Source organism: Acomys russatus, chromosome 5, assembly GCF_903995435.1.
Source record: "Acomys russatus chromosome 5, mAcoRus1.1, whole genome shotgun sequence".
Lineage (NCBI taxonomy): Eukaryota > Metazoa > Chordata > Mammalia > Rodentia > Muridae > Acomys > Acomys russatus.
The window spans coordinates 30,657,293-30,729,175 of record NC_067141.1 but is presented as its reverse complement, the minus strand read 5'-3'; the positions used below and the strand labels follow the sequence as shown (position 1 = coordinate 30,729,175).

Sequence of the window (71,883 nt, the reverse complement as noted above, 5' to 3'; positions counted from 1 at the left end):
AGAAGAACATCTTGAAGGGTGGATTGGGGTCCAGCAGGGGTCTGCTCAAACTATTGCACTAACCAAGGACAATAGAAGTAGTAAACATTGAACCCCTACTCTGATCTCCCCAATGGACAGGACAGTTATGTGGAGAGTGGGGACTGACTCTGACATGAACTCTGGTGCCCCATATCTGACCAACTCCCCTTGGTAGGGAGGCCTGATGGCACTCAGAGAAATAATAAGCAGGCTACCAAGATGAGACTCGATAGCCTATGATTATATAGCTGGGGAGGAGGTCCCCCTCGGTCATAGACCTAGGAGAGGTGAATAGGGTGAAAGCAGGAGGGAGGGAGGAACAGGAGAATACAAGTGACGTGATAAAAATTTAGTTGTAATCTGAATAAATTAATAAAATTAAAAATTTTAAACCACTGTATGCAACACAGAAGTCAAAACTCAAGGACACAATTGAAAAATAGAAAAATATTTAAAAGGCAGAAAAATTTTCCAGAATTAAAACTACATGAAATTGAAAAAAAACACAGAAACCCACATCTATAATATATTTGGGCAATGTAGAGACCTTCAATTGGAATCATTCATTGGAATCAATGTCAGGAAAATTTAAAGAGGAAACTCCTTCCTTGTAGCCCTGTGAAGTAGAGACGGAAGGAAAAAAGAAAAGAAAAGAAATTTGCCAAGTGGGGTAGCCTATGCCTTTAATCCCAGCACTTGGGAGGCAGAGTCTGGCAGGTCTCTGTGAGTTCTACAAACCAAGATCCAGGCTATCAAGCATTACATAGTCAGATTCTGTCTAAGAAACAGGAAGAGAATGAGAGAGAGAAAGGGCCTCATTAAAAAGAGAGAGAAAGAAGAAATTGACATGGGTAGTGACAGTATCCTTGAGAAGTGCGAAGATAAAGATGGTTAATTTGCAGAAAAGTAACCAGTCATAGGTCACTTAGGCTCCAAATCCAATCATAAAATGGTTGGTTATCCCTATAGCATCCGTGTTACTACTAAATCTCCAAGAATATCTAGCATGGCAGGCTAGCATTGTAGTGTGCATGGTTCATTGTTTTTCTTTCATTCTCTGTTTCCTTTACTTATCTAGCCCTACTTTTCCTTTTTTCCTCCAGTTCCTCTCCCTACTTCCTTCGTCTTCTTCGCTTACTATGCTCATATTTCTCCTAAGTAATTTTTAACTTTATAACACCTATCCAATTACATAAGACATCAGGGTTTTCATATTTTGACACTATGGTAATTGGTTGCATATTAATGGGCTTCAATCAACTTTAAATATGCTGTGTGGTTTAAGTTCTTGCTGTTTTCTCCCCATCTCCTGGTACTGGAGACTGAGGGCTCAAGAGTACAAATGCTTGGGACTAAAGAAATGCCAGTCAGTAAAATTCCCTCCTTACTATGGGTGCCTGAGTTTCGAACTCCACTACCCACAATAAAAGCATGGTGCTACAACACGTATCTGTAACGGTGTTGGTGAGGAAAAGACATGAAGATCCCTGGACTTGCTGGACAGCCAATCTAATTGAATTGTCAGCTTCACTAGAGCTGGATTTTTGCTACTTTTTGGGTTCTTTTTTTTTTTTCCCCTACCGTTTATCCCCCTGGTTTCACCACCTAACACTAGATAGGAGAGAAAGAAGTATGGGGGGGGGGGAGATCACTGAATCTAATTTCTTTCCCACTGTCTCCCCCAGTTTCCAGTTCAGCCTCTTCACATGTGTCCCCCAACCGTTCCTCCCTCAGTTCCCCAGCATCTGCTTAAACAGCCCCTTCTCCCAGCTTTCCAAATGCTAACAGTTCTAAGCTATAGCAGCTTTTCTAGCCTATCTTCCCCAACTGCCTGCTCTTCTCCCTCTACTAAATCTCCTTTCTCAGCCTCTGCTGGCATTTTAATTCTTGCTTGTTCCCAGAAATCCAAGAGGCAACACCAACATTGAAGGTCATGAGGTCAAGCAATTCTAATGGCTAAGAATTCTTAAAAAGTCACCTTTAAAGGGCCAGGTACGTAGGATAATTCACACTACATTTTCTCCCATTTGTTTTAGCTACTAATTATGTGGTCTTGAAGCTGCCCTGGGCACTCCCTGTAGCCATGCTACTATTGTGCTTTTTGCTTCTCCATTCTCTCCAATGTCTTCTCCAGGGTTCTCAGTGTCTGATGTGAGCGTTTTGTTGATCATTCAGGAGCACAGCCACAACCGAGGTAAGAACCTAACAGTGATGCTTCTCTTTCCTATAACTTGGGTACCACTTCCTGAACCTTTCCTCTTCCTGAGCTGTCTTATCTTCTAGCACCTTGTGTTCTGCAGTTCTTCCTTGAAGTCTCTTCCCCTCTGGCCCCAGTTCTGTGAAACTTTGGTTTGAAGACCTGACCTGGGCATGCAGGATGTGGTATTCAGCACATTCTGTCTTAAAGTCCTTCTCATAGGCTTGTTGTTGCTCTGCGTTGTGGATGGCTCCGTATTGCACAAGACCAAAGTCCTGCTTATAGCCTTGTCAGTGGTTAGGTGCTGAACATTACCAGGCTTTTCTGGCTGACAAGAGAAGGGAGTGGATGATCAGTCTCTCATCTCTGCTCTTTTTGGGTCAGTGGCCAAGATTTTTCAGAAGACCCCCTCTGCTCAACTCTGAGCTTCCTTGGTGTTGATGGAATCCACAGCTCTTTGTTTCCTGTGGAAATACAAGCAAATCCATGTCCCCAACAGAAAACATTTGCTTATTTCTATTCTGATCTTAACACATTCTTATGGAATATAGGCAGGGCTTTTGTTTTCGTTTTGGTTTGGTTTTTTGAGACAGAGTTTCTCTGTGTAGCTTTGGCTGTCCTGGACTTGTTTTGTAGACCAAGCTGGCCTCGAACTCACAGAGATCTGCCTGCCTCTGCCTTCATGAATATAGGCTGAATAATTCCACATTTTTCTATACCCAGTGTTTCTCGGCTACTGTTGTTCCTTTCTTATTAACATTCAGAATATTTTACATTAACAGAGCACAATTTAGTCTATCCCTGGAGGTAATTACTTTTCCTTTTTGTTTTATAAGCATTTCCTTTAAGGTGCAATTAGATCTTTCTATAACTGCTTGTCCTGTAGTATTGTGTGGTATGCCTGGCATGTGCTTTATATTATAATATGCAAATAATTGCTTCATCCTACTGGAGACATATGAAGGAGCATTGTCAGTCTTAATTTGTACAGCTATCCTCTGTAATAGGCATTACTTCCAGTAAATGTGTAATTACAGGATCAGCCTTCTCAAAACTCAAAGCAGTTGCTCATTGAACCCCTGAGTATGTATCAATGGGATGCTGTACAAACTTTAATTTTCCAAATTCTGCAAAATGAAACACACACATATGCCATATTTCATTTCTTTTGGTACCCTTAGGGTTACTTCCAGTGGGTAATGGAGTTTGATTATACAAACTCTTATAATTTACTTGGCTTGTTGACAGGTGCTAGAAATCTTTTTCTTTAAACATTTACTGTTAACATAAGGTGTTTTTCATAAGGCTTCTAATGCATATTTCATTAATAATTGGTCAATTTCTACTTTTCCTTCTGCTAATGGACTGGAAATCCTGTAGGAAACTGAATATGGGTGATACATAATGGATGGTTTCTATTTCTGATTGTCTGTTGCAGTTGCATAAGTAACAGAGGTAATTTTGAACTATCAGGAATAAATCCAGCAGTTTCTATGTGCAGAACAACTCCATCTGCATATTGAGAGTCAGTAATTATATTAAGAGGTTCAGGAAAATCTAATACCATAAGACTGCATACAAGTCTCTTATTTGAACTGAAATATATGGGTTTTGAATTATTTTGTTGATTTTGTCTGACTTACAGCCTACTGTTCCTGACTGATTTGCATCAATATAGAATGTAAGGGCTTCAAGAATTGGTGTTCTTTTTACAATATATGGGGGAATCCACTTAGTTCTCTTTTTAAGCTGACGTCTCTTGCTTTTAGGATATTTACTGCTAATTTCTCTCAAATAGCTGTTTCACATTCTTTCTCTGTCTTCATTGATTGCCCATAAATTAATCACAGCGTTAGGATAAGAAACTATGGTTTTTTCTGGATCTATTCCTGACAATTGTCATAGTCTTATTCTTCCTTTTTATAATTAAATCAGAAACCTTTTCTATATAAATCTTTATTTTTTTTTTAATTTGTTTGTGGGCTAAGAAGATCCATTCTAGGAATGCAGGGAGAGGGTGGGAGGGTGGGAATGGGAGGAGAGAAGAGCAGAGGCTGCAATCAGCATGTAAAGTGAATAAATGAATAAATTAAAGAGAAAAAAAAGAAGAAGATCCATTCTAAAGCATTATCTTCTCTTTGCATGATGAGCCCAGTAGGACAATAAGTTGAAGGAAAAACCAAAACGCAAACCAATTTGGGATCCATGTCATCTACAGATGCATCTTGCAGGTTCTTTTCCACTAAACTTAGCTCTTTCTTTCCCACCTTTGTTAGCTGTTGTGAACTGTCTACATATGAATCTCCTTGAAACATTGGAAACAAATTACTTAACTCTTGAGTAGTTGGCTCAATGATGGGCCATAGCCAATTAATATCTCCCATTAATTTTTGAAGATTATTAAGAATTCACAACTGGTCTCTTTTGACCTGTTAACTTCTGTGGTTGAATTATTTGTTGACTTTATAATCTCGATAGTGGATAGATTCTCCTCTCCGTATTTTTCAGAAGCAATCTGCAAACCCCAACAAGGCAAAAATCTTTTTGTTTCACCATTTTCACAAAAGTATCTGCATCAGAATCAGCTAACAAAATACAAAACCTATAAACGTAGGTTCAAAATCAACCCCTTTATCCTATTATTCATATATTATGTCTATGCCCCTCCTTTTAAAAAAAAGATGTTTAACTCTATACAGTAAAACTATTTACAGCAATAAAGCTATTTCTCTCAAGTTTTCCACAATATCCAGCTTGCTTGTATTTGGCAGTCATGGGATTAAGTATTTTTGAGTTCAAAGTTCTATAAAATGTTTGTGTCAGTCTCACATGAACTCAGTAATTTGAATGTCCTGAGAAGCCTGTGGTCTGAAGCAGATCTTTAGGTGATATTTGTCAGCTTAATGGCAACCCTGTCTAGGTAGAACATAACAGTTAACCCAAAGGTGTCAAAGGGCTGTCTTTCCCAGTAGTTAGCATTATACAATTCAAGTGGGTTCACTGTTGTGGGGCCCCATCTTCTTCTTGGAGACCTAAAAGATTACTGTTAGGAATGGTAGAAAACTTAAACATTTAAAATCCCATATATAGGCTTTGAACTTTTTTAAACCTACTTTATTTTGGGTTCTTTGATGCTTACACCTCCCTTCCAACCTACCTACCCTAGATAGGAGAGAAAACGGGTTAATGAGAACAGGAGAAGTAGACCCTTTTAGACTGAGTTCCTCAGGGCGATTCCACTTTCTGTCCTTAGGATTCCGGCAGACCCATTAAACAGCAAACTAGCAATTCAGCAAACGTGACTGCAACCACAGCAGCTGGAATCCGGAGCAGCAGGCAGAATCCAGAACCTTGCAGCACCCTCTGGAGCGTTTTTCTCTAGGAACGTCTTGAAGCAGAATAATGAACAGCCAAATGATGGGAAATGATACCAAACCCAAAAAGATAAGCCCTTGTTTAGGGGGCATGGAGGTTTATCAGTTGGCAAAGACCATTCCCCCCCCCCACAAGAGACAGTTCCTCTTCTAGTGAAAAAACATCACCTGTTCTCCCATAAGTCTGTTTCCAGTGGACAAACCCTGCACACCCTCACACGAGTCTGCTTCACAAGCCACATTCGGAATCAAAACAAAAGCCTGTTTACAACTACTACACCCATATTCAGCAGATCTCCAAAAAGTTAGAGGACCATAGCATATTAAGTACATCTGAGGCACACAAACGTTCCCAGTAACTTGCTTCAGACTCAAACCCGAATACTCATACAGAAACAAGATGAAGCTTATTTCTAGAACTAGTTAATACTCTATATGGCTAGTAGTATCATGACAGAAAAATTTATTTATGTATATATATATATATATAAAATCTTTTGACTTTGAGAAAATATTTATACCTTTAAAAAAAGTTGTAGAGAGTCAAATGAAAACCAAGAGATTATGAGATAAGTGGCAACAGAATAATCCCTTATTTTTTGTTTTCCTCTGTCCCAAACCAGCTGGCTCTTCTGATATGAGACAGAGGTTTTGGATTTTCCTTTGGTAAGCACCACAGTCCAACTCCAAAGCCAGTTTTAATCTCTAACTGAGTTGGGACTACATATAAAGAACATTTGCCACTTATGTCTGTAGAATGCAGGAATACAACTTGGCCAATTTACTTTTTTTTTCCTTGGGACATTTTCCCTTAATGATCCTTCCTCCTCCCCCTCTCCCCGATGTTTCCTTTGTCCACCGTTCTCCAGATTCCTTAATAGGATGCTTTTATTCTCCTGGAAAGATAAACACAAAACCCTGCCCCAACCTTAACTCTGAGGGATTCCTTTTTTAACAGGTTGTATTTTTTCTAGGACAAAATGATTTTTGGCAATGGAAAAAGTGTTATCTTTATATTGAAATTTCTAAAAACTCTTTTGAAATTTTGAAGCTTAACATACCTTAGTATGTGTGGATAAATATTCCCTTTTCTCTTTATATATAAGTTCATTTAAGTATATTTATTTTTAGATCACAAAGGACATTCACTTTGAATTTCAGCCTGCCTTTTGCAAGCTGCTTTTAAATCATTATAATTGTTATGTTCCTGCCTCTGCCTCCCAAGTGCTGAGATTAAAGGTGTGAACTACCACCATCCTATTCATTGCAACTCTTAGAGAGTTACAAAACAAGTTTTAACTGTAGTAACCCTTTGAACTTACTTGAAGCATTTTAAATCTCTTAAATGTGTTCTTAATGACAAACAACAAAAATATTCCTTTTATTTAGAAGAAAACTCAAGGACTGGAGAGATGGCTCAGAGGTTAAGAGCACTGGCTGGTCTTCCCAAGGTCCTGAGCTCAATTCCTAGCACCCACATAGTAGCCCACAACCATTTGTAGTGAGATCTGGTGCCCTCTTCTGGTGTACAGGCATACATGCAGGCAGAATGCTGTACATACACAATAAATAAACAGGAGGAGGAGGAGAAAAAGAAGACTCAAAAGCTGATGTCTAAGATGGCATGGGCCACATGACAATCTACAATCTGACATTCTAACATGGAATTAAGACGTGTGCTTTAAGAAAACACATTTTTTCATTTCATGCCAGTAAGGCAATTGTGTCTTTTTGTAAATTATTATTTGATAATCTTATTATGCTTTATTTTTATTTTTTCATGCCTGATAAAATGAAAGGCATTTGTTAGACTTTATGAGTTAGTTTGGACTAAATGAACAAGCTGTCTGATGAACTATTACCTCTCCTTATTCAAAAGATCTCCCCTATTCAAATCTAATCTTTATCAATCTTAATGAAATCCACAGCTTTTCTTTTTCTGTGGAAACAAAGGCAAAACTTTTCCCCCAATGTAAGACATATTCCAGTTTCCATTCTGAGGTCAACACATCCTTAAAATATACAGGCTGGTTTTATTCAGCAGTTTTTTGTTTGTTTGTTTGTTTGTTTGTTTATACAACTTGGATGGTCTGTGACTGTTCTTGATAATATCTTCTAATAGCTTTCTCAGAAGTGTCATTTATTTTATGGCTTGTTTCTGTGATTGAAGGAATGTTAATCTGTGTTTTCCATGAATTTATGGGGACATAAACTCATTAGCCACATATGGCTTTAATTTTCCTATTTGTCCCTTGGTCCTGTACATTCATCCCATCTTGCACTTTTATCTGAGATAACATTTCAATCCCTACACGCTGAATATTTACCTCCTTAAGAAGCCAGTTTGGTTGCCAAGATTTTGATGAAATTATTATAACATCTGCTTCTGTGTCTGCTAAAGCTTCAATTTCAATGTCTTTTTTTTTTTCCTTTGTATTTTTAGCTTTTGTCTCTAATCATTTATAGCAGTTTGCCAAAATTGCTTGTTTTGTGGTCTGTCATGATTTTTTTTTTGTTTTATCTATTGAAATTGTTCTGTCCTTGATTACATCCAGACCAATGTTGCCTTTAACAATAGGCATTAAGCCCTTTAATTGATCTGTGTATGAATTTCTCCAATGCTGACAGGGAATTATTGAATAGAATTTGATATCAGGGCCTGCAGGAGACCCCTTAGGGCATTTCCCAATGTCAAAGGGGGTCCTTGCCTGTCCCTTGTTGATCTGTATTCATTAGTCCAATGCTAGCCTTTGCCACACCTTCAGTATACTTTAGAAGGCTGAGCCTTCTTTTGTGAATTTTTTTTTAATTATATAATTCCTGATTGTGTCATGGTTCTTCTTGCTACAGATAATCTAATGTATCTATGTGTAATAATACAAATGTATATGTAAAAAAAAAAGTTTCAAAATTTGTTTCTAAAGCTGGGCAGTGGTGGTGCATGCCTTTAATCCCAGCACTTGGGAAGCAGAGGCAAGCAGATCTCCATGAGTTTGAGGCTAGCCTGGTCTACAAAGCAAGTCCAGGATAGTCAAGGCTACACAGAAAAACCCTGTCTCGAAAAACCAAAAAAATACATTGTTTCTACGTATGTTTTGCCCACAATCCATTTTCAAATGACTTGACTTACCACAATTAATACATTTGCCATTTTGACTTTTCTTTTAGAAATTACTTCTATCAGTTTAGCATCATAAACATGAGATCAAATCTCAGCCACATCTCTAATCCATCCCCCTATTAGTGCTGATCTTGCCTTTAAAGATCTTATCACCCTTTTACATTCTGAATTAGCATTTTCAAAAGCCAAAGATTCAATAACTATTTTTCTGAATTCTGAATCTGGTATTATTTTACTTACAGCTAAAGTCTATCTTGGAAGAGAGAGAGAGAGAGAGAGAGAGAGAGAGAGAGAGAGAGAGAGAGAGAGAGAGAGAGAGAGATCAGTGATGGCTTTTCTTGAGCCTTGTATAATTTTAGTAAATGACTCAGACCTTCTTCCTAATTCTTCAACCTTATCACAAATATTTAAAGCTGCTAAGTGGCATAATGCCAAGATGTGATCATCAAATTCAAGTTACCTTTGTAAATCAGCATATTGACCTTCATCTAGCAACTGATCCTGGGAAATATCAATACCTCTGGCTTACTCTCATTATTCTATGTTCCTAACTCCCTCTTCCCATCATAGTCGCCATTTTAGCTGAAGATCAGTTTCCAATATTTCTGTTGCCAAATTGTTCCAGTCTTGGAGGATGATTCTGTTCTGAGTGGCCCATGAATTTAGTAAGTACTTCACATAGGCTGGATGCAAACAACAGGAAACGACTGCTTCCCTAAATCTCCTCAAATCTAATATGCCTAAAGGATTCCATTTAATTTCTCCATAATCTTTGGGATACTTAGCAGCTCCTGGTAAGTCTTGTATAATAACTGGATAAACTAAGGTTGGTTTTCTAACAACCTTGGGGCTGCCTCCTTTCAGTTTCATTATGCAGTGCTATGGTAGGCTCTTGCTTTCTAAATTCCTCTGTCTGTGTCTGAGTATTTTCCTTAGGTCTTTCTAAGGCTTTCTAAATTCCTCTGTCTGTGTCTGACAATCTTTCTGAGGTCTTTCAAAGGCATGTCTAAATTCCTTCATATGTGTCTGGATATTTTTCTTATTCTAATGTGTGTGTAGGTCTTTCTAAGACTTCTCTAAATTCTTCTGCCTGTGTCTGAGTACTTTTTCTCACTTTCATTTAAAAGTTTCTCTAATTTTCCTTCTAAGGCTTGTATCTTATCAATCTACTTTTCATATTTTTCTTTTTCCTATATCTCTAAAGTTTTTTTTTTTTTGAGAAGGCACAGAAAGCCATGATGGCTATTAAGAATAAAGTATAAAATACGAAAATGATGATAATCATAATTGTTGCAGTTAATTTATTAGGTCTAGAATTATTATTATGGAAGGATTTTCTAACCTGCTAGCAATTAATAAAGACACAGACACCTGTTATATTTTTTAAATAGCCTTAGTTAACCTGAGGCAGGGCAGATAACAATCCCCTAAGCTACTTCCCATAGTGAGGCAGATATGGGATACCTGTCCCAATCCCGTGCCATCTAGGGCTAATAATTTCTATCAAGCTACCTCCCACCAATAATCCTAAATACTTGCAAATGTTCTTTATCTGGGCCTAATCTCCATCCACACTGGCCATGTGCTTCTCCTCCACCTAACTCATGGCATGGCCTCCTTCTCTTCTCCTCTGGTCTCTTCTCCCAAGAGTCCCTCTCTCCCAGCCTGGGAACCTTGGCCATGCCTATCCTATTTGCCCTGCCCAGGTGGTCTTTTATTGTTCAAACAGGTTAGGCTCTTAGGCAAGGTACAGGTGGGGCAGAGACAGCAAGCAGTAAGTAGCATTAAGACTCTTCAGACCAACCTCCAACACATAATAGGTATTGAACCAATTTCATTTAAGTTATTTAGCTTTCCATTTGCTTCTTCTATTTTCAAGCCTTCTGGAGTAGCACTTCACAGGGTCCTAAAGCCTTCTATTATGGTACTTCCTATACTTAACTTTCTTCTTAAGGGCTTCCCAAATAACTTACCAAATCCGATGTCTTTTCAGTTTGTCTACAACTGGAGTGGTCTCTCTGTCCATGGGGTCATGCCACACATTTGAGCACCAAAAAGTTATTTTAAAACAAAATCTAAATGTTCAATTTTACCAATAAAGACTCAGGATCCAGATGCAGGGGTCCACCACCTACTCAACCATCATCCCAGAAGGAAAAAGCTCTTTCTCCTTCTCCACGCTGTCTTAAATGCCCTTCGGCTCGATGTCCCTCCTTCCTGTGTTTTCTTATGTTCAGTCCCTGTCAGTTGGTTGTTTGCTTCATCTCTTGATGTATGGTTGGCTTTGTTTAGCCCTTGTTTACAGAAATTTCTTTGGTTATAGGTGTGTGCTAGGACTGAGCTACATCACAACTACTTGTTTACAATAAACAGAAAGCTCTTAGGTTAAAGGTGTGAGCTAGGACTGAGTCACACCAGAACTTTTTTATAATAAACAGAAATTTTTTTTGAGTTAAAGATGTATACTATGGCTGAGCCATACCACAACAAGAAACAAGTTTTTCCAGTTCATAATCTCATGGTTCACAAAGTGCTTAAAATTTCTGCAACAGCTGAGTGCATGGCATAAGACATCAATGCCTCCATAAAATGCCTTACATCCATTATTTCCACAGATCATCCTATTTCATCACAACCTTATGGATTATCCTCCATTAGCAGGTATATGCTCTATAACTACTGGGAATGCTATTGGTGAGTTATGGCCCAGGACTGCCTGTCTTTTTTTTTTTTTTTTTTTTTTTTTTTTTACTTGACTTGACTGCCCTCTCTGACAGCTCATTGCCCTCTTTCTACCTGGGGGGGAACTCACTCTCTCTGGCTCGGCCACTGAGAATGAACCTATTTGTTCTTCCTTTTCTTCATGTTTTTATTGTCCTTCCTGCTGGGATAGAAAGGTATCCTGGGTCTTGGGTGCCCAGGAACCACACATCTCTGAGGGGAAGCCTCCTCAGAGAGGCACTGCAGTTCCCTGGGGAGGGTATCCCCAGCTAAGCTGAGAAGCTCAGGAGCCTCAGCCATGTTCTGCTTCTTTGCTTCTTCTCTTCATTACCTTTTAGCTTCTTCTAATGAGAGAGTTACAACAGACAGAAAATCTCATAGAGGAGATTTATTAAAGGAATGAATTGAGAGAGAGAAGGAACAAATCCAGAGATGGCTGTTTCTCCTCCTGGGAGAAGGCAGCTGAGAACTGAGCAGACAGCCTTTATATAAAAGGTCTTAGGGGGTGAAACTTTTCAAGGAAGAGATTTCCAGAGTGAGAATTGACAGGATTTCAAGTCCTGAGCGAGGGAGCTCAAGGACTGGTGGGTTTTCCTGCTCAGGCATTGGTGGGTCGCTGTGGGAAGCTCAAGGATTGGTGAGTTTTCCTGTCCAGGCATTGGTGACTTTTTGTTCAGACTTTTCACCTAAAATTAGCATAATCTGAGATAGGTCCTAGTAAGGGGCTGGAGATGGCCTTTGTGACAGTTACATAAGCTGGAAATGCTGTTATGACAGAGAGGTCTGGGGGAAAGGCCTGGTTGCTGGAGCTTTTCAGGCAGGGATCTGGCCACTTTTCTGCCTTGAGAGTTTACAAAGTTTACAGAGGGAGACCACGGCGTGGGAGCCTTTCCCTGCCGCTTGAGTCACCATGAACAGCCAACAGAGCCTGGAGAGAAGATGCCACCACCATGGACAGCCCTTGCATTGGTATCTCATGGCACCAGGCTGAGGGGGGAAAGAAAATGCAAACACCTTGGACAGCTCCCATGGTGGCAGCATGCTAAGCAGGCATCTCTGCCTTGACAGGAGCCAGCAGTTTGAAACCTCCCGTGGCAGCGTGGCAGCGGCAGTGCAGGCTGGCCTGGAAGGAGGTGCTTTCACACCTCTTGCAAAGCCTCAAGGACTGTAGGTTTTGTTTTGATTTGTTTTTGTTTGTTTTTGTTTTTTTGTTTGTTTGTTTGTTTTGATTCCCAAGCTTCTGTATTTCCACCCATATTCTTTTTAATTTTTTTTATTAATTTATTCTTGTTATATCTCAATGTTTATCCCATCCCTTGTATCCTCCCATTCTTCCCTCCCTCCCATTTTCCCATTATTCCCCTCCCCTATGACTGTTCCTGTATATGCTCCCCCTGGATATGCTCATAGTTTCCACCCATATTTTTTCCAGTTGCTCAACCAGTCTTTCGATCTTTTTATAAAGAAGATAGCCAAAAATTAGGGAAAGAAGAAAAAAACTTCTGCTGAAAGCCATATGGGACATGTCCCAAAAACAGCCTCAACAAACACCCTGTTGGCTTTTTGAAACAAATTGTGCATCCCTTCTTTTTTAGCCTTTGGCTCTATGACACTTGAAGTCAAACCTCTCACTCTGTCTAGGCCCACATTGTGTGCCACTTATAAAAACGTGTGGTTTTTTTTTTTTTTTTCTTCTCTTTTTCCTACAAACTACCAGCCCAATGTTGTGTGCCACTTGTAGCTTGGTTTTTGTTACTTTGTGATTCTTCTTTTCTCACCCTTTATCTGCCCAGCCCCCGACTCCGCTCCTAATACTAGATAGGAGAGAAAGAAGGCTAGAGGGGAGGGAGAGAGAAAAGAAATCCTTAAATCTAATTTCTTTCCCAACTGTCTCTCTTAGTTTTTAGCCCAGCCCCTACACATGTCTCTCCCAACCATTTCTCCCTAGTTCCCCAACCATCTGCTTAAACAGCCCCTTCTCCAAGTTTTCCCAATACTAGCAGCTCTAAACCCTAACAACCGTTCTAGCCTATCTACTCAAGAACAAATGGAGACATTGGGACAAGCACAAACTAAGTCAACTCATGATGGCAAACAAACCTATGTTGCAGAAAATACTTAAAGAAATAGTATACACAACAGAAGAACAAATAATCAAAGCCCTAAGATAGAGGAAAGAATAAAATCTATCACAGGAGTTAGCTTCCTAAGGAAGAGCTAGGAAGGCATCAATCATGTTGAACCCAGTCCACCAGGAAATCTAGATCAACTATGTATGACGCCCAAGAAATTCACCGGAAAAGATACCTATAGGCTGAGGGCCAATGATGGGATTAAAGCAATCAAGCTAATAGAAACCAAAACACAAACCAGTGTAGGTGTTAGATATCTGATAAACAAGTATTTGTCCATTAGTCATAGGGGCTAAAGAATGCTACTATATATTTAATAAGGGAAACAACTCATCAGTAAGAAACATGATGTTCATAAGTATATGCACCAAACTTTTGGCCTCTCAAATTTCACAAAGCAAGAACTAGTGGCCACAAAAAGTCATATAGGTCCCTAATACAATAATAGGTGATGTCAGTTCCTGTTCTCAACTTTAAATAGATCATCAACACTGAAAATCAACCAAGAAACTCCACAATTAAGCTATCCTACAGATGAAATGGACCTAGCAGATAACCTTCATAATTTCCCATACTTTGGAAATGAAATATTCATTCTTCATAGTAGCCTTGGAACATATCAAACAAAAGCACATGTTAGCTTACAAGTTAATGCTTATGAAATAAAAACGAGCCAAAACTATTTTTATAATTTGCCAGATCACAATAGACTAAAAATTAAAAATATGTAGCAAGATAAAATATGAAACTCCCTAAATACTTGGAAAGTGAACAATATGCTCACTGGTCAGTGTTGCACGAACAAATCAGAGAGAATTTTTTTTAATTAATAAAATCACATTAAAAGGAAAGAACAACTTGCCAGAATGGGGCACAACTAAAAATGTTCTTAAAGGAAAGACTGTAACTATGAGTGTGCACATTAAAAAATCAGAAACACCTCAAATAAATAACCTTATTATTTACATCAAAGTCTTACAAACACAAAAACAAGTGAAACTGAAAAACAGTATAAAGCATAAAATAATAAAGATCATGGCAGAAATTAATAACACGGCTGCTTTTTTAAATACATAAATTCAGGGGCTTGAGAGGTGGCTCAGAGGTTAAGAGCAATAGCTGCTCTTGCAGTGGTCTGACATTTAGTTCCCAGCACAATGTTGGGTGGCTCACAATCATTTGTAACTCTTGTTCCAGTGATTCTAATGACCTCTGACCTCTGTTGGCACCTGCATGGTACACAAAAACCCATATAGGCCACATGCATACATATAATAAACAAACAAGGTGGACAAGATCCACATATCAATCAGTGTTACACATGTAGACAGATAGAAGGAAATTCATTATGAGAACTGAGCACATAATTATGTAAGCTAAGAAGTCCCATGACATAGCTCTGGAGAACCAATCCCTGCCAAGAAAATCAAGAGACCTTGAGGAGAAAGTAGGCAACAACCTTGACAGACAACCAGTACAGGTAACTACGGGAGAACTAGAAGAATTTAGAAAAGTGGAACGGCTCCATGGTTTGGGGGTTTTGCTTTGGTTTTGGTTTTGGTTTTTGTTTTTGTTTGGTTTGGTTTGGTTTTTACTTGATTCTTAGGATAAGATATCACTATATAGCCTTGGCTGGCCTGGAACTTGGTATGTAAATCAGACTGGCCTCCAAGTCACAGAGATTGGCCAGCCAGTCTCTGCCTGGAACCAACTGCCAGGATGAAAAGCATACGTTACCATGACGCCTGGAAGGATTTTATACTACATGTGAAAACTGTAATAACTTAAAAGGTTTGGCAAGACAGATAATGAAAGAATGAAAGAAACCAACCGTAAGAAAGCAAGATACAAATCTGTAATTCTAGCACTTGAAAGGTGGGGCAGGAGGATCAAAAGTTCGAGATCAATCTCCTCTATAAGTGAATTTGATCCAAGTAAGAGCTACATAAGAGCCCGTCTCAAAAACAAACAAAAAGCAATCATCGTGATCTGGATCTGTGATGAATATATTTGACATCAAAACAAATCAGTGCCAGAGCTGGAGAGCTTCGTTAGTAGGGTGTCTGCTGGACACACTGGGGCAAGAATAAATTTGGATTCCCAGCACCCACATAAAGCCACTTGTGATGATGAAAATTTGTAACCCTAGCACTGGGAGGGCTGTTGCTATTTTTTAAAAAATGAAAATCCCAAACGTTTAATTTTACTAATGAAGACTCAGGAGCCAAAAGCTGGAGTGAAAACATGCTAACTCAGAGAGGCAGAGAAGTCACCCAATTTATCTTCCTACTTAGCTCATGTCCCAGAGAAAAAAGCCCAAAAAGCTCACTAGCTCAGCTGACAGCCCAGGAGGAAAAACAAAAACAAAAAACAAAAGACTAAAAGGCAAAGTGGTGGCTAGCTCAAAGTTCAAAAGCCTTTTCTTCTTATCCACACTGCCTCCCCTTCCAACTCCCTCAGCTGGTTTCTTGCTCTGCGTGTAGATCTAGGGTTAACTTTATTAAATCCTTTTTACAGAAAGCTCTTGGATTAAACGTGTGTGCTAGGGCTGAACCAAACCATAATCACCTGTTTACAATAAACAGAAAGTTCTTGAATTAAAGGTGTGTGTGAGGGCTCAACCACACCAAACAAGAAACAGAGTTTTACCGTTCACAGTCTCAGAGTTCACAATGAGATCAAATATCCTGGACCAAAGGGCAGAGACTGGCAGAATCCCAGAGCTCAGCCTAGGCCATTGGTGAATGCCAGGTTCCCTGAGAAATGGATGAACAGTTCAAAGAACTTGCTGCTCTTGCAGAGGCCCCAAGGCCTAGCACTCATGTTGACTGTCCCACAACTCTCTGTAACTCCAGCTCCAGGGGATCCAGCGACCTCATCTGGTCTTCATGAGTACCTGCACACATATACACAGAGACATAGTCACATAAATATTTTTATTTTTATAAACATTATTATTACTGTTGTTATTATTATTATTATTATTATTATTATTATTATTATTATCATTATCATTATTAATTACTGAATTTACAGCCTCAATGTTATATCTGCAACCCCAGGTAGCTCAATTCTAAGTATATTTCAAAAGAAAAAAAAATCAGGATACCAAAGCGACACCAGCACATAAATATCTATTGCAGTACTATTAACATTAACTAGGGTATGTAGTTAAGCTAAGTGGACCTACCACTGGATGAATGAATACAGAACGTGTCATATGAGCACACAGCCATAAAGAAGAGTGAAGTCATTTCCTTTACAGAAAAATAAGTGTTACTAAAAGGCACTTACTGTGTTAAGCGGCATAACCTAGACACCGGGGGGGGGGGGGCACAAATACTGCATGTTCTCTGTCACAGAGAGAAGCTAAAAGGGGAAAAGAGATGTGAATGTAAAAGTAACCGCAGATAGGGAGGGTGAGGGTAGGTAAGGAAGACTTAACATGATCAGTGTGTCACCATCCTGAGCCCCCAAATTGCTGATATCCTACTGTTCTATCAAGTAAGTGGACCTACCTTGCTTGCAAAGATTAAAGCCTGGATGTTCATCACCCCCACGCTCTCTCAGCTACTAATTACCAAAGTATCATGTGCTATCAGCAAACTAAGAGGAGGGACTCCAGGCTGCCTCAGTTTGGTCCTGGCACCATGCCAACACTCCAGACAATTTTGGGTCCCTTCTGAGTTCATTACAACCATAAAATCATATCCACCAATGCAATGAACCCACGCAACCATGCCCAAATGAGGAAGTAGAAGGCGTGGCCTTCCCAAGAAACTGATGTGCGCCCGTTACTCAGTGTGCACATGCTCCAATGCGGTATTCTGAGATGTTTTGGCAGAAGAGTCTATCAAATAGCCAGCGAACAGAGCAGAGATGCTCGGGGTCTAAAGGCACCTTCTCCCAAGTAGGTCTAAGCTTTGGATTCTTACGGCTGGTTTCTGAGGGCTGTGGTACGCATGCTGTCATCTGCGCACACACCATACCTGGCTGTTTGATTTTGTCTTTTCTTGGGGGAGGGCAGGTTGGGAAGGGTGCTCCTGAGGACTGAACCCAGTGGCAGGCGCTCTACCACTAAGTTAATTCCCTAACACCGCCTCCTCCCCGCCCCACCCCCACCCCTCCACCCTGTCGCCCTCATCGCCTTTTTTTTTTTTTTTTTTTTTTTTTTTTTATTGTTCCTGTGGAGTTGTTTCTACACCTATAAGGCCCAATGCAGCCAGGAGCATAAATTCCTAGCATGTCCATAGAAACCCAGTGTTCACTCTGCCATGGCATAACTCATACTTACTGGCCAGCTCACACATGCCCAAATTACCCCAGTTTCATTCATTCTAACAGCCATTGCCCCCAGACTTCTGGGAATTAGTTGAGAGGAATGTTTGCTCATTTATTCGGGTTTTTTTGTCTGGGAGCTCCAAACCGTATGTTCTTTAACCAGCATACATCCATTAAAACCTTGGGAGCTGAGCACTGTGCTCAGCTTTGGGGTACAATCAATACCCAGGTCTTATATCAAAGGGGAAAGGGAGACAAGAGCAGGAGCCCAGGAACACAGGCTTAGGCTACCCCAAGTTCCATGTTCCAACATGGAATCAGTTTCATGACATTTTGCAGTAACAAAACAAGGAAAGTGACAATCACACTTTTCAGACACATTAGTGGCTTCAACAGGTGGGCAATTCACAGCAAGGAGGGGATGTCTACTGTCCGTCTCAGGCTACTAGCTGAAGACATTGTTAGGTTTGGGGTGTGGGAGCCAAGGGTCTGTTTTTATACCCCAAAACGTCTTACCTACTAGTCACAGGGTGTTAGGCTAGATACAGAGGTGGCAATGAGTGGACATTAAAGAAGTTAAAGACAGGCAGCCCAAGATCTGTAATTTAAGCTCGGACCTGCAACATTCCAACTTCTCCATACTCATTGAAGTTAATGAGCCTTTGAAAATGCGGGCCTTTATGGAAACTTTAATTCACAGTACCGAGGTAACTGTTAAAACTCTGCTCACTGGATGCTCAGGACGCAATACGTAACATGGACAAATCCAATAATAGTCACAACCTCCTTGAAAGAATTTCCTTGGAGCAGCCTCTTCCCTGAGAATACCTATCAGGTCTACAGATTTACTTCGGGGCACTGATTTTAATTATTCCTAGTCTGCTTGAAATCTCCATAACCTACCCACAGATGGCCAGAATCAAGCAGCACAGCGTTTAAGAAATAAACGAAGCTCATTCATCATTCATCAAGTATTTGAATGAAAAGACTAGAAGCTAAAAGCTCACATTCCCCAGGCTCCTTCTGGCTTACCCTGGATTCCAGGAGGAAACTGTGCTGCCCTGAATCAATGGGCTTACAAAGACATGCTGAATAGGAAATCCTGGGGGTGGGACCCAGCAAGCTGCACGCTGCCTCCAGGTAGTCCTCATGCCAAGGAATGAAACCACAGGCTTAGGATACGGCTCCATTGTGTACGTTGCCCCTCTCTTCTCACTGTGAGCGGAAACCAGGGTCAGGGCTGGGCATCCTTCCAGAGAGAACTAATTACAGCTATGATAAATCAAAGTTTTTTAAGACCGAAATATCTCTAAAATAAGAGGGGTGATTATACTGTTACAAATGCTAGCCCAATATGAAAAGGATTGATCCTGGGCCCAGTTCCCTAAGCCAGCAGCAGCTGCGTGGTGAGTGCTCGGTTTGGGCTGAGAACACTAAAGCTGCTTTCTCCTGCAGCAGCTTCTTCCTGCCTCTGTCCTCAGAGCTGAGCAGAGGGCAAGCACCTCGCTGAGTCTTCCTTTCTATCCCTGATTCTTGCTACCATCCCAAGGGCCGTTTATGGAGAGCCTCAGTAACCGGTGGCTACAGATGGCACATCCTGTATGACCGACACATTAACCAAAGGGCCAAAGCTCTGCCCCTTCTTCCCCTGCCTCGCAGACATCTGAGACAATCTGACTGCAGGCATGTACTATGGGATACTGATGAAAATTTTGAGAGAAGGTGTAAGGCGCGCCCGCACCCAGTAATGGCGACAGCGGCAACCATAACTCCCGCACAAGCACGGACATAAGCTCTCCCAATTTGCCCCTCCCAAACAGGGGTATGCAAATGAAGTATTCTGGAGCTGCCCTCTCAGCCACAGGCATACTAATGAGGCACGCTAATGAGGCATCCAGACACGACCTATGAGATATTGACACGACACATACACAGAGCTATTTAAGTGATGCGCTCGCGGGCATTCAGGGTCTTTCGCTTCAGCTTCAAGGGCGCTCCCAATAAAGCGCGACTGAGAAGAATCCTGGTGTCTGCGTCGTTCCTGCCGGCGGGAGGGCGCGACAAGAAGGAAGTATAAACCTATTAACAAAACTCACTAGGAAAGAATTTAAGATCAGAAGGAAAGCTTTATTTTAATAAGAAAGATACAATCTTTGGTACAAAACCAAAACGTCCTTGGAAGGAACAAAAAGATGGGTTTCTAGCAGTTTCTTTTCTTCTCTCTTTTTTTTTGTTTGTTTTGGTTTTTCGAGACAGGGTTTCTCTGTGTAGCCTTGACTGTCCTAGACTTACTTTGTAGACCAGGCTGGCCTCGAACTCACAGCGATCTACCTGCCTCTGCCTCCCAAGTGCTGGGATTAAAGGCGTGTGCCACCACGGCCCACCGGCCCACCGGGCTGGAGCAGTTGCTTTTCTGTTGATGTCATAAAAGACCATGACCAGAAGCAAATGGAAACAAATGTATCTAACGTGGTTTATGGTTCCAAAGAGTCCATAAAAGTCCAAGAGATAGGAAAGTGGCAGTGGGCAAAGCTATAACCGCTTGAAGCGCACCACCAGTGATTCACTTGCTCCAACTGGGGAACAAGTGTTCAAATACACGAGCTTACCCGGAGCATTCCTCCCTGTCAAGTCCCCAGCATGAGGGGGAAAAGAGGAAGAGAGGGTGAATTACTAAAGGAATGTTCCATTCAGATTCCCACTCTGGTCCCCCGTGAAAAGAAAGATTGAATGAACAACTCCATCTTCGTTGGTTGGTATTTAGATTTGCATATTATAGCTCAGGTCTGGGTGGCAAACTGGGGTTTCTGAAGCTGTTCATCTTGGCAGTTGAAGTAAGACGAAGAACCAAGGGCCACAAAGCTCAGTTGGTTCTTCTGACAACAGAGAACAGTTTAATCGGCAAATGAATAGGGGATGAGATGACATTATTGAACTTAGGCCCTCGGTTCCTAGCCATAAGCCGTGGACACATAAGCCATGCCTGCAAACTGAGGCAGGCCACTTGTTCGGCAATAACAGTTAATTCCAGAGGTGACTGGCTGCCCAGGCCGTCAATGGTTTTAACACCAAGACAGAAAATAGCCCTGATCAACCAGACTGGTAATTGAGAGCACAACGAACCTAAATAAATAAACTTAACGTAATTATTTTCCTCCACTCGATGCTTCTACATCTTCTTCCCTGTATCTTTTAAGTGTTCTTAGAATTTATCACCCTGGACCGGATATACATTGGGCCTGTTATTTCTTCAACATTTGGTTATTCTTTGTCTAAACACAGCATATTTTTGGTCAAGTATTTGGACTTCACTCATTTACATATAAATTGAGTAAAATTTCATCAACACTTATTAACTGAGTCTAAATCCCAGCTCAATAACCCACGTGAAGACTAAATAATCTTTCTCATTCTTGCTCTCTCAAGATCTTGATTTCTCTTCTCTTACATTGAACAGCTTAAAACAATAGAAATGAGCCAGGTGTTGTGATGCACTGTTAGTCCCAGCTCTCCGTAGGCAGAGGCAGGTGGGTAGCTTTCTGCGAGTTTGAGGCCAACCTGATCTACATAGTGAGTTTCAGGATAGCCAGGACTGTTACACGGAGAAACGCTATATTGAAAAACAAAAACAAAACTAACAGTAATGTATTGTCTCATTGTTCTCAAGATTAGTAGCTCAAATCAATCTGTCGGTGGTGCCATTCTCTCTCTCCCTGAGGGCTCTGTGGAGGGACCTTTGCTTGTTTCTGCTAAGTTTCTAATGGCTACTGATAATTCTTGGCCTTCGTGGTTTGTAAATACATCTTCACTGTAGTGTGACGTCATACTTCTGGATCTGTCCATATTTCCACCTTCTTATAGCCCTCATGCTAGGTCTGTTGTCAGATAAGGCATAGCCCAATGGACAATCAATGACCTTCCTACCAACCATGACATACAAGGATTTTAAAGATCACCTCTCAGGAGACCCAGGCAAAGATCAGACTCTCCTTAGTATACAGTTAATTCTTTCCAGCTCTCCTTTATTCTCCAAACACTCTTTATACATTATGGAAGCAAGAAAAAATATTAGGGAAGTTGGCACTTACTGACCCGGTCCTGACCATTTGGAGCCATCTTACTGAGGCTGTGGTTTAGTCTCCCGGGCTATAGAACGAATGGTTGGGAATTCTTACACAAGAGGGCCCCTTGTTCTGGTGTATGCCCAGTCCCTCAGTAACATATGACCCTGAAAAGGGCTTGCAAAAATGAAAAGCCTTTGACACCAACCCATCTAGCCAATAAACAGTACAAAACAATCGATAACGAAAATAAAATAGCTTTCGTTAACCCAAAACTGCTCTTTATTAAAGGGGGCTATAAAAAAACAAACAAACTCATAATTCAAATAAAAGTGCTTTACACTATAAAGCAGAGCGTCCTTCCCATGTGCCATCGCTGTAGTAACTTGTAGCTGCTGCTACATCAGGGTCATCTGTTCTCCCCCTGACTACGAGAACAAAACTGAAATCTAAGATCAGCTTGGAGGATACAAAGTGTTTGGTCTTCTCCCGCTGGTGTCCCGGCTTTGGGGAATGCTGGAAGCTGAGAGAGGAGAAATGTCAACAGAATAAGGACACTGAGAGATTAAGGGATTTAGAGCTGGAATCCCCAGGTTTAGGCTTAGAAGAGGGAAGGAATTGGGATTTTCAGAGCGTCTAACGAACAGAACCAGGCAAGTCACAGGCAGTTCTTTCTGCTCTTCCAAAAGATTATGACCGGAGCACTCAAAGGGAAGAAACTTTGATTTAGAATACTAACTAGCAAGAGCGTGCAGTAATTTCAATGCACGGGAGACGGAGGGTCTCGCGTGCTACTAGGGAGGTCGAAGAGTGGAAGAGAGCCTGGTTCTAAATCTGGAGCCACCTACCCGCACCCCGCACCCCGCACCCCGCACCCCGCACCCCGCACCCCGCACCCCGCACCCCGCACCCCGCACCCGCCAGTTAATGCGCAGCAGAAAGAACCCAGGGGGTTTACGGTAACCCGAAGGCGCCTCGGCCCCACCCTCGTGCGCAGGCGCAGAACCGTTGCCGGCCGAGCGGTTGCGGGCTGGCGGAGAGTTTTGCTGTCTAGTGTCTTAGCCAGCTTGACCTCCGTTAGGTCCGCGGCTCCATGGCGGCCTCACCCCGAGGTATGGGAAAGTGAACAAGAACAAAATGTAGGATTTACAAAAGACTGGGAGGTCAGGTCTGAAGGACGTGGGAGGGGTGCCCCGGACCCTCGGTGGAAGGAACTAGAACCGGCAGCACGTACCCTGGGAAACTGAGGCACAGAGAGAAGCCTGGGAGAAGGGTTGAAATGCTGATGCTTGCGCCCTCTGTACTGGCAACCCAACACGAGACAGAGGCTGGTGTTCTTCGGGAAAACTGAGGCTGTGGGGTTAGCGCTGTGGCACAGGCGCGGGCTCCTGAAACCCAGCATTCTGAGCCACAGATGCCCCAGGCCCTGTGGGAGTGCACGGAGAGGAATGCTGCTGCCGGGCATGGGTCGCTTCGGGCTTTTCCTGTGAAATTCACACCGAGCCATTCCTCCCCTTCGCACTTAAATAACAAAACAAAAATGGAAACGACTTGGTCGTTGCGGCTCACTGGAGTCGGTTCTCTTGGACCAGTTCAAAATGACAATTGCCTCTCCCTGATGCCTAGGCTCCATCGACGACCGTCTTGTGGTGGTAGTCCACGGTGGTGGAGCCAGCAACATCTCGGCCAACCGGAAAGAGCGGGTGCGCGAGGGCATTGCCAAAGCCGCTACGGAGGGCTACAACATCCTCAGGGGCGGAGGGAGCGCGGTAGATGCTGTGGAAGGAGCCGTGACTGTCCTGGAAAACGACCCGGAGTTCAACGCAGGTAAATTGTGCTTTGCCTAGTGAATAATGCCAAATTGGACCAAGCTCCTGCCCACATAGACGCGGTATCCGTGAGTCTGGCTGGCGTTGTGGTCAAACAGTATGTATGCTAGGGCAAGATGCAGAACTGAATTTCCTCATTCTGCACTAAGCAACTTGTTTTGAGAATTTAAGTCTGTTAATTCACCCTTTATTTTGCCTGCTCCCTAAGAATTGAATACCAAAAGCCAGGCATCTTGCTGGGAAGCCCTCCGTGGCCTCAGAGTCACAATCTTCAAGCCTCAGCCTCCTAAATGCTGGGGTTTCAGGCGTAGACTTTTTGTATTTGTGGGTCTTAGCGACTTTACATACCATAAAATGTAGCCATTTCTATTTTAAGAAGTGTTTGTGTGTGTGTGTGTTCCTTGCCTCCTTACCCACCGTGGGGTGTGTGTGTGTGTGTGTGTGTGTGTGTGTGTGTGTGTGTGTGTGTTTATGTGTGTGTGTGTTTTCTCCCATTTTAGGCTCAGAAATTCTGAAACAGAGATGCTGGGAGAATGTTTGTTTGTTTGTTTGTTTGTTTTGTTTTGTTTTGTTTTTCAAGACAGAGTTTCTCTGCCTTGGTTGTCCTGGACCCACTTTGTAGACCAGGCTGGCCTCAAACTCATAGAGATCTGCCTGCCTCTGCTTCCCCGAGTGCTGGAATTACTGGTATGTGCCACCGTGCACAGCTGGGAGAATCTTTTATTATACTGCCTGGCCCTAATAAACAATAAAGTCAGGCTGGAGAGACGGCTCAGCAGGTCAGGGCACTGACTGCAGTGCCAGAGGACCTGAGTTCAATCACCGGCATCCACAAGGCAGCTTACAACTGTCTAACTCCAGGATCTGACACCCTCACACACACACATACATACAGGCAAAACACCAATGTACATAAAACAAAAACTAATAAAACATACATAAATAAAGTCCCTAATCATCTTTCTGACTAGTAAGTTGAGTCCGGATGAGTCTTCAAGTGAAGACTAATGATTTTACAGACCAAGCCATAAGTGGAAACTTGGGATTTACAGCTCTTCTCACCCTCTGGAAAACAGAAAGAGGCCCCCACAGCAAAGTACTCCAGAAAACATCCCAAATTTTGGGGTTGGGAGAACTTCCAAATTGGTGAGTAGGGCGAACTGCCAACCCCAACTCCACAGCAAAAGTAGGCCCCCGCCTACAGCACCCTCCCAGACCCTGACCTGTATGTGTGTGTTCCTCTCACTCTTCACTGCCTCCTCTATGTAACAAGCTGGTGACACATGTGAGTTCTATGAACTACTCTAGAAAATTAAGGCCTGGTGAGAGACTGGCTTGCAGTCATCTGGCAGAAGCCATGGGTCACCTACTACTTAGAACTGGCATCTGAAATAAGGAAGCAGTCTTGGGAGACTGAGCCCCTTAACCCGTGGTGGGATCAGACTCTTCAGATGGCCAGTGTCAGAAGGTCAGAGTCTGCCAGAGCACTGGTGTGGAGAGGGGCCTCATACATCAATGTCAGAAGTAAGGTGCTAAGACTGCAGGAAACCCCCAAAGCTCTTTCCTGCTCCCTGGCAGGTACTCTCCCTTTTGTCACCCACAACAGGTACCCACTGATTTGCTTCTGTCAGAGTATATGAGTTTGCGTTTCCTAAAAGTCATATAAATGCAATCAGAGTTCGTTTTTTTGTGTTTGGCCATGTTCTAGGATATAAATCGTAATAGTTAATATGTCTACATATCACAGGTAGCAGGGGATCTGAGAATTGAGATTAACTCACTATCTGCACTATAGTGCTGTGAAGTAAGCAAAATTATTTTGCTCATGTCTCAGAACACTTCAGATGAACTTACTGGGAAAACATTTATTTTGTTTGTTTTAAAATAGAAAACCCAGATCTTAAGATTAAAATACTTCTTGGGACCGCACACCACCCACGCACCATCTGTCATGGGAAAAAAATTCAGGACCTTAACTATTTCATCGTGTTGTATTTGCTGTGTATTTGCTCTGTCTTACTGACTCTATTAGGCACTTTGACCCTGAGTGAAACATTTCGTAAGTTAATCTTTCTGTCTGTGGAGTGAGACATTACAGTGTGCTTTCTTGGTGGTTTCTAGGGATAGAATTTACAGCTTCTTGTTAGTCAGTGTGCCAGCACAGTGGAACCACAGCTGTGAGCGTCATTCTAAGCTGTGTCTGCTTGCCAGAAAGACCTCTTAACTGTTTCTTTGAAGGGACTGGCTCAGTTAGGTCTATGGTGACCCATAACCTAAAAAGATCTCCCTCCCCCCTTTTTTTCATTAATGTATTTATTTTTTTCTTTTCCAAAGATTACTTTTATTTTTTTTCATCTTTTTTTATTAATTTATTCATATTACATCTCGATTGTTAGCCCTTCCCCTGTTTTCTTCCATTCCTCCCTCTCTCCCACTTCCCCCTTCTCCCCTCCCCTATGCCTGTGATTGAGGGAGACCTCCTCCCCCTATATATGCTCTTAGAATATCGAGTCTCTTCTTGGTAACTTGCTATCCTTCCTCTGAGTGCCACCAGGCCTCCCCATCCAGGGGACGTGGTCAGAAAAGCGGCACTAGAGTTCGTTTGAGAGTCACATCTCACTCTCCACTATTTAATCACTTTACAACCTGATGGCAGCCTCTCCCTCCTCTCCTCCCAGCCCCACCCTTGCACACTCCCTTCTCCTCAGAGAAGAGGAAGGCCCCACATGGGTACCCATACTGGCTTGTCAAGTCATAGCAGGACTAAGCACAGCCTCTCCCATTGAGGCCAGACAAGGCAGCCCAGCTAGGGAGGGGAAAGGGATTCAAAGGCAGGCAACAGAATCAGAGACAGCCCCTACTCAATTATTAGGAGACCCACATGATGACCAAGATATGACCTACACGTATCTGCTATGTATGTGTAGGGGTCCTAGGTCCAGCCCATGCATGCTCTTTGGTTGGTGGTTCAGTCTCTCTGAGCCCCCATGGGCCCAGTTTAGTTTACTCTGTAGGTCTTCCTGTGGTGTCTTTGACCCCTGCCGGATCCCTCAATCCTTCCTCCCACTCTTCCACAAGATTCCCTGAGCTCTGCCTGTTGTTTGGCTGAGGGTGTCTGCAGATCAGATACTGGGTGAAGCCTCTCAGAAGACAGTTACCCTAGGCTTCTGTCTGCAAGCATAGCAGAGTATCATTAATAGTGTCAGGAACTGGCTCTCTCCCATGAGGTGGATCCATAGTTGGGCCACTCATTGGTTGCCATTCCCTCAATCTTCGCCTCATCGTTATCCCTACACGTCTTGTACACAAGACAAATTTTGGGTCAAAGATCTTACGGGTGGGATGGTGTCCTCTTCCTTCCACTGGAAGTCCTACCTGGCTACAGGAGGTGGCAGCTTCAGGCTCCTTAACTCCCAATGCTAGGAGTCTCAGCTAGGGTCACCCCCATAGACTCCTGGGAGCCTCTCCCATCCCAAAGGTGCCCCCTCACTGATTTCTGGAGACAGAAAGATCCCTCCTTTGATGGTCTACATCCTAACAGGGCCCTCCTGGAAGCACAGCAGCTGCTCCTCAAGGCCTCTCCCACTTTAGACGCCAGCGCTGTTGGGCAGGCTGAAGGTAAGTCGTGCTAAAACGGCCATCAGAGGCCAAGCAGCCCCACTGTGGCTGCTCACAGCAGAATATCTACCTCTGCTTCGACTCTGTCTTTTCTGACTGCTGTTTCCAGCTGAGGGCAATAGAAACAGTATCCCAGCAGCCTTTGCTAATATCCTCTGGGTAATTATTTGGAATCTTCAAAACGCTGACCCTGGTTCCATGGTCCTAATTAGCATTTGGAAAAATGTCTCCTGTGTTTCTGGTCATGTTTCAGTGTGAACTTGATTTCATAATCAGAATTTGTTCCTTAATACTTATTGAAAAGTAACACATTAGTAACACTATAAAACTGAGTGTCTAGGTTTGGATGCTAGATCTTTTTTTTTTTTTTTTTTCCCCTTTTAATCTGGTTTGGCATTTTCCATAGCTGGCCTCAAACTCCTAGGTTCCTGTGATCCTCTTACCTCGCCCCCCCCCCCCCCCCCGGAATGGCTGGAACTACAGGCACAGACCACCACACCCAACCTAGAAATACCCTTTAAAGATTTACTTAAATGAGCAACTAAATACTTCCCTTTGTATTCACAGGAGCTAAGCTTAGATTTAATGGTATTTTACTTTTACTACCATTTGGTTTGATAACCTGTTTGGTTTTGATAAAGCCTTTGAGATAACAAGACTGTTTTCCTTGTCTGCTTTTAGTTCCTCACAACATCTGTAGAACCAGTTAACATTTGTAAGTCCTTTATATCTATAAGATGAAAATATTCCATGGTGACTCCCACCTGTCTGTAACCTCCGTTCACTCCTGGGTGGTTGAACAACTTTTCCTGGCCTCTGAGAGCACCAGGCATGCTTGGAGTACACAAATAAACATGCAGGCAAACACTCATACACATAACATACAAATAAAGAAATCTACAACAAACCAAAACAAAACCATGCCACGTGTTAGGGGCCAGATTGTTCCATGAGTGTAGGAAGGGAAACAGTTTTTTTCCTACATATTTTTCAAGTGATTTGTACAGAACATTGACACTTGATATATACTTTGAAGCACACAAAATTTTATTCATAGCCAAATATATCTAAAATTTTTAGAAGATAACTAAAAAGACAATGTTTAGGAATAGGGGCTAGGAATTGATTTTCTTACCTCTGTTTTGAAGCCTCTAGGTGATCCTGGGGTGTCATCAAATTTAGAAGACACTGTCAGTGCCATACAGTTTTAGTGATGTTTTAATCCCATACGTACGATAAAATCTCCTTTCTAATGTATAGTTGTGCCTGTGACAAACAGTATAATAACCACTGCCACAATGAAAATATTTAAAAGTCCCATTGCTCCACATCTCTCTGAATCTGTGCTCCATGCTGGCAAGTATTTCCTGTGCCTGCAGTTTTGCCTTCCATTGTCACAATGGAACCTTGTGATGTGGTACATTGTTGTACCTGGGCTCTGCTTACCCTGATGTGTTAGGTGATCTCCACAGCCACAGGGACCTAGGTTTCACCCTGTTGTGGCTGACAGTACTCGGCCACCAAGCATGTCCATCAGAGCCAAGGAGAGCCCAACAAACTTAAAACTCAAATTTTTACAAATTTTTTTCAGGTGAGAGATATTGTTTTATGTTCTGAAATTTTTAATTTATTTTTTCTTTTTTATAATTTATTCATATTACATCCTGATTGTTGCCCCCTCATATGTATCCTCTGCTCCCACCCTCCATCCCTCTTGCCCCCTCTTCTCATCCCCTAGTCCCCTGACATGGGGAGCCCTACTCTACTACCATTTGACCCCAGTCAATCAGATCTCATTAGGATGCCTGCATCCTCTTCCTCTGTGGCTGCCCTGCCAAGGGGAAGTGACCAAATCATGGGCACCAGAGTCCATGTCAGAAGTAATCACTCTTGGCCATATACCTAAAAGATGCTCCACCATACAACAAGGACATTTGCTCAACTATGTTCATAGCAGCTTTACTCATAATAACCAGAATCTGGAAACAACCCAGATATTCCTCAACCGAAGAATGGATACAGAAATCATGGTACATATACAAAATGTAATGCTACTCAGCTATCAAAGGCAAGAAAATCTTGAAATTTGCAGGCAAATGGATAGAACTAGAAAAGATCATCCTGAATGAGGTAACCCAGACCCAGAAAGACATACATGATATATACTGACTTATAAGTGGATATTAGCCCAACATAGATGTCCTCAGAAAGACTCCACCTAGCGGGGGATCAGGACTGATACAGAGTCTCACAGCAGGACTCTGGATGGAGGCCTGAGAGTGGGGGGGATAGAAGGACCCAGAGGGGACAGGAGCTCCACAAGAAGACATCAAAGCCAACAAATCTGGACCCAGGGGGGCCTACAGAAACTGATGCACCAACCAAGGACAATGCGTGCAGAATTTTTATAAATTTTAAATCAAATTATGTGGCTCTTGAGTGTGAACTTTAGAACTGACAATGTTGTATTACAGTGTCAAAGATTGGACCCTCCTGGTAGATGCACCACCACTGTGTAGCTGGCTGTTTGCCAGCTGATCATGGTCTGCCAGCAATGCTTTAAATTACCAGAAACACAAATAGACATTTTTTGCATGAACACAAGTTTTACTACTACTTGGTCATTCAAGAAAGGTTGTGGTTCCGTTATTAGGAACTTGCAGATTTTGTGGTTGTAAATGCCTTCTTCCATATCCAGGAGCACACAAACACTCGCATGAGTTTCCATTGTTTTGTTTTACTTTGTTTATTTAGCCAGTGTAATAATCAAAGCAGACCTGTGTTGTAGTGCTAATTTGCAGTTCGGCAAATGGCAAATATGCTTCAATCAAGCCTTTTGTCTATTTTTATTAGATTATTTTCCTTACTTCCTAAGAGTTCTAAGGATTCTTTTATATTCTTTTTATATTCAAGATATAAATCTCTCAGCAGACATGAATGTAATCAGCGACTGTTTCCTTCCAACCCTGCCTTTATCTTTTCTGTCTCTTGTGAGTGTCTTTCAAAGGGTATGAAGTAGAATAAGGTTTAAAAAAAAAAAAGACCAGTTATTGGATAGTGTTTTATTGATTTAGTTAAAGCACTGCCCTGCTGCCCGTTTGCCAAGCCTGGCTTCATCTGTTGCCAGGGACAGAAAGACCTGGAAAAGTAGCTAAAACAGTGGGTTGTTGCCCTTAGCAACTGCTAATGGCCTCTGTAAAATCCTGCCGACTTGCCCACCGCACCCTTCTGGTTTTTTATCGTATAAAATGAAAATACAGTCTGAACTTGAGACAGAGGCCTTTCAGGACCCATCCTGGCTTCAGCTCACCAGTGTCATCTGCTCTCTTCCACTTCGAGTGCTGTTTGAGGGCTCACTCCAGAAACAGTCCGCATCGAGCACACGTTCTCAATTTTGTAGAAATACACTTTATCCATTTTTATTGTTGTAACAAATCATGCATTTCCTACCATAGCTTAAAGAATATTTGCCTAAACATTTTTCTTTTTTGTTATCTTCTAAAAATTTTAGAGATATTTGCTTATGGATAAAATTTTGTATACTTCAAAGTGTATATCAACTTTCAGTGTTCTGTAAAAATCATTGGGAAAATGTGTAGGGAAAAAAAAAAGTGTTTCCCTTTCTACATTCATGGTGTTAGCCAGATCTTGAAACCCCCAAGAAGAACCAGAAAGACTCAAAACCGCTGTAAATACAAGAGGAATCTTTAATATTTGAGCTCGAGCTGGATCATATCTGACATTAAATCAATAATATCGAGAAGCGACCCCAGGGCGTTGATCTGGGGACCTTTTGTAAGTCCCTTTCCTCCCGATGCCCCTCAAGCAAGGGGGGTCCTAGTCTGGCAATCATCTACTGGCTGAGTAAGATAAGGGGGTCTAATGTCCAAAGGTGCCAGGCCACAGAAAAAGGCGCCAAGAGCACTCATGGCTTAGCTTTCCTTCTTCTCTTTGTTCACCACTTTGCCCAGGGAAGGGTCTGTTTTCCTGTCTCCCATGGGGCGGGTCAGTTGCTAGGTAGCGCTATCTCTGGTGGGGCTCTTCCTTGCAGCTCAAACTTCCTTATGTTTTTTTAAATCTCCTTTTCCTACTTTTAAGTCTGTTTCTTCAAAGAACTCTGTGACCCTTAGATAGGCGCCAAGGCCATTTGTGGTTCTGGTGGCCTTGGTTGTAGTGGCCATCCGGGTGGTTTGCTAGGGAATGATATCCTGTCAGCTCAGGAGGGAATGCTCTCCCTGGTTGCTCCCTGGGTCCAGCTACCTGCTAGTCTCTTATACCAGGGTTTAGCCAATTTTTAAAAATCTTTTAGGCCTCTCATTCTCTCAATGGAACACTCTAGCCCCTAATATCTAGCCCCTAATATGTTTTGGTTTGGTTTGGGTTTGGGTTTGGTTTGGAGATTTGGTTTGGTGTGGGGTTTATTTTTGTTGTGTTTTTTTCTAAGTGTATGAGTGTTTGCCTGCATGTATATTTGTGTACTTTATGCATGCCTGGTGCCCTTAGGGGTCAGAAGAAGGTGTTGGACCACCTGGCAATGGACTTTATAGACAGTTGGGAGCCACCATGTGGATGTTAGGAATTGAACCTGAGTCCTTCGCCAGACGAGCCACAGAGTCATCTCTCCAGCCTGAAGCAGGGTTGGTTTTATTTTGCTTTGTTTTGTGTTTTCTTTTTTAATTTTTTATTGAGTCTGTGTGAGTTTCACACCATGCACCCCAATCCCTCTCGTCTTCCTGTCCCTTCGTATCTGCCCTCCACCCTTGCAACCTCCCTCCGAAAGTAAATAAAAAAACAAAACTAAAACAAGACAAAAACAGAAAACATCCCATTGTGGAAACTGTAGTGTATCACAGTGTGTCCCACAGTACGCCCTTTTGTTCACACACCTTTACTTGCAGATGTCCATTGCAATGACTCATTGGTCTAGTTGGAGGCCTCTGGCTTCTGCTACACCATCAACACTGGGTCCTCACAGGCGCTCCTCTCAGATACCATAGTGTTGCCCCGTGGCATGGACATCCCTCGGCTTTGGATCTGTAGGACCTGCCCTTTCACAGTTTATAAATGAGGTATATTTGGGATGGGCCAACTCAAAGCCACGGATCTGGCCCTGGATGGTAGCTAAGTTGGTCAGCCTGCCAGCTCGTCCACAGCCAAATCACCATGGTGATTTCTTCAGCATTGCTCAGGCTAGCTCACCCAGTGCTGACGCCAGCAAGAGGTGGGGCCAACTCTCCCGCCATGCTCTGGGGGCTGGCTCACCCACACCCATGCCCCCAGAGCCAGCTCAACTGTGCTGCCCAAGTGAAGCACAGCGCCCACTCTGCTGAGTGCTGTAGCTGGTAAAGGTGACCCTAGGGCCAGCTTTCCCACCTGCCACAGGTGTAAAGGGACAAGGTGGGGGAGGGCATTTCTCCATTGCCCATGCCTCCTCATGGCAGACTAGTAGTTGCTCCAGTTCTCCTGTGCTGATACTCAGGGCTAGCTCACCCTCACATCAACCACTAAAGTCAGCTCTACTGTCCTGCCCAGGTGAGGTGCAGGGCCCCTCAGCCCTTGGCCATCAACATGGCCCGAGGAGGCAGCCTAGACCAGGGATGTCCGCATGGCCTTTGGTGGTGATATGAGGCATGGACATCGACGCAGACCCCTGCTGCTGCCTGGCCGCCTACCCAGACACAGCCCTCAGCAGCAGCACAGGCTGGGGCTTCACCATGGCCTCAGGTGGCAGCCCAGGCTGCTCACATCAGGCTGCTCCTCTCCACCCTCGAGTCTCCAGTTCTGTTCTCCTCATACTGCTCAAACCAGTCTGCTTTCCCCCGCCCCCGCCCCCGCCCCCGCCCCGTGCACTGGTGGCGTGAAGCAGGGTGTTCAGTACCACCAATTCCCTAACACTCTGGATCCCAATCACACATCCTACAGCCCAACTGTGACTCTACCTCAGCAGCTCTCAGGCTCAGGGGTCACACATCAGATCTCCTGCTGCATATCAGATATTTACATGACAATTCATAACACTAGCAAGATCACAGTTATGAAGTAGCGATGAAATAATCCTATGGCTGGGGGTCACCACAGCATGGGGAGCTGTATGAAAGGGTCACAGCATTAGGAAGGTTGAGAAGCGCATTTCCCAAAGTTAATACAGACTCAGCACATATTAAGGGCTCAGTTGCACAAGACTGCCCCCCCCACCTCAAACACCAATCACAAATATTGGGTCCCTGGCTTAGTGTGGCTACAAACTGGGCTTCCTATATTGGCCTGCTTGGATTCAGTCATTCTCTGATGACTAAAAAAGTTTAAGGACACTTACTTGTAGTTGCTCATTTGTTATAAATACTAAAGAATAGTAGTGATCAGCCAAGCTTTAAAGGCACATCCCTTTAATCCTAGCACTTTGGAGGCAGAGGCAAGTGGATCTCTGTGAGTTCCAGGCCAGCCTGGTCTACATAGTTAGTTCCAGGACAGCCAGGGCTATATAGAGAGACCTTGTCCCAAATTATAAATAAAAATAAACAAACAAAGCAGATTAGTCACACAAGGGGGTATACAGTGCAAGGCCTAGTCCATTCTGACACTTATCTGCTAGGAAAGAAATTCAAGTCTGCAGGTTCCTTTCTTGCTTGGTGTCCCATGCAGATAAGCGAACAGTTGTGTGTGGTGGGAGAGGATGTTAAATGGCCAGTGAGTGAAGAAGGGGATTTCATATTTGTTGGAAGTTGGTCTGGTGCTATGTATTTTGATGCTAGTTGCTGGCTCCCAAGATCTAGTTGCTGCCCTGAGCACATTCTCATGTACCCCAAGTATTGCTAAGGGACCTTGCCTCCCTAACTGGCTGAATAAAAGGGTAGAAGGAGAGGGCAGAGCAAAAGTTCATGGGCTTGCAGAGCAGAGAGGATCTTGGGAAGGAGAAGCAGACAGGTGCCAGAGGAGGAGAAGGAAGAGGATCGCCATGGGATAGGAAAGAGCCACCTGGGCCAAAACCAGGAACTCTGAAGTTCTCCAAAGAAAGAAATGGCCCAGATGAACAGCATTAGCAAGCATGTGGGATTATGGATGGAAGGTGGCCCAATAGAAATTATTAGAAGCAGATGGCATGGGATGGAGGCTGGGAGATAGTTTGGGGGATTAATATCTGCCCTACAATACCAGAGCTATTGTAAAATATAACAGGTGTCTGTGTCTTATTTGATTATGATAGTGGGTAGATAATACCGTCATAATAACTATAGCCTAATAACAAACATTTATTAGGCCCTACTACCAAATTAACAGCAACACATGCTCTTAGAGGCATGGTCCTTCCTGAGCAAAAATTCTGGTGGGCTTTTACTAGGCCTGGGGTGTGAGGTAGTACATACTGTCATTATGACTTTTCCCAGAGAAGGGTGATCTTCAGGGACCAGGCACTTCTTGTCTTCCTAATTTAGACATGGTCAGATCTGCCATGGCACCTATGGATGTGTGCTTTTATCACCAGAAGATTATGAAGATGCCAAGTCCCCTGGAGTATCAACATGATGGCCAGCTGCTCTTGATGTGATGACATATGTGATAACAGCTGGGAGCATGTTTCAGTATCTGGACTTTTAACTTTTGCAAGCCAGCAGTGTAGCTGATGAGACAGTAGGCCACTAGTAACCCAAGCACTCAGACTGGTTAGTCCTGCAGATGCAGGACCTGGTCTCACCACACAGTGTTCCGTGTGCCTGCCGGAGCAGCCAGTAAAATTGAGGGAGCATATTTACCAGCTTCTGATGGACAACAGACTGTTGGTAAGTCTGCTACAAAAGTGTTTTGTTGATTTTTTTTTTTTTTTAGTGTTTTCCTCTTTATCACGAAATTTCATAATTTAATTATATATTCTAGACAGAAATATTTTACTATATACAGTAGTTTGCTCTGCACCTATTTTCTCCCAATTGGGAAAAAAAAAATTTAACCACACTGCCTTTCAGTGAGTCTCTTTAGGTATTTACTCTTTGTACAACTATTGACAGGCTAAGGACTTACACCAGCTATTACGTTTGGGGGTCTGGTTACCCTTGTTTTCCGGTTAGCTCCTTCTTCCTTTCTGTAAGTAACTTGAACATTGATTCTGGAAATCTGCTTTGCTTTATCAATAGTATTGAGTGTATATCTTTGTGTAGAATTTTTGTTGTTTGCTCTAAAGATTGTTTTATGTATATATATAACGAACCACTATCTGGAAATAAAGCCTTTTAACAACGGGGGCAAATGCGGAGCCCTTACCCCTCTGTGGTTGGCTGGTGCTAAGTTCCACCTTACAGTTGTTTCCACTTCTCTTTTCTGTGTACACTGGGAACAATTTCAGGATCTCATCATTTTTGCAACAAGCAACAAACATGAACTGAGAAACCAAAGAGGAGAAGGCAGGGGTGCTGCATTTTCCCATATTTTTACTCTACAAATGGATCTTCCATCTTGGTTTTGCAGGATTCCTGCTCCTGATGTTGCCTCTTCAGTTCAAGGACCCTTTTAGCCATGCTATTGGCTTAAGGCCCCTGGCAACAGATTCTGTTTTCTTCCATCTGTAATATAGACTTAATGTTTTCACCCATGTTTGTGCCCCTGCAAAAACTCTAATGTTGAACACAGCATCCGCACTGGGCCAGTAGCTGGAGATGGGGCCACTAAGAGAAGGCTTCACATTAAGTAAGGCATAGGGCAGAGTCTGGATCTAAGTGGATTAGCATTTCTTACGAAAGGAACCAGGAGAACTGGTGATGAAGAGCACTGAGTCTCACTTTAATCCTAGCACTCAGAGAGGCAGAGGCAGGTGGATCGCTGTGAGTTCAAAGCCAGCCTGGTCTACAAAGCAAGTCCAGGACAGCCAAGGCTACACAGAGAGACCCTGTCTCAAAGGGGAAAAAAAAAGAGACCACTGAATCTCTTCCAGAGGATCTGGGTTTGAGTCTCAGCACCCACATGGCAGCTCACAGCTATCTGTAACTCCAGTTGCCTCTTCTGGCCTCTAAGGGCACCAGGCACACACTTAGTGCACAGAAATACATACAGACAAAACACTCACACACATAAAATAATTTTTTTTAAGCTGGAGGTGACTCCTCTGGTAAAATTTGGATCCCCAGAACGCACACAAACCCACAATAGACCACATCTAATTCAGTAGTATGCGCACGTGAATAACAGAATGGAACAGTGGAGACAGGAGGCTCAGACAGCTTGGTGTACACAGTAAACATGGACCATGTCTAAAATGAGATGGAATGTGAGAACAGACGGCCACGGCGGTCCCCTGGCCTCCTCGGCTGTACCATGTACATGTTGCCAGCCCTCATAAGAACACACACAAAGATTTCATTGATTGGCAAGAGTTTACCCTCTCCCTGTGGCACAAGGAGAGACCACTGGAATGCGCAGTGAGATGGTGGCTACCACACGCCAACCTCAGAAAAAGGTCAACCTTTTAGGCAATTTGACCTTGAGCGTCCCAGTCTGCAGATTGAAAAATAGCTTTCTGTTATATAGTCAACCCAATCTGGGGTATCTTGTTATAGTAGCACAAACAGACTGGTTCAGTGTAGACTTCATAAGCATAGAGGAAGGGTATCTGGTTAGACACAGAATTCTGATTTGATAGTTCTTTTCTTTCAGCCCTTGGAAAATGCTGTACCTCTTTCTGGCCTCCATGGTTTCTGCTGAGAAATCCTTTGTCATTATAATTGGTTTTCCCCTATAGGTAAGGTGTCATTTCTTGTTACTTTCAAGACTGTTTTCCAGTGCTTGGGATTAAGCCCCCCGCAAAACACTCTACCATCCCTGGCCCTTCAAGACATTTTTTATTGATTATGATGTCTTACTGTGCACTTCTTTGTATTTAATAGCATTGGGAGTTTGCTCAGCCTCTTGAATTTGTAGGTTTAGACCATGTCATATGTGGATGCCTTTCAATCATCATTTCCTTGAATGCTTTTTAGCCCTAGGCTTTCCCTCTCTCCTTTGGAACTCCAGTAAATTAGGTATTAGATCTTTTGTTAGATCCTTTTGTTAGGCCGTCCTCAGCCACCTCACCCCTGACTACTTTGTACCACTTGTTCAGTTTAGACAATATCTCTATTCTTCCTCTTAAGTTAACTGTTCTTTTTTTTTTTTTAATTGAATCGTACCAATTGCACAGATTCATGAAGTTTTCTGTGTAATTTGCTTATGAAAAAATACTATTGTTTTTGTATATTGACTTAACCTCTTTGGCTGCTATGAAAAGAGGCGAAGAGTAGCTTACTTCTATAACGAACTTTTATTAGATTATTACTGTGAGTGTGCGAGTGTTGTGTAGGCATATGTGAGTGAGTGAGAGGTGGGGGGGGTGCATATATGCCATTTTCAGAGGTCAGTTCTTCTTCTATTGTGGGTTCTAGAAATAGAAATGGGACTTGGTGCCTCTGGCTTCCATGGAAAATGTTTTCACCTGATGAATCATCCTTCCTGACCCTGGAGTGCTTTTAAACTGAATTTTTGGGTTGTTTGTTTTTAAGCTTTTATTAGCATATGGTAATTAAGCTTAATAATGTGTTCCATTTTGACGTTTTCAAGCCTGTTTATATTGTAACCATTTACTCCCCCGTTACCCTCTCTCTTCCGCCTCCAACTTCCCCTAATCCTCTTCCTTTTCCCACCTAGTCTCTTGCCCTCTATTTTTATATTCTTTAGTCTTCATATTTTCCCCATTGGGAAGACAGTCTCTCACTGTGCAGTTCAAGCTGACCTGGAACTCATTGTGTAGCCCAGATTGGCTTCTGGCATGTCAGTCTCATGGGTGCCAAGTTACATGTGTATGCCACCACAGCAGCTCATAGTGAGTCTCCTATGTAACGTGTTGGCTAAGCCATTCAATGGTAGGAGTTCACAAGGAGTAACGAGAGAAAACATCCTTGTTGGTTGCTAGTTACAGAGAGCATTGGGCTCTCACTATAATGTATGATATTAGCTATAGGACTTTGTAGATGACCTTTATTGGATTCAGAAAATCCAATCGTATAAGACCGGCATTCATCTATACATGAGGGTGGAGCTCTGTGACCTAATTATCTCCCATTAGGCTCCACCTCTTAAAGGTTCCACTACCTCCTACAGTCCCGGGGACCTGTGGGAGACAATCCATATCCACACCAATAGTTGCCAAGTCAGATATGTGTTTATGATGTTCCTCTACAACAGAACAAAAGGTGGATTGAAAGAGGTGAGTTGAAGAAAAAGATGGAGTCTTTTGTAAATTTTTCACTCTTGTTCTTTAATTTCTTCTCCGTTTAGGTTGTGGGTCTGTCCTGAATGTAAACGGTGATGTTGAGATGGACGCTAGTATCATGGATGGGAAGAACCTGTCTGTGGGAGCAGTGTCTGCTGTGCGCTGTGTCGCAAATCCCATTAAACTTGCACGGCTTGTTATGGAAAAGGTATGTGTGATGGGAGCAGGGTTTCTGAAGAAGCTGTCGCTGCCGGGCTTCTGGGGTTGAATGGGCCAGAAGTGAGCAGTACTGAAGATTACTATTCTAGACACACACAGGGACACACTCACAGATGAGCCATGACTTTGGTACTGTTGGGTGACTGTGTGACACATGCTGGCCTTCCTTAAGCCTGCTGGGGGCACAGCTCAGTGAAGGGTCACTTACCTAGAGCTCACCAGGCTCTGCGGTTGACCACCAACACAGATAAAGAGTTGGGGGTGGAGGGAGGACCCAGTTCAATTTTCACTTTGGAGCCTTTTAACATTAAAAATATAGTAATTGTGGGGGAGGCAGATGCAGGCAGATCTCTGTAAGTTTGAGGCCAGCATAGTCTACAAAGCAAGTCTAGGACAGCCAAGGCTATACAGAGAAATCCTGTCTCAAAAAAAAAAAAAAAAAAAGGAAAAGAAAAACTAATTATTTCCACACCATAGAACATGATGACGACGACGATGATGATGATGGTGGTGATGATGATGATGATGGTGGTGATGATGATGATGGTGGTGGTGGTGATGATGGTGGTGGTGGTGATGATGATCATGGTAGTGGTGATGATGATGGTGATGATGATGGTGGTAGTGGTGGTGATGATGATGATGGTGATGATGATGGTGGTGGTGGTGATGATGATGGTGGTGGTGATGATGGTGGTGGTGGTGGTGATGATGATGATGATGGTGGTGGTGATGATGGTGATGGTGGTGGTGATGATGGTGGTGATGATGATGGTGGTGATGATGATGATGGTGGTGGTGGTGATGATGATGATGGTGGTGATGATGATGATGATGGTGATGATGATGGTGGTGGTGGTGGTGATGATGATGGTGATGGTGGTGATGATGATGATGGTGATGATGATGATGATGGTGGTGATGATGGTGATGATGATGGTGGTGGTGGTGGTGGTGATGATGATGGTGATGATGATGATGGTGGTGGTGATGATGGTGATGATGATGATGGTGGTGATGATGATGATGGTGGTGATGATGATGATGATGGTGGTGATGATGGTGATGATGATGATGGTGGTGGTGGTGATGGTGATGATGGTGGTGGTGGTGATGATGATGATGGTGATGATGATGATGATGATTATATAGTTAAATTTTTAAAAATCATTCTCTGTCCCTTCCCACCCTGGCTTAGACACCTCATTGCTTTCTGACTGGCCATGGTGCAGAAAAATTTGCGGCAGACATGGGGATTCCAGAGATTCCTGTAGAAAAACTGATAACGGAGAGAAGCAAGAAACAGCTGGAGAAGGAGAAGCTTGAGAAGGGAGCACAGAAAGCTGACTGCCCTAAGTAAGTTGCAGGCGCTGCCCAGACTTCCGCAGCCCTCCTGCGGGAGAGCCTGGCTGGTCCCCCCCTACTCCCGCCCCACGCCTGCATTCCCCAAGAAGCTCAAACTCTTCTTAACCCTGACTTTACCCTCTTCCCTCCTCCTGTGTGCATAAGAGTGCTTCCCTGGCACAGTTAAGCAGAGAATTGCCAGCTAGGCTTGGAGGCGCGCACACACATGACCCCAGCCATCAGAAAGCAGAGACAAGAGGACAGGTTTCAAGCCAGCCTGAGCTGTAGAGTGAGAGCCTAGCTCAGACACATAATAATCACTCACTAGGACCCAGGAGCTCATAATGGAAAAGAATTCAGTCTCGTAACACTACAGAGTCCCCAGAGTTTGCCAGACATCAACCTTCAAATAGCCTAGGCCAAATATATATAGTGTATATGTATATATGTGTGTATATATATGTATGTGTGTATATGTGTATATATATATACACATACTAAATACAGAGAGAGAGAGAGAGAGTGGAAAATATAAATATATCTTTAGGAAAGGTCCAGAATCATTGGTGGGTCTGAGGCAGAGAGTCCATGCAGATGTAATATGTAAGTCTCTGAGATCATTCTGATGTCTTCCCAGGTTATGAGATTGGAGATGTTAACATATTATTATTCTTCCACTTGCTCTGAAATAGGATCTTGCTAGTAGTCCCGGCTAAGCCTGGAATTTGCAATCCTCCTGCCTCAGCTTCCCAGGTACTGGGACTAGATTGAGGCTCTTCTATCTGTGCACTACAGTCAGAGGAATGAGGTGGCTGGGTCGGTGCTCTGTGTTCATCTTGAAAGCTGTGGATGAGCTGAATGGTGTAGCTCAGTGGGAAAACACCTGCTTAGCATGCAGGAAGGCCTGGGCTCAGTGCCCAGCACTAAACAAAGGCCCACGCCACTCTTAGATGTAAGCAAGTGGCCTCTTGCCCTGGACTCTGCAACTTAGAGACGTCAGAACAGTTTATTACAGACTGCATGGGGCACCTTTGACACTCGGCATTGGCTCAGCATGTGATAACTGCCGCCCTCTGTTCCTGTCACTAACACCGTGCAGCCTCCAGGAAGGAAAGGCTTTTTTCCCTGCCTGAACCCAAAGTCTGGGCTGTTCCTCTGTCAACATCAGAAATGAGCACTTTTAGGGAGTCTGGGAAGATACAAAGGCAGGACTTAGGTAAGAGGTGGGAAGTTATCTAAAAAGGGACCTGTAGGATACTTAGACCATGAAGCTTGTTACCCTGCAGCGGCAGCAGTGCACCGCTTTGCCTCCACTTGTTTCAGTTTAAGCTTCTGAGGGTATTCAAGACTCAGTGCCGTCTCCAGAAGGGTTAATTTTATGCATGTGTCCATCTCAATAAGAAGCACTTATGCCATTTAAATCTTAGGAGCCACATAAAAAAGTGAGAGAAATATATAAAATGAATAAATTTTTTGTGACAGGGTCTCACTATGTAGCCTTAGCTGGCCTGGAACACACTGTGTACACCAAGCTGAACTCAGACTCAGAGATCCATCTGCCTCTGCCTCCTGAGTGCTGGGATGGATGTACTCTTTAAAGTAGGAATGTAAAGGACCATAGAGCAATCTGCCTGCCAGTGACATGTAGAATAAGAAACACATGTTTTCTTGGGTCAGAATGTTAACGTGTAATGTGGGAATTTAAGTATTACTCAGGAGACTGTTTCTCATCTTCATTCTCTTCCTTTTCCTGCTCAATTTTGGCAGAAACTCGGGAACGGTGGGTGCTGTTGCATTGGACTGCAAAGGAAACGTGGCTTATGCAACCTCTACTGGGGGGATTGTCAATAAAATGGTTGGCCGAGTTGGAGACTCGCCTTGCATAGGTAGGACTGAGAGATAGTTCATGCCCCTCCCTTGCCCTTCATGTCATCAGATGCTCACCTTTCCTGTGTCATTTCCTTTCCGCTCTCGGTGGCAGCCTCTAGGAGTGGCATTTGGGTTGGGAGAGGTCATTGGAGACTGCTACTCTGAGGTGCTGTTTCCCCCTGATTACATTGTGGGGACATTTTGGAGAGAAAGTGGATGTAAGGATGCTAACATTGCCCCCGGACTGCTGCAGCCGTACCTTTCTTCTCTGTAGCCCCAGTTTCAGGGTCCTGGGGCTCACCTGCAGGGGCTAAATGCATAATGCCTCTTCCCAGGCATGACTCATATTAACAGTATAAAAATAAACAGCTGAAAACTGGGCTGGAGAGATGGCTCAGTGGGAAATACTTGCTGGGCATGTCTATGGACTTGAGTTCAGATCTCCGCCTCCCATGTAAAAGCCTGTGCAGCAGTGTGCACCTGTGACCCAGCACTGGGAGAGGCAGAAATGAGTGGATCCACAGAGCTCACTAGCCACCTAGTATAGCTAAATCAGCAAGCTCCCGACTCAGGAAGACCCTATCTCCAAAAATAAGGTGGAGATAGAGAAAGAGGCTGGAAATCTACATCGGCCCTCCTCGTGTGCACCTGCGCGCGCGCGCACACACACACACACACACACACACGCGCGCGCGCGCGCACACACACAAATGTTTACAAGTACTACATGTGAATAGCACACTCCTACAGACAGAAATGGCCCTCACATCAACACAAAATGCAAAGAGGCCGAGTGCACCTTTTGCTCGGTGCAGATCTGCACCTGTGTGGGAATTCCCACAAACCCCTGCAGTTGAATAACATTTCAAGATGCAGCTAAATTGTTCATCTGCCCAAAGGAGAAGCTTGTGCTTTGAGCAGAACACTTGACCTTCTGTGTATGTTGCGCTACTCTTGGTGATAAGCTACGCTCTTGGCAGGTCTTTGTACCCTATATGGTGATGGTGAGGCCTGCCTGCTGCGGTGTGCGGCGCTCAGAGGCAGAGGCCTGACTCCGGAAACATGAAACACTTACCTTCTAGGGTTTTTTTTCGGGGGGGGGCTGGTTCTTTTTGGCTTTTCCAGGCAGGGAAAACCTTGGCTGTCCTAGACTCGCTTTGTAAACCAAGCTGGCCTCGAACTCACGGGGATCCGCCTGCCTCTGCCTCCCAAGTGCTGGGACTAAAGGCATGTGTCACCACACCTGCCTAAAACACTTACCTTTTTGATCCGTAGCAAAAACCCTGTCAAAATATGGCTGCTCAGTAATATAGCCTGCATCCAGCTGGGATCCAACAAGGCCCCAGAGCAAGATAGGGTCAGAGCCTAGGAATTAACTTCAGGCTTTGTGAGTCCTCATGGTAAAGTATTGAGAGGAAAAATCTGTGAGCTGAATTCCCAGAAGCCCTTGTCTTGGTGTTGGGTACCAAATGTGCTCATCTTGACCTTTCTAATAGGCATTTCCCAAGAAGGCCCAGCTGTCCCTCAAGGACCTTCTGTAGGTGATGCTAGGCAAACAGTAACATTTCCTCAGCAGTGTAGTTATAGTCCTGAAAAATGGGGGCAGGGGGGGGTGCCCATGCCAGGACCCATATAGTCACTCTGACCTTTTGTGACTCAAAGGAACTGCAAAGAAAATGAGGACTTGGCTGCCTCCAAAACATAAGTCCTTGTTGACGCCATGGAGTCGGCCTAGTTCACCCCTTAGCAACAGCTTGAAGGGAAAAGCCACTTTCTCCTCTGTAAGCCTTCATATTCCTTACCTAACCTCCGCTCTCCTGGAACCATGGAGTCAGCTCTTTCAAGCACCCTGGGAACCTATAACCCTGAGCAGAGGTCTGCCCTCCTCAGCCCTTCCCCCATGCCAGCATCATTAAATAAGGCAAACCTCAATATGATGCTTCTGCATCAACCAGCACATGGTAAAGGGGAAGTCTGCAGGCTGCAGGATGCTCAGACTGGGGCTCTGCGTGAACAGATAAGGAGTGAGTGATGGGGAGATGACTGTAGACTTGCTTACTCCAGGACTCGGGGAGAAACTTTATCAAGGTCACTTTGGCACCAGAACCCCATGGGTAGTCCAGATTAGTTCTCTCTGGTCTAATTAAACTACTTTTGACAGACAGAATTGCTTTCTAAAGCATCATGGTGTACATAGAGGTTAGTCTTGGGAGGGTTCAGTTTTCCCTTTTAATGTCTAATGGCTGTCCTAGACATCCAGGTGACACCCCCCAAGGTGTTCTTCATCCTTAGGGAGTGGGATGTGCAAGAGGAATGGTGTCACCGAGAGAGACAAGGTGGATATCCTTTCAAGCAAAGGAGGGTTGCAGCTCTGTGAGGGGCCACACCTGCTTCCTGAAGGTTCTGTCATCCTGGCCCCTGTGTGTTTAACAGGTGCCCCCTTATGTGCTTTTGCATCAGCGGATCCTGACTGTGGATCTAACCCTCATCTCTAGGATATAACCTTAGGGAGCGTGAGTCTTGTGTTTGAACTTTTTGGCTGTTGTTGCTCAGCTACAGCCAGTTGCCTTTTTTGAGCAGGAGCTGGAGGTTATGCAGATAATAACCTCGGAGCCGTTTCAACCACAGGACATGGAGAAAGTATCCTGAAGGTGAATCTGGCCAGACTTGCCCTCTTCCATATAGAACAAGGTACGTAGGCATAGCCAGTGAAGACACATGCTGTGCTAGCTGACCACTGGCAGGGTGCTGTATGGAACCTTTCTTGCCACAGACCCTGCCCCAATGTGGTTCACACTCTGCTAACACCTGCCCACATTCTGGTAGGGTACGGACTAGAAGAACCTTTGGAATACTGGTTCTGGAATATTGTTCTGTGGGCTGGGGAAATGTCTCTGTGTGTAAGAGTCCTTGCACACTCATGAAAACCTGAGTTCAAATCCCAAAAACATGTAAAAAGTCAGGTGTGGATGTGCAGGTGCCTATAGGTACCTCAGCTCTATGGGGGTGGAGACAGGAGGACCACTAGGATCTGCCGGATGACAGTATACAAAGGAAAAGAAAAAAGAACCCCTGTATCATGGGACTAAGGTGGAACATAATAGAGTAGAACACTGGTATCCTGGCTTCCATGCATGTGTGGGCACACACACACACACACACACACACACACACACACACACACACACACACATACACACACACACACATACACACACACACACACGTATCTGCTGTTCTCTTTCCACATCCCAAAAGACAAGGCAATAGAGAGGGGTTAACCTTGGCCATGGGTGTAAGAGGGAAGACGTCCCAGTAAGGAGCTGTATTGCTTTGCTGGTCAGGGTGACCATGCATCTGACAAGAAGCCCAGAAGGAAATTGGTTTCGCCTCACAGTGTGATGGACTATGATCCATCATGGTGGGGAGGGCACAGTGGTGGGTGGCTTTGTGGCACTGGGAGTGCAGAAGGGGCTTGCTCGAATCTCAGTGGATCAGAAAACACACAGGGCAAGAGGCAGGGTCGGTCCACACCTACTCCCCCAGCCACCCTTTCTCCAGTGAAGCCCACCCATAGATTTCACACTCTCCCAAAGCACTGTCACAGCTGGGGTCTGGGGGTCCAAGCATGGGAGCCTCAAAGATTATCACATCTCAACCTCTCCTCACTTTCAGGAAGTACCGTAGACAAGGCTGCTGAGTTGGCATTGGATTATATGAAGTCAAAGCTCAAAGGTCTAGGTGGCCTCATCTTGGTCAGCAAAACGGGAGACTGGGTAGCAAAGTGGACCTCTGCCTCCATGCCCTGGGCAGCGGTGAAGAACGGCAAGCTGCAGGCCGGCATTGACCTTTGTGAGACCAAAACCCAGACCCTGCCCTAAGCCCCAGAAGGTTGTAATTGGCTTGCTAGCCTGGAAGTAAAGTTGAGCTGCCCGGTGTGGAGACCTAAGTTAATCAATTAGATGTAGACGTGGAAAACCTACGTAGTCTGTCCCTCCTTTCGTTGCCTTGCTCAGTAAGTCAATGAATGCTTGGTTGAGGGTCTGGGTCTAAAGCAATGAGAGATGTCTGCTCATATTAAGACCAGGGAAGATGGAAGCCCTGCGGAGCCCTTCTTTCCTGCTCCATCACTTAAGGCTAGAAAGGAGCTGCTAGATTTTGACCCCACAGACCTGCCTCTGAACTGGGAGCGCCTTTTGGATTGGGAGAATGGCTGGGCTGGGACGGTGTGGAAGAAAGGGCTGAAGAAAGGTGTGAGAAAGACCCAAGTCTTTTTGAGTCACAAGAACACCCGGAAAGATGTTTAGGGAGGCGCTCCCCATCTGTGAGGGGGGAAATGGATCTTCCCGAAAGTTCAAACTTCTCCAACACATATCTGGGTACTTGGAGAGTACTGCCCAGTCTGTAGACTAATGGAGTCTGTGGAGTTTCTTAACGTCCAGGGTTTTTCTTGGCTGGAAGGTGAGCTAAAAGTAGCCCCGCCTGACCCGCCCCCAGGTGTCCTCACTAGGGCTAGACAGAGCTCGTGACCTTTCTAGCCTCTCCAGCGGTGGGGTGACAGATAGTTGGAGAGATGACACTGTGACTCACTGAGTAGTAGACTGCCAGTGCTCTGCGACAGTCCCACGCACGCTGAATCAAATGTTGAGGGTGGTGAGCCTGACTCAGAACGCCATCTCCTGGGTGGAGAACACACTGTGCACCTGCCATCACCCTGGAAATGGCACCCGCCATACCCTGGGGTGTGTCTGCTCGGTTTTTTAGTCTAGCAGAGATTCTCTTCTCTCTGGAAAGAATCTGACTAACTTCAACATGCCACTAATAAAGTGTATTTTTGAAAGAATAAGAGTGTGGTTAGGTGTCACTGTTGACCAAGACAAAAAGAGATACAAGCCCCCCTCTTGGTGCCTCAGTGCAGGCAGATATAATAGATAAGGGGACCTTTTGGCTTTTACAGGGTGACATCTCAGTGTGCCAGACATTACATCCTGCCTTGTGGAGTTTAGTAGGGAGGGTTTCTTTTTTAGAAGCATTGACCTTTCTCTGAGTGTGTTAAGACAAAAACAAAACCAACATTTCCAAGTTTCAGCTGGACTCCTGGTTCTGTCTCCCCAGCACTTTGCCCAGGTTCCCGGTGGCTCCTGACTCAAGCCCCTCTTGTGAGTCTGTAGCTGCTCTGCATTAAAGGGAAAGAGAGGCACTTAAGAGTCAGACTGAGCTTGAAGCTGCCTCTCCTAACTCCCCTGGGAATGTTATCATCTATGAAAACCTTCTAGAACACTGAAGATTAAATGAAAATGAAGAAAAACTTGGTGTGTCATAAGGATTCTCTGGACAATTTCAGAAACGATAGCCAGTCCCCAGTGTGAGGACAAGTATGCATTTATAAACCTTGAAAGCCTCAATATGCAGTACTTGCTGAGTCAGCAGGAAGCATTTTGTTGAGAGGCAATACTCATTTGCTAGTGCTGCCCCAAAAAATATGCCTCAGGCTGGATAACTTAATTATCAGAAATGTATTTTCTCAGAGAGAAAATATTTTCTAGAGACTGGAATTCCAACATCAAGAGATGAGGGGGTTGGTTTTTTGGGGTGTTTTGTGTTTGGGGGATTTTTGGGGTTTTGTTTTGTTTTGTTTTTCTTGTTTCTGGTCAATTGGTTGGTTGGGGGCTTTGGAGAGTCCTTGTTTGTTTTTGTTTTTGTTTTGAAATCTCTCTGTATAGCCCAAGCTGACCTTTAAATTCTCAATCGTTCAACCTCAGCTTCCCAAGTGCGTAAGATAGCCTCCCAAAGGCCTATAGATATGTACCACCATGCCTGGCCAGCTAATGTGAGACTCTCTAAACACAAAGAGCCCTCTTCTTACAGGGACACGAGTCACATGAACTGGGATTTCTGCAGCCCCACAACACCCTCATTTAAAACTCATCACTCCTTTAGTGGCCCTTTCCCCTTATGTGGTCACAGTCTGAGTTAACGGGGAAGGGGCTTGAGGTCCACCCTAAAAACTGGAGAAGTAACGGGAGACAACGCAGAAACCACGATAGAGGTTGAAGAGGAAGAGACACTTTGGAGAAAGTAAGTCACTAGATCCCTGGGGTTGGGGGCAAGGGGATGGGAGCAGAGAAGCCAAATCTGACCTTGAGCTTGTCCCTTCTGCCAGGCACAAGGGAGGTGCCCTGGTTAACAGACCGCTGGGTACTCCACTGTAACTGCTTGGGCTGAGCAGCTGTGGTCCTGGGATACCTAGTGGGAAACCCCTTTGTTTAAAATCACCATATGTATTTTTGTTTTCAGACCTTGGTTCTGGTGAAATCCACTAGTGTTCCCTACGTGGAGACCACAAATGGTTCTTGCTAGTGCCTCACACATTACTAACAAAATGAGCGAGTAATTGTCCAGAAGAGAGTGGCCATCTGCTGTGTGAGCACTTCTATGCCACAAGAGGGCAGCAAACTACAACACATGGGCGGCTTTTAGGAGCTCAAGCGCTGTCTGGCTCAGATTAGCCTACCCTACCCAGAACATTTAGAACCGACAGGGTTCCTAATCACAACCAAACACCACAATTTATTTTAGAACAGAGCTGTCCAACACCCAGGGTGTTGGACCCTGGCCATCAGGGTCCAACGGTCAAGCTACCCAGCCCCTGCCTTTCAACCAGAAAGACAGGTAAATTGCCATTTGGACACTACTGGCCAGAGTGCTGGGATAATTAGGACCAGGAGAAGACCAGAACCTGAGCAACTGTACAACAAGAGATAAATGTCCCAGATGTCAGAGAAAAGGCCCAGGTAAGGAAGGGCTCTTACCCTGTAGCTACTGCTAGGGAAATGGTTTCATTTTGTGTTTTCAAATAAGCTCTCTGACTTGATCCTATTCCTGTCTGGGGAAATGGAGGGTGAAGGGCACCTGACAGGGTCCCTCCTCCCAGCTCTCCCATCAGTCAGCTTTGCACAAAATCCTCACTGTGTTTGGATGCTGTGGCTATTCTAGGGCAACAGGGAGTGACCCCAGGAAGACACAGGTGGCCTGCTCCCTGGGAGGAATGAGGGTCAACAGAAATCCGAGGCAACCCCAGGTCAGGAACAGGGCGGGGAGGATGTTTGGGCCACGGGTAGGACCGGGACAATGGGTGCCATTTGTGTGACTCTTCCGAAGCATAGGTGCCACATGCAGACATCCAGAAGAGTTGGGCCACAGTGAGTTCTGTCTCCTGAGAGACAGGAAACTCCGGGGCCATCCAGACCTGGTGGAAAATGATCTTTTGAAAAGCCAGAGATTAATTAGAGTGTCCCTGGGGCATGTTAAACCTACATTTATGTCGACTTTCCCACTCACGCATTCTGTGGCTCGGACCCAAATGTCATCCAGATCTAGGGGCAACCCAAAAGCACTCTGGGTCAGAGGTTTGGGAAACCGATCCTTCAAATTCTGTTTTTTTCTCAACATTAAAATGAAATTGGGTTTTCCAGAGCCAAGGTCCTGAGTTCTGTACAGAATCTAGAATGTGCTGATAACTGCCCAGTAGTAGGACTCAGGTGTGATTGGACTGATTTTAAAAAAGAAAGAAAAGCAATGTGGACGAGAACTTACCCGATATCATTTCTGAGTTAACGCCCACTGTGCAATCACCAGCACTTTGTAGATTCTGTACAGAACCCAGGAGCTTGGGCTCTGAGTTATAACTTGGTGCCAAGAAGAAGAGGTTGGATGCAGGTACCATGGCACACACCTATATTCCCAGCGCTTGAGATGCTGAGGCAGCAGGCTCAGGAGTTTCAGCCACATACCGAGTTTGAGGCCAGCCTGGGCTATGTGAGACTTTGTCCAATAAAAACAATAGATTGAGTCTTCTCCTCCTTGAGAGCAAATTCAGTGGTCACCACTTAGTACCTGGGTCAAGTCCTGGATTCCTGTCTTAAAGGTCAGCCATCTTTCACTAAATACTTTCAAGAGAAAAATAACCTTTGACTCTGAGCATGGTGGCACATGTGTAGTCTCAGCTACTTGGAGGGCTGAGGCAAGAGATTTATTTGAGGCCAGGAGCTCAAGGCTGTCCTGGATAGCACAGCAAATTCTATCTCAGCAAAACAGTAAGCTTTCATGCAACAAGCACAGTGTGTGAGCTGCAGACATTTTTTAATGAGTAAAATAAAAAACAGTAACAGCTGGAAAGGTGGCTCAGTGGGAAAGAGCTTGGTGTATAAGCAAGAGTTACTGAGTTCTCATCTCCCTCGCCTGACAGGATCCCAAGGGCCTCAACCTGACACGATCCCAAGGGCCTCAACCTGACAGGATCCCAAGGGCCTCAACCTGACAGAATCCCAAGAGCCTTTGGCAACCAGTCTAGCCAAAATGGCAAAGTCCACGGTCAATGAGAGACCCTGCCTAAAAAATCAAGGTGGAAAGTAATGGGACAAAGCAGTCAGTATCAACACCCATACTTAAACACAGGTACACACACTTTTCCCACATAATTTTCCCAAAATGAGACCATACATACATGCTACAAGTAACTTTTCAAAAATCATGTCTTTGAATGTTTTACATATGTGTATGTATTCACATGTGCCTGCTGCCCACAGAAGCCAGAAAAGAGAGTCAGCTCCCATGGAATTGTAGTTACATACAGTTGTGAGTTGCCACGTGGCTGCTGGGAACTGAACCCAGATCTTCAGCAAGAGTAGCCTGTGCTCTTAACCATGGAGCCATCTCTCCAGCCCCATGAAGCTCAGTCAGGGTTCTCTACCTTTCTGTCAATGAATGGTCCCATAGTGTTCTGTCCTCATTTAAATATCTCCATTTTCCTTTTTTTTTTTAAGTTAGAAAATAACTTCATTTGCTCTGAGAAGCAGGCCAGTGTCCCCTCAGAACTTCTGAAACTGCTTCTTGGTGCCAGCAACCTTGGTGATCTTGAGCACATTGAACCGAACAGTCTTGCTCAGGGGCCTGCACTCTCCCACGGTGACGATGTCGCCGCTGAACGGGGACAGGTGCACAGACATGTTCTTGTGGCGCTTCTCAAAACGATTGTACTTTCGAATGTAATGGAAGTAGTACCGGCAGACGACAATGGTCCTCTGCATCTTCATCTTTGTCACGACACCAGACAGGATCCGACCTCAGATGGAGACGTTACCTGTGACGGTGCATTTCTTGTCTATATAGGTGCCCTCAATGGCCTCCTTGGGCGTCTTGAAGCCTAGACCGATGTTTTTGTAGTACCGAGGGAGTTTTTCCTTGCCGGTTTCTCCCAGCAAAACACATCTCTTGTTTAAGCCGGCGTGGTGGCTCATGCCTATAATCCCAGCACTTGGGAGGCAGAGGCAGGTGGATCGCTATGAGTTTGAGGCCAGCCTGGTCTACAAAGCGGGTCCAGGACAGCCAAGGGTACACAGAGAGACCCTGTCTCGAAAAACCAAAAAAAACAAACAAAAAAAAAAAAACAAAAACACGTCTCTTGTTTTAAAAGATTGTAGGTTGCTTTTGATAAGCAAGCTCCATCTGAATGTTCGCCATCTTCCCGGCAGCCTGAGAAAAAGAGAGCTAGGCCAACTTCCGGGCTTCCTTATTCTCTACGCGAAGTCTGGAGTGGCATTTCCATCTTTCTTTACAGTGGGGTTATCCAATTTCAACTCCATTTTTTTAACTATCACAGACATAGAATCCTGTGCCTGCAGTGTGATAGTTGCTTGGTGGGTTACATTGCCTTGGGTAATTGAGGGAAATCTGTGCCTTAGGACCACAGCCCAGGGGTGCTTGCTGGCTATGTGCCAAGTAGACCAACCTCAACACAAATGCCTGCTTCCTTGTACCCGAGAAGCTGACCAACACTGAACTATGTGATGGATCCTGGGCAGAAGGCTGGAAAGAGAAGCGTGGGTTGTGCCAGAGCACAGGGCCCCACCCAGAGTGAGGCAGAGGGTGATTTAGGGTGTGAGGTGAGCAGGTGAGAGTGGGTTCACCCTGTGCAGCTACCAGGAAAGGACTCACCCACCCTCCTTCCTCCCCAGGTCACTTCCTGTCCTACAAAAGGGTCTGTTTGCTGTTCTTCCTAGCTCCTCTCACCTCCAACCTTTCCCAGGGCCCTCAAGCCCCAACACAATAGCCAGGCCACCCCAGTGCATTGAAACCAGTGCAGCTGTAACCTCACACTCCAAACCCAGGAATATTTACCTTGGGCTAAGGCTCCAGTAGTTCCACTGGCCTTCAAGCACGGCCGAGCACTCCCTGCCCTGTGCAGATCCCCTGGGGACTCAAACTCCTGAACTCCCAGCCTTCTAGTCAGAAACCAAGTATTTAATCTTAAAAGCAAGAAAAAAAAAAAAAAAATAAGGCCACGTTTTTCCTTCCTCTGGGCTTGTCCAGGCCCCTCCTCTGCACCCACTGAGAGAGGTGTGGGCCCCACATACCTTCGGGCTGACTTCACCCTGATCCAGCCTGTCTGTCCGGAGCGTCCCCAGGCCTGGCCATTTCATCTTATCTCTAGCATAGATCATGCAGATAGCACAGCACAGATGCTTTCTGACTAAAACATGTGCCACATTCCCAAGCCCTTTCCCACCCTGTCCCTGCGGTAGTACAAATTCCAACATACTTGCTGTCTTACTCTCAAGCAGAAAGGGTCAAGACCTGGGGTGGGTCACTATGACTTGGGTAAAGAGCCCCTATCCCCACCCCTGGCCCCAACCCCACCTCTAAATTCCCAGCTGGGATGGAACTTGAAAGTGGGCTGCAGAGACTGGCTGCCCAGCTTGTGGGTGCAGCTCCTCTGCTTTCACGCACCTCCCGAGTGTGCAGAAGAATAAACCAACATCCCGAGCCACCCTTCAGTGGCCTCCCGGGCAGGGGCTTCGTTGTATTTGAGAATATTGAGAACATCAGGCCTGCTTCCTATCTCTAACCACTACTGTTCTATGCCACCCCTCCGCCGATGGCCAGTCCCAGACCCAGCGCCTCCAGGGACTGCTAGACCAGGGAAGGCACTAGTGTCCCACTACAGTATGCAGAACAATCTTCTCCCTCTACCCCTCAGCAGGCGTGGGTCTCCCCTGCCCTTCCTTCACCCGGGCGATTCGCAGAACACCATGTCGTCAGCCCCAGGAGAGCTGCCTGCCTTGGAGGCCTAACACACACAGGACCAGACCCTCAGTCCATTTGGTGCTGCCAGGGCTCTGAGACTGTACCACACACAGCCCACCTTCTGAGTCCATCTCTGCCTCCGTGCTTCCTAGGGGCCACGTGGAAGGCAGCTGGGCTCAAGCTCAAAGAAGAAGCCTGAGGAATGAGGAAACCCCACCTTCTTTCTTGGAATCTCTGCTTCTCAGCCAGTCTGTCACTGACCCTCCTCCCAGGAGGCCCATTCTGAAAGGCAGAAGACTGATAGTAACCTCTCCCAGAAGTGCTGTGATGCCAACTCCTGAACGCATGGAAGGTCCTCACACATGTGCCCCACACAGAACACATGTGATTATATCTTATCATCTCAAGCTACACCAGCCAGTCTGCTGTTTGTTTGCTGATCCCCTGCCACTCTTCAAGGTCCTCAGCCTGCATCTTTGCAGTGGGTAGGGTGGTGCAGGCATGTAATCCCAGGACTCAGAAAGCTGAGGTAGGGAGTTCCGGGCCAGCTTCAGCTACAGAGCGAGACTCTTGTCTAAATAAACAAGCAAATAACTAAGTAAAGCTGTGCCCTGTGGCCTCAGGAGTTAACGTGGACTACTTTGGCCCGTCCTCCAAACTGGCAGGGACTCCACTGTTCCCTGCACAACGCCCACACAAAGGAGAATGCCAGTTTCATATTCTATGGTTTACAAGATGGTTTCACTTCTGTTTCTACAATGTGGGGTAGTCAGGGCATTAGCGATCGCTCTCTGGTTCTCAACCATGAACTCTACCAGGCAGAGCATGGTTGGAGTCAGAGATGAAGACCTAACACCCAGCATACAGTGTAACTGCACAGTGGAGACTTCCACTCCAGCTCTGCCTGATTCCAAGCCCAGTTGGTTTTGACTTTTTTTTCCCCCCCTCAGCAATGAGCTTGGTTACAACCAGTTAAATGTATCCTCCTTCAAAAGAGGAGTTCAGATGCCAGAATTAGAGACAGCCACCCAATGAAAAGCAGATGTCCTGCCCCTTGTCTCTGGAGCAGCTCCCAGGAAAGGGAGGACAACTGGCTGATGGGTGGCCCCTGCAGCCACCCCACCCATGAGCTCAGCTCCTGGCAGAGAGTTCTTCTTCATAAAGAAGTAAGCCTCCTGGGCGCAGAAGAGACACACAACAGAGCTGGGGCCAGACCACAAGGCTGCTTCACCCCAGGGGTCAGAACAAGGAATGTCCACGGCCAGCATGTTTTCATTAACTCTCTCTAGCCTTAGCCACCCTGGAAGGCAGATGCTATGCCTGTTTTTCAGATGAGAAATGTTTCTTTGGTTCTTTTCTGAGGCAGGTTCTCACTATGTAGCCACAGCTTGCATGGAACTCACTGTTATGTGGACCAGCCTGGCTGGCTTCCAGCTCACATTGGTCTCACCCCTGCCCCTGCCCCTGCCCCTGTGTCTGCGCCTGCGCCTCAAGGGCTGTGATTACAGGTGTACACCACCCCACTGAGCTATGTGGCTTTCCAAACTAGCTAATAGGGACATCAGAATAGGAACCAGAAGAGTCTGTGAGACTCCACAGTCAGGCCAGCCTGCAGGTGTGATCTTCACCTTGGGAGCCTTCCCTCTTGCAACTGGCCAAACAAGAAGGAAGCTGTTTTGAGTGCCTAGAGACCACATCTTCCCTGTCCAATCACAGGGTCAAGATTGCCTTACTCACCCTGGTCTTTAGGGTCAAGGAGTTAGCGCCCAGCCACTATAAAGGCTCTAACAGTTCCCAGCAAGTCAAGGGCCTTGGTGAGGAAGACAGGGCAGGCATGGCTCATGAGGATGGAGGTTGTGTAGCAAGAAGGTAAAGGCAAAACAGGAAAAGCAGGTACAGATTGTGACTGTGAGGGCCCTGTGTCATGGCCTCAGCTTTACAAGCCCTCTCTGGGGGCACTATTTCTGTAACTGACATGCCCACTTCCGTGTCAAGGAAGGCCTGAGGTTATTAGTGTGGAGCAGCACTCAGGCCAAGCAAGGGGAAGCCGAGGCTGATCCCGAGCCCATGTGTACTGGTGTGGGTAGGACCCAAGTTCCTGAACCGCAGCAGAGCCCTGCTCTCATTCATTTAACAAACCACAGCCACAGCGACAAAGCAGGAACAATGCAACCGAACTCCACCCAAGGCCCAAGCCTCCCTCCAGCCAGTGCAGGAGAGCCCAGACACAGCACAAGTTTCTAGAAGACCCAGCAGGTTGGACAGCGCAAGTGCTTGGCTTTGGCTTCACACCCAGAAGCGCCCTAATGTCCCCAGTGAGTGCAGCTTTGGTTTCTCTTGTGTGTCCTGCCCACCACACTGTATACCGCCCCGCGCCCCATTCTCCTGCCCTTCTTCACCAGGCAGTGCATGTTGACCCTACAGACTTCCATCTGACAACTTGAGTCTCCTTCCTGGAAATCACTCCGTTGTGATTACCATCTGACCCTCCATCTTAACAAATGTACAATGAGGCAGAGGCAGGCAGATCGCTGTGAGTTCGAGGCCAGCCTGGTCTACAAAGCGAGTCCAGGACAGCCAGGGCTACACAGAGAAACCCTGTCTTGAAAAAAACAAAAACAAAACAAAACAGTAAACAAGTGGGGGGAAGCGCCACTGTTAGAGTTGTGGCTTAGCATGGATGAGGCCCTGCGTTCAGTCTCTACCACCAAATAAACTAGGGTTGGTAATGCACACCCCGTGATACCAGCATCTGAGTGGTGGAGGCAGCAAAGGCATCCTCAAGTTCAAGGCCAGTTTAGGCTACGTGGGGCCATGCGGAAATGGGGAGGGTGCACTCAGCAAGATGGGCTAAAGACGATATGGTGCTTTCTGTGCAAGCATGGTGGCCTGGGTTAGATCCCCACAACCCCTCGAACAAGTGGAAGGAGAGAATAGACTCCACAAAATTGTCCTCTGACCTCCACATGCACGCTATGGGCACACACAGGGAAGTGGGGAGGGGGTGAAGAAGAGAGGGATGCAGGCAGGGGGAGGGGACTGGGGGGCAAGAATAGCAGCTCTGCTATTGCTTCATTCTTGCAAGATCTGTCATAGCTCCACCAGACCCAGCTCAAGTGCCACCCCCACACCAGGAAGATTTTTTCCATCAGCTCAGCAGTCATGTTTTCCTCCTCTGAACAATTCTTTTTTTTTTTTCCTTGCTTTCATTTTTCTATTTATTTATTTGCTTGCTTATTTATTTTGAAACTGCCTTGGCAGTCCTAGAATTCACCATGCAGACCATCTGGCCTCGAACTCACAGAGACTCTCCTGCCTCTGCTTTTGGAGTGCTGGGATTAAAAGCACGTGCCATCGTGCCCAGCACTCTCTGAGCAACTTTTAAGAAGCTACCTACGAACTATTGTCTCATAGTCCATCGATCTCCCACACTGCTGTGAGAAGCTGGAGATAGCTCCACGTTGCTGGGCCCAACAGACCCCAAAACAAAAAGCTTGGAACTCCCTGTTCCTTAGTGGACAGCCCTCTCATACAGGGGCATGATGACATAAATTAGGCATCAAGAATTCACAGTCATAAGAAAAAAAAATTCACAGTAGAAAGAGAAAACAGACTCCCAAAAGTTGTCCTCTGAACTCCACATCATGGCACATGCAGGGAAAATAATAATAATAATAATAAATAATAATAATAATAATAATTTAATTTTCTTTAAATGCTGCATATTCAGTGCAGACACAATCTCTCTTTTGGCATGATTTTGCTCCTTGGATGACTGAAACTGCACATAAAGAACCTGAGGATGCAGGAGGCTGACTGCACTGGCACTGTGGTAGACTGTGGAGGGGCAGAGTCTCAGAATTGCCCTACTCTAAGCCACAGGACTAGTCACACAAAGCCCCAGACCTTTGAAGGAAAAGGAAAAGATGGCTTAATCACCTTTGTCAGGAGCAAACTGCAAAAGGCGTGCTTCGGCGGCTTGGCCTATAGGAGAGGTGACCACACGGAAGGTTACGGTGACCTGTTGCAGTAACTGTTCTCTGTTTGCCCAAGTTCTAGCAGTGCCTTCCAGAACATGTTCTTCTCCTTCGGAATTCTATGAAACCAAGCTCTGTTGCCAAAGAAAGATGAAGAAATAAGGTGTGACCTCTCAGCTGCGCGCTGTGGCTCACACCTGTAATCTAACAATCACAACATTGAGGCAGGAAGATTTCCACAACGTCAAGGCTAGCCTGAGCTATTTAGTGAATTCCAGCCAGCCTGAGCTATTAAGTGAGACACTATCTCAAAAACAGGAGGAGGGTAACAAGATGCCTGTGCTGGCTACTTTTATGTCAACTTGATGCTAGAGGCATCAGAGAGGAAGGTGCCTCAATTAAGAAACTGCCTCCACAAGATGGTGCTGCAGAGCATTTTCTTAATTAGTGATTGATGTAGGAGAACCCGGCCCACTGCAGGTGGGGCCATCCCTGGGCTGGTGGTCCTGGGATCTATGAAAAAGCAAGCTGTAGCTGGCTTGAAGTGGCACACCTGTAATCGCAGCACTCCGGGAGGCAGAGGAAGGTGGATCTGTGTGAGTTCAAATCCAGCTTGGTCTACAAAATGAGTCCAGGACAGCCAAGGCTACTCAGAGAAACCCTGTCTGGAAAAAGAGAAAGAGAAAGAATAAAAGAAAGAAAGAGAGAGAGAGAGAGAGAGAGAGAGAGAGAGAAAGCAGGCTGAGCAGGCCCTGAGGAGCAAGCCAGTAAGCAGCACTCCTCCATGGCCTCTGCATCCGCTCCTGCCTCTAGGATCCTGCTTTGTTTAAGTTCCTGTCCTGACTTCCTTCAGTGATAATCAGTGATGTGGAAGTGTGAGCCTTTCCTCCCCAAGTTGCTTTGGTCACGGTGTTTCATCATAGCAACAGTAACCTGAACTAAGACGGTGGCTCAGTGGGTGAGGGTGCCTACCATCAGGACGGATAGCCTGAGTTCTACTCCCAGGACCTGTTTGGTGGAGGGAGATGATAGAATCTCACAACTTACCCTCTGACTTCCATGCATGTGTCCTGGCACATAGATATGCACACTCATGCACACACACACACACACACACACACACACACACACACACAATTTTAAAACAAATTTATTAATTAAATAAAACATAACAAAACAAAAGTTTGGCTCCTTCCATTTCCACATCCAGAAAGGAGACCACAAAGAAAGTTGCTCAGCAACTCTGAGATTCCATCTTACACCCATCAGAATGGCTAAGATCAAAAACTCAAGCGACACCACATGCTGGCAAGGATGTGGGGAGAGAGGAACACTCCTTCATAGCTGGTGGGAATGCAAACTAGTACAGCCACTTTGGAAATCTATCTGGTGCTATCTCAGAAAAATGGGAATAGGGCTTCCTCAAGACCCAGCTATTCCACTCCTTGGAATATACCCAGAAGATGCTCCAGCACACAACAAGAAAATTTGCTCAACCATGTTCATAGCAGCCTTATTCATAATAGCCAGAACATGGAAACAGCCTAAGTGTCCCTCAGTAGAAGAGTGGATAAAGAAACTGTGGTACATATACACTATGGAATACTACTCAGCTATTAAAAACAAGGAATTCCCGAAATTTGTGGATAAATGGATTGAGCTAGAAATGATCATAATGAGTGAGTTAACCCAGAAGCAGAAAGAATCAAATGGTATATACTCACTTATATCTGCATACTAGCCCAAGGGGCATGTCCCACGAAAGCCTTCACTTACCAGGAAACTGGGACAGAGGGGAAGGCATCCTATTGGGACTCTAAATGAGAGACGCATGGGAGAATAGCAAAATAAAAGGATACAGAGGGTCCTAGAAATCTACAAGTAGAACAATATGATAGGCAGATTTGGGCCCAGGGGTCCCGCTCAAACTAAGGCACCAGCCAAGGACAATACAGGAGGTAAACTTTAAACCCCTTCCCAGATCTAGCCAATGGTCAGAATATTCTCCACAGTTGAGTGGAGAGTGTGATATGACTTTCTCACGTACTATGGTGTCTCATATTTGACCATGTCCCCTGGAGGGGGAGACCTGGTGGCACTCAGAGGAAGGACAGCAGGTAGCCAAGAAGAGACTTGATACCCTATGAGAATATATAGGGGGAGGTAATCCCCCTCAGGAACAGTCATAGGGGAGGGGAATAATGGGAAAATGGGGGGGAGGAATGGGAGGATACAAGGGATGGGATAAACATTGAGATGTAACAAGAATAAATTAATAAAAAAAAAAAAAGAAAGAAAGTTGCTCAGGATAGGGACAGGACCTGCATTCAACTCAATTCCAGCCAGCAACAGCCACTAAGCACCTACTGTGAGCAGCACCGGAGCCTCAGGGTGAGGACAGTTGACAGGCAGGATCTCTACTCACCCCAGGCCAGGCAGACAAAAGAGACCTAGGACTGCAAGGGTGGCAAGAAGGGCTGCCAACAGTTAGAATCAGCAGTGAGGCACAGACCATGGGTTGGAGCCAGCCTCCTGTGTTGAAATCCCAGATGCCCTACTTGATGACTATGGGGCTTTGAGTAGGCTTTCTGGGCCCTGGGCTCTCGTCTTTGAAATTGGACCTGAATAATTCTTCCAACCCTGTCGTAAGGATTAACTAAGATTTAGCCTATGTAGCTGAACGCCTGACAGAAGGTAGGTGTTAGTTATTGCTATTGATATTGTGACTCATGACACCCTGAGAAGGGGAGGGAACCTTGTAGAAGTTGCATTTGAGCTGGGCCTTGAAGGTAAAAAGGATTCCAGCAGGTGGTGACAGAGATGGAAAATGGGTGTGCACCAAGTTATAGAGGCAAGACAAGTGAGCTGGAGAAATTCCTGTGTCCTGTGCGTTGGGAGAAGCACTGGGTACAATTGTCAGACTGCAAACACTGAAGATTCCACATCTCCCTAGTGCTGAACGCATCCCCCACCTGGTGCGCTCACAGGCACCCAGAAATGAGGCTGAGGGCAAAGGCTCAGAGGCATTGTTCATTCATTCAATAAATATTTAATAAGCATCTGCTGTGTCTGGGCCCTTGGAGCAAGAAGGTGAACTAGGAAGCAGACAGTACTTGAGTCAACCTATAAAGAAGGCCACTTCACACAGTGATGAAGCCACATCCTTAGTACCAAGCTGAGTGACTCAGGGTGACCAGGAAAGATTGTCTATATGGGGGATGGATGAGTGACATTGATGGCCAGAAGGTAGAAATAGTCCTGAGAATACCTGGGCTGAGGGAAAGCAAGAGAAAGGCCTAGATGAGGCATGTATACTCCTTATATCACCAAGGCCCTGGGGTCAGGGAGGGATGGACCAGGTGAGGCCAGGAAGGCACATGGAGGTAGGGTCCTGCGGGGCCGTGAGTCAAATCCTAAGTGTTCTAGGAAGCCAAGGAGGTTTTGAAATGGCTAAGGTAATGCCGCCCTGTTCTGACACCATTTTGTATCTGCTTAGACAGTTCTGAGGCCTCCACCCGCCTCCCTGCACAGTCACATCTGCCTTGGCAACACATTTGAGATACCCCATGGCCTTGACGATGGTCCAGAGATATTAACCAAAGTAATTGACAGGTTGTGTCCAAATAACTACTATGCTCTGCCAAGACTGAACGTTTCAAGGTTATTCTGACCCCTCGTCTAACTTTGATGTATCTTTATGGGTTTTGTCATTAAAAACTCTCTCCCTGAAACTGGGCTCCAAAGAGACTTTTCAGAGGCTCAAGCCTGCTCTTGGTCTTGGCCATCAACAAAAGGACTTAAAACTCTTCACTGATCTAATCAGCACAGTTGTCAATAATTGTCTCTCGTGGATCGGTACACTTCTATACAGGAAATGACATAACCTGGTATACGCATGCGGAGCTGGGATGGAGGCTCGCCTGGTGGCCTGCCTGCCTGCCTGCTGGGTTAGTTTCTTTCCTGTTGCTCTGACAAAACACCACTAGCAAAAGCAACTAACGGAAGGAAGGCTTGCTCCCCTCTTGTCATTTTTCCTGTCACTCTGGGTCCACCCAGAGAAAGACCCTCAAGTAACTTCAGAGGAAAGTAAATTCCAGCCTGTTCTGGCTGTTTTCCTGAGTTTTCACAAGGCTGCAAGGCTCCACTAAGCTCAGAGCATGTGCATTGAGCTATGTTTGCTCATATGACCATACATCTCAAGCTGAGCTATTAACAGGGAGAGGACTAAGCTGACAGCTCAGCCCCCACAGGAAATCCCTGGGCTGAGTAACCGGGCCCCATTTTCAAAGCCTTTTTTTCTACCCCTAACTCTGGATGCAACCTCTGATAATTATGCTCTCTGGAATCCACAGGGTAGAGTAAATGTTCTCCCTAGCCCTCCCGCCTCTTTCAGATCAAAGACTCCATGGAGAGTTGTTGGGAGTTCAGACTTGGGATTAGTCAGAAGCAGTTGTTAAGAATTACCTGACCTTTAATCTCAGCACTTGGAAGACAGAGGCAGGGGGATCTCTGTGAGTTCAAGGCTAGCCAGCCTAGTTCCAAGCTATTTCAGGTTGCATAGAGAGACCTTGTCCTAAGAAAGAGGAGAAGGAGGATGAGGAAGAGGAAGAGTCCGAGCTAGTCTTTGGCAGAGGAACATTCTAGAAGTGTTAACCCATATGATTTTTTCCCCCTTTTATTTTCCTTTTTTCTCTTAGCTCTTCGTTGATTCGGCGGCCGAGGAGGCCCCAGGACTGTGAAGGAACAAAGCAATGAAAGGGGAAAGTCTTTTCCTGACTTTTACGATTCAGACACCAGCCCTCCGGAGCATGGAAAAAACTCCGGGTGCCAGCTGAGTGTAAGAGGCAGGCCTCAGAGCCCTGCTACGTGCCAGCTGAAAGAGATTGCCAGGACGGAGGGCAAGGTGGGGAGTGAAAAAGCAAGTGTCGCTAAGTGCTGGTGGTCCCCACTAAGACCTTCTGTTCCCTCCAGTGCAGGCAGAAAAAGGAGTTTGAGAAAATACAGAGAAAAGGGGATTCATTGGAAGTGGAGGTAAAGAAAAAAAGAGGACAACTGACTACAAATATGATCAAAATATAAACTTGTATTGCTGCCTATGGTAGCTCACTCCTTTAATCCCAGCACTCAGGAGGCAGAGACAGGTGGGTCTCTATAAATCTGAGGTCAACCTAGTCTTTTAAAAAGTGACCAAAGCATAGTAATTATAAAGGCTGAAGCAAGAGAGACTTTAAAGATATTTGCAGCCAAGAATGGCAGTTCACATCTGTAATCACATCCCTCAGGAGACTGAGGCAGGAGACTCATGAACATGGTGCTAAACAGAGCAAGTTGCCTTTGGCGTCTTCTTTATAGGACAGAGAAAGGCACCCATGAAGTGAGATCTCAATGATACGGCTGTCTAAACCAAACCTGAGCAATGACAACACTAGGTGGCACACCACTGTGAATAGGGGAACTCTCACAGGACCCCACCCCTCGATGAAGGGCTATTGGCAATGAACAAGTACTTGGAAAAACAATTAGTCTCCCCCAGGCATGAGGCTCCTGATTAGTTACCCAATACCAAATGGTTGGACTTAAAGAAGTGTATAAACACGCAGCACTAAGTGACCTCAGCAGATTGTATTCACATAGTTATCTGTTTATATATGTAAAAATAATAAAGAAAATGAGGCCATGAGGAGTGGAGGAATGAGGGGCTTACAGAGGAGGTTGAGGGGGATTACAGAACTACAGTATACTTACACAAAACTAAAAATGATAAATTTAATTCAATTTTTAAAATCTTCTTAAAGAGCTGTTTTAATTCCATCCAACCACACCAACTGGGATATTTATTTTTAAATGGTCACGGTGGACTATTTTCATCTGGTAAGTTAATGTTGAAGGTCACCAGGGTTGACTGAATTTTTGTATCTGTAGCACTAAGATACATTCTTTTTTATTGTTCTTTGTTTTAGAATAAGTCAGGGGCTGGAGACATGGCTCAATGAGCAGAGTACCTGCCTAATATGCACAAAACTATGAGTTTAACCCTCGGCAACACCTAAGTTAGGAGTGTTAGGGGAAGTTCAAGGTCAGCCTTGGCTACCGAATGAGATCCTATCTCAAAAGTAAAACTTAAATTAAAAGCAGTGCAATTTAGTAATTGCAAAAAAAAAAAAAAAAAATTGCCTTTTGCAATATTTTTAATTTTGAGAAAATTTGCATATTGATTTACTAGCTATTTATGTAACACTTAACATATCCAACTATAACAACAAAACAAAACAAACAAACAAACAAAAAACCCAAAGGACTACTAGAGAAATATGTAGGCCATTGAATAAACAGTTGTGTTTTCATACATATTCATGTGTGTTCTGACTTTTGTTTATTTTCATTGGCATGGTTTTATAGACACTTAGTTCCCAGGCCCCAGCACAGCACAGGAGCAGCCAGACTGTTGAGCTGGTGAAATGGCTCAGAAGTTAAAGGCACTTGCCTCTAGGCCAGACAAGACGCGTTCAATTCCCAGGACCCCCATGATGACCCCCACAAGTTGTCCTCTGACCTCCACACTAATGCCATGGTGTGTGCATGTGTTACATATTGTGTGATAGACAATGCGTGTGTGCCATATATGTGCTATAAGTAAAATATATAAGCATAAGAATATAACTGTATCAATTAGAAAATATAAACTATATATGATAGATAGTAGATTAGATTAGATAGAAAAAGGGAAATGTTACTTCATTGTGGAGCCCCTCTTTTGGGGACCCTGAATCACCGTGTACATGATAATGGACTAAAATAGACTGACGAGGAAGGAAAGCATCAGTCTGTTGGCTGGGGAAGCAGCTTTGGAGCCTCAGCAGATTCCTCTTGGTGAGACATCAACTGGTACTCAGACTCTTGGAGCTTAAAGAAGCCCTGACCCCCACCCTATCCCCTTTCCATGGACTGCAGCTGGAGCCCTGCTAAGCCACTCCCGCAATCAACAATAGAACTTGGTGCCGGCCCACATCTGCCACCACATCAGCTTGTCTTTCCTGTGGCTGCCAGCTGAAAGCAGAGCTATGTAATCCACAGTTCACACTGGGGACAGGGGAACCTCAGCAGTGACTAGCCAAATATGTGAATGGATACAAGCCCAGGGCAAGGAAGGTGGGAGAGGGTAGACAGGCACAGAGGTCAGAACCCAAGTGACTCACAGAAGAAGAAAGAACCTGCAGAGGTAAGCAATGGAGTGAGCGAGCATCCTGGGAAAGGTCAACAAGCGAATTGTTGTTCTTCTGTCAACCTCCAAATCCCCAAAGCAAGCCAGTAGAAGAGATGGGAACCAGTCTCCTCTCAGTAGCTTAATCATCCACACCCCTCAAAGGGAACTTAGTCCCAAGAGAAGAACCTGCTGGTTCTTCTGGAACACCCTTGCAAGGCACGTCCCCAGCTCTCACCCTCTGCCTGCCCCACCTTTCCATCTGCAAACTTCAGTTCAGTCACACCTCCTGAGGACAGTGCCTGCCTAGCTGGGGAGCCAAGAAAGCACCCAGATTTGTAATATGCCTAAGCCTACCTCCACCCTCCCCAAAGCCCTTGGGCTCCGGGAACAGAGACAGCCAAGTTGTTTCATGCCTGAGTGTAATTGGCAGTTTGCGGGTGGTGTTTAACCACGAGATGCTACTCTGCAGCCTTGAAAGTTGTAAGCTCAAGGACAGCCTGGTCTACTCAGTGAGTTCCAGGCCAACAAGGGCTACACAGAGACCCTGTCTCAAAAAACCAAGATGGAAAGAGACAGTGGAAGATAATACATGTCGATCTCTGGCCTCTACACATGCCCACACATGCTAGTGAACCTCCACATAAACACACACACACACACACACCACCACCACCACCACCACCACCACATGCACGCACGCGCATTTCAAAAGACAATACAAGACAGAACATTAAATGGGAAAAGCAAGATCAGGAGCTTAAGGCCAGCCTCAGTTGTATAGCAAGTTCCAGGCCAACTTGGGCTGCATGAGACCCTGTCGTAGAAAACAGATGAACCGTGAAGTAAGCAAGAGGCTCAGCAGACAAAGATACTTGCTGTACAAGCCTGGTGACCTGAGTTCAGTCCCTGCAAGCATGCAAAGGTGGAACGAGAGAATTAACTCCACAAAGCTGTCTCTGACCTCTATACCTAGGCCCTATAGCATGTGCACATACAATAAAGATAAATAAAAAGTCAGGAAAAAAATTAAACAAGCAAAAAAAGAAGTGCACAATCACAATAAATCTGCATTGGCTATAAGCTTTTGAAGGAGACTGCACTGGGTTCGTTCTAACCCTAGGTGGAGACTGTGCACTTTAACTTAATTAAGCATTTTATTTATTTATTTTGTGTATGAGTGTTCTGCTGTCTACATGTGCATCTGCAGGTCAGAAGAGGGCATTAGATTCCAGTATAGATGATTGTGAGCCACCATGTGGTTGCTGGGAATTGGACTCAGGACCTTCAAAAGAACAGACAATGCTCTTATCCACTGAGCCATCTCTCCAGCCCACTTAATTTACTTTAAGCTGTACCACGTCTCCATGCAACTGTGTCATAGTTGGACTGAGCGATAGCTATCTACTTGAATTCTGTCATCTAGATAAATACTCACCAACTATAATTTAGCGATCTCCTTTCGGCATTCTAGAGTCAGTAGAATGGATACATGACTGGTGGTTTGAATAGGAATGGCCCCTATAGATTCATGTGTTTGAGTTCTTGGCCCATAGGAAGCAGCACTATCAGGAGGTGTGGCCTTGTTGGAGTAGGTGTGGCCTTGCCTGAGGAAGCATGTCACTGTGAGAGTGGGCTTTGAGGTCTCTGGAGCTCAAGTCAGTTCCTTCCTGCTGCCTGCTGATGCAGGTGTAGAACTCTCAGCTACTTCTACAGCACTGTGTCTGTCTGCGAGCCACCGTGCTTCCCTCTGTGATGGTCACGGACTAAACCTCTGAAGCCAGCCCCAACTAAATAGTTTAGCGTCGCCATGGGCTGGCCAGTCTTGATGCACACCTTTAATCCCAGCACTCAGGAGGCAGAGGCAGGTGGATCTCTGTGGGTTCAAGGCCAGCCTGGTCTACAGAGGGTGCTCTAGGACAGCCAGGGCTACACAGAGAAACACTTTCTTGGAAAAGAAAGAAAGGAAGAAAAAAGAAAGAAAGAAAGAAAGAAAGTTGCCATGGTCACTGTGTCTCTTCACAGCAATAAACCCTCTAACTAAGACAATGACCACTATTTTAGGTCCTCTTTTAAAAAGCTCAAAGGGAAGGCTGGAGAGAAAGATGGCTTAGTGGTTAGGCACACTGGTTGCTCTTCCTGAGGACCTGGGTTTGGTTTCCCAAACCCTCATGGCAGCTTACATTGGCTGTAACTCCAGTTTGAGGGGATCTCAGGCATGTACATGGTACACAGACATACATGTAGGCAGAACACCTATACACATAAAATAATTTTTCAAAAGTTCTGAGGATCTAGGCATCATCGCTGCTCAGAAAAACAACTACCTGCTCAGAAGGTGCCAAGCCCTTCCATGGAGGGTTCTAGATCAATAGGTGCCAAGCCCTTCCTAGGAGGGGTCTAGATCAATGCAGGGGGTCAGCCTTGGGATGGAAGAAAATGAATCAAACTCATGAGGGGGAAAAAAAATCTCAGAGCTAGCCACTGGTGGGGAGGACACAGAGACGGGCTTCTGCAGCTTGCCCAGCAGTTGACCTCATCGTGAGCTGACCCCAGCCCGTGTGGTCTGACCAGTCCTTCTGTGGCACAGGCAGATGATCACTAGGCCCAGGATGACCCACCCTGAGCTTCCAACCTGACTTCTGCACCATGTTGGGACTTGTTACTCCAGCTTCTGCTTTCTGGGACAGGCTAAGCACTGAAGCCAGGGGATAAACATCTCGTCTTAGGCAATACCTCCTGGCAGCACCTGGTGGAGGCCACTACAGGCTTCACCCTCCTCCTGCCACGGCCACTAGATTCATAAGGGAGAACAAGAAAAAGGCTCACTAGGAGACACTGAACATGGCCCAACAACCTGGCGCCCACATGCGTACTCACATGGTACCCACACATGCCAGGAGTGTGGGGGAAGGGCCAGTTGACCTAGGGACTTGAGAATCCAAATGCTCAGGTAAAAGGCATCCAGGCCCATCAGTTCCCCCTTGACTGTGCGTGAGGTTCCTCCTGACCGTTTCTGAAGTTGGGGCCAACATATTTATATCACTACAGAAGGCTCCCAGCTCAGACCTCAGAATTCTCCATCAAGCTAGGGATCAGGACTCCACGAAACCAGTCACGGCTAATGCAGGAAGGAAGGAGGGTGGAGGGACCAGTAGGAGATGTGCCAATTCAACACTACCTTCATGGTCCTAGCAACCAAGTGGTTTCTATTTCCCAAGGGGATCGTCTTTGCACAGTATATCTGCCCCCAGTGCAGCCAGAGATGGCAGCCCCTAGCTCTCCCCCAGGTGCTAAGCAAGCTTAGGGCTCTAGCCCATAAGTCAAGGGGTCAGGTGGGGTAGGGATGCTTTAGGGCCTTGGCTAACACATCCCTGTGGAGGTTCAGAGAAGCAGGTGTTTCACAGATCCCAGGGAAGGGGAAAGGCTTGCCACTGCCAAGCAGGGCCCTCCCAGGGGCCAGGATGGACAAGGCTGTTCAGTCCTCTTAGTGGTAGCGGTGTGTGGACCACTGCCCCAAGGCTGACCTCCATCTTCTGGTCACTGTGTCCGAACAAAGCCATCACCCAGGAACAGCATTGCGCTTTCATGACCTGAGCCAGAGACCCAGTCAGAAAGGAAGAGTGACATGACGGGGAAGGGGGGAGAATGAGCCCCATAAATGAACTTGGAAGAAGAAGGGATTTGGAGGAGAGGACAGATGGAGGAGAGGACAGATGGAGGAGAGGACAGATGGAGGCAAGTGGCAAAAACTAATGCAGGGTCCAGACTATCCTGAACGCCATATAACTTAAGCCCTGTAGAAGGGCCTGAGTGCAGCTGTCCACAAAGGGTGCACACTACAGACTTCCATGAGTGTGTGTGTGTGTGTGTGTGTGTATGCACATTGCACACAAATATGTAAATATGACTTGTCTATGTGTGTGTAAGAGTGCACTGCACAGGGTGGAGGCCAGAGGTAGACATCAGGTGTCTTCCTTCATCCCTCTCCATCTTGTTCAGACAGGGCCTCTCACTGAACCTGAATGTGTGGCCCATTTAGTTAGACGGGTTCGCCAGCAAGCTTCCAGGTTCCCCTTGTCCCCACCTCCCCCAGGGCTGGGATTCCAGGCACACTTAGCTTTTTTGCATGGATGCTTGAAAGCCAAACTCAGTTCCTCACGCTTGCACAGCATGTATTGTGTGCCCACTGAGCCATCTCCCCAGATCACCTATGTCCGTTCTATTTATTTAGGTTTGGTTTTGTTTTTGGTTTTGTTTTGTTGTTGTTGTTGTTGTTGTTTGTTTGTTTGTTTATTCAAGACAGGGTCTTTCTGTGTAGCTTTGGCTGTCCTGGAACCTATTCTGTAGTCCAGGTTTGCCTCAAACTCAGAGATCCTCCTGCCTCTGCCTCCTGAGTGTTAGGATTAAAGGCATGCGCCACCACCACCGTTGGCACTATGTTCATTTTAAAGGCCCTTGTCTTTAAAATGGCACTCATACCATTCTGTGGCCAGGCACTGGGCTGTATCACTAAGTGGCCATGTCACACATCCAGGAAGGCTTCCCTGTTTATTATCTGGTTTGGAATTTGGGAGTGGAAAAATATGTAGAGACAATCTCACTCTAGGACTCAAAGACAGCGATTACGATGCTCTTCACAATGCTATCTGTGAAGGGAAGCATAAGAACTTTTTCTGGTGGTGGCGCAGCCCTTAGTCCCAGCACTTGGGAGGCAGAGGCAGGCGAATTGCTGTGAGTTCGAGGCCAGCCTGGTTTACAAAGCAAGTCTAGGACAGACAAGGCTACATGGAGAAACCCTGTCACAAAAAAAAAAAAAAAAAAAAAAAAGAACTCTTTCTACAGTTATGGCTACATCAGCCTCTGTGCTAGGTTCAGGCCAGAGACACAGAACTGAGCTAAGCCTATGGTTTGAACCGATGGACAGGACAGCTCAAGAACAGTGGGAAAGCACACACCACAGACCCAGGGCCTTTAGGAAAGAAGCAAGCCAAAATGCCCACAACTTTAAATCCCCTTCCGGTTACCTCATTAGATTCAAACAGCCCTCGGGGAGGATGTGACCTTAGGCAGGGCAACACTGTGTAGCAGGGGCAGACCCTGAAGTTACTGGAAGCTGAAGGCTCTCGGCCAACCAGAGTTCTCACAACCTCTAGGCAGAAGTTCATAAGGGATGGGGGGGGGGAGGGCCTGAAGTACCTCTCCAGTCTTCCCCAATTTCCAGTCCCACCACAGCACAGTAGGTACAGAGCTTCTATTGACAGAGTGGAGGATGAACATTTGAGACAATCTAGGAGTCTGAACAGGGTTTGTGGAAATGGAGACCGGCTGGGGAGTGCAAGCAAGCCAGGTCACGTGCTAAGACCCAAAGCACTGGAGAAGGGAAAGTGTAAACACTGAACATGGCCGTGGGAAGCAAGGAGGCTAAGGCCGAGGCCTGGGAACTGCTACCACTTGAGAACTGTCAACATCAAGAAAGAATAAGAAAGAATGGCCAAGGAAGGAAAACAGGAAAGAGCCAGAGTGTGGGAGAGCCTGGGAGAAAACGCAGCAAGAGGGAGGACGCTATAGGGTAAAGGCCAGGGAGAGGTCAAGCCAGATAAAGACTGAAGGTGCCCTCGCCTGGCCATCAGAAGGACAGGACTCAGCGATGGCTCTGGGAAGGAACAGGCCTGGGTGGGACCTGGGTCTCTGGTGTACATTACTAAGAAGAAGTCTCTGTTTGTTTACATCTGCTATATGCAGGGTCTAACCTGACCAACGATGCCCAAGTGACCCTTTGTGGGATGAAGTCTAGACCCTTTCCTTGGAGGAAGGCAGTAGGATCCCGGGGACATTTCAGAGTCCTCCGTTCTTGTCCTTCCCTGGGATTTGTGAAGAGAGGACACAGGTGTCCACATTTCCACGATCTCTGACTTGGTTTTCCACCCCCCTCGCACCCCAGCTGCCCGGAACACTCCACAAGTGGCCTGTTGTTTGACCTCAGTTTCAATGGGAACAGAAACTGGGTTTAAGAAAAGAGATTATTTACTTATTCCACAAAGAAGATGACCAAGTAAATAATGCATTATGCTAACTGGAGCCCAATCCCTGCCTCGTGCCCCCCCCCACCCCCCACCTCCTGTGTGGTGCCCGCCCCCACCCCCCACACCTCTTGTGTGGTGCCTGAAACATATAAAAAGCCACCTGGTGAGTGCACACGCACTACAACACCACCCCACATCTAAAGACAGCCAGAGCCTCTCAGCCTCCACCATGAAGATCGCCATCACAGTCACTGTGGTCCTGCTGTCTGTCTGCTGCAGCTCAGGTGAGTGCCCAGGGAGGGAAGTGGCCAGTCCTTCTGTGGCTGCCTGGAGGGCCTGGATGGAGAGAGGCTGACTCTAAGAAATGCTGTCTGATGACTGGTTTTATTTTGTGATTAGGGGGAAAGCATTAGGAAGCCCAGCATCTCATTTTTCAAACTCCAAGGGTTAGGGAAGCCTGGTGGGGGCAGCTGGGGAGCACCAGAAGAGGCCATCTAAGACCAGAGTAGGAATTTGGAGCCCTTTGAAGCCCTGACTGGGACTGGCTCAAGATGCTAAGAGATCTTGATACAGCCTCCAGGTTGCGGGGGAGGGGGTCCCCACCCAACTCTAGCAGTCAGTCTGGAAGAGGAAGTACAGAGACTCAAGTCCTCAAGCCTGAGACAAGGTATCCTGTTCTGGGAGGAAAGAAACACTCCAGAAAGAGATCTTCCCTTTGGGAAACCGCCAAGCCTGGTGGAATTCTCTAAACATTCTGTCCTCTGGAAAAAGGATTAGAAACCTCTGAATAGTTGTTGCTATCACCATGGAGAAAGGAATGGGAAATGGAAGAGGGAGGGAAGGATGACAGAGGGAGGGAGGGAGGGAAGGATGGACAGAGGGAGGGAGGAAGGGGGGGAGGGAGAAAGAGAGGGAGGGAGAAAGGGAGGGGGAGGGAGGGAGGGAGGGCCCATCTCCCTCCAGGCATCTTGTGATTTGGGAATGGAGTTGGGAAAACTCTTCTTTCCGTCAGCTTCTCCCACTCCCACTCCTCTCTGATAATGCTGTATTATCTTCCTAAGAATAAACCCTAATCAATGTCCTTGGAAAGGTTTCTAACACCCGTGGGTACAGGTTTTATGACCAAGGGGATTGAGACCCCAGACAAAGAGGCAGTGGCGGAAGCTGTTTTTATCACGCACTTTTATTTGTTTTTAAGGAGAAAAGACATCATTTTGGATTAAAATGTTTATTAATTAGATGTCAATGTTATACCTAGAGGTGGGTGGCTCAGCAAGACAGAGATAAAATATGTGAAGGAGGTGAGCTGGCAGGGCATTTGTTTATTGATGTATTCACATATTAAAACTCTGATAGTAAAACTAGTTAATGCTCCTTACAATGTGCTGGTCACTGTCCTCAGCCATTTTCACATACCATCCCTTTCATTTTCATAACAACCCAACAAAGTAGAGATAGTGTTCCCATTTTGCAGGTTAGAAAACCGAGCCACTGCAAAAATGAAACATCCTGCCTGGTGACATTAAGGAAAAGGTTTAAGTTGGAATGACCATTGTTTTGGGTTTGAGACAGAG

At 45.3% G+C, this 71,883-nt stretch overlaps 2 protein-coding genes and 1 pseudogene across 2 annotated transcripts in view; 2 read left to right on the top strand and 1 right to left on the bottom strand.

Moving 5' to 3' along the window:
• Positions 1 to 22,888: 22,888 nt before the first annotated feature.
• Positions 22,889 to 45,957, top strand: Asrgl1 (asparaginase and isoaspartyl peptidase 1). Its single transcript, XM_051146103.1, has 7 exons — positions 22,889 to 23,020; positions 23,535 to 23,735; positions 38,654 to 38,796; positions 40,006 to 40,163; positions 41,919 to 42,037; positions 44,601 to 44,711; positions 45,696 to 45,957. Exons 1-7 carry the CDS (start codon positions 23,002 to 23,004, stop codon positions 45,899 to 45,901), a joined length of 957 nt encoding a protein of 318 aa, XP_051002060.1. The 5' UTR covers positions 22,889 to 23,001; the 3' UTR covers positions 45,902 to 45,957.
• Positions 45,958 to 50,890: 4,933 nt separating this feature from the next.
• Positions 50,891 to 51,542, bottom strand: LOC127190015 (40S ribosomal protein S11-like; annotated as a pseudogene).
• An 18,893-nt stretch (positions 51,543 to 70,435) lies between these two features.
• Scgb1a1 (secretoglobin family 1A member 1) overlaps positions 70,436 to 71,883 on the top strand; it is a 3,314-nt gene continuing 1,866 nt past the window's right edge. Inside the window, exon 1 of the mRNA XM_051146102.1 lies at positions 70,436 to 70,593. Within this exon, the coding sequence (XP_051002059.1) occupies positions 70,539 to 70,593 (55 nt within the window). The 5' untranslated portion in view covers positions 70,436 to 70,538. The remainder of the gene's footprint in view (positions 70,594 to 71,883) is intronic.

Coding starts and splice junctions, on each gene's coding strand:
- Asrgl1 (XM_051146103.1), top strand. Junction 23,736..38,653: donor CGACCCGGAGTTCAACGCAG/GTAAATTGTGCT, acceptor TTCTCCGTTTAG/GTTGTGGGTCTGTCCTGAAT. Junction 42,038..44,600: donor TGGAGACTCGCCTTGCATAG/GTAGGACTGAGA, acceptor TTTTTTGAGCAG/GAGCTGGAGGTTATGCAGAT.